The sequence below is a fragment of the Rissa tridactyla genome, chromosome 4 (genome assembly GCF_028500815.1).
Source record: "Rissa tridactyla isolate bRisTri1 chromosome 4, bRisTri1.patW.cur.20221130, whole genome shotgun sequence".
Lineage (NCBI taxonomy): Eukaryota > Metazoa > Chordata > Aves > Charadriiformes > Laridae > Rissa > Rissa tridactyla.
The window spans coordinates 51,677,700-51,749,788 of NC_071469.1; the positions used below are offsets into that span (position 1 = coordinate 51,677,700).

General features: G+C 43.6%; 2 protein-coding genes across 6 annotated transcripts in view; one reads left to right on the forward strand and one right to left on the reverse strand.

Moving 5' to 3' along the window:
- The window catches only part of TRAF6 (TNF receptor associated factor 6), a 23,556-nt gene extending 22,333 nt beyond the window's left edge, over positions 1-1,223 (forward strand). For both annotated transcript variants that reach the window (XM_054199509.1, XM_054199508.1), the window contains one exon: positions 1-1,223. This exon is cut by the window's left edge and continues 3,428 nt beyond it. The gene's annotated coding sequence lies outside the window, so the exon portion shown is untranslated.
- A 13,477-nt stretch (positions 1,224-14,700) lies between these two features.
- PRR5L (proline rich 5 like) lies at positions 14,701-58,507 on the reverse strand. 4 transcript variants are annotated; one of them, XM_054198690.1, is made up of 10 exons: positions 58,191-58,507; positions 56,709-56,778; positions 46,616-46,890; positions 45,136-45,216; positions 41,601-41,649; positions 29,743-29,800; positions 26,895-26,986; positions 23,430-23,570; positions 21,837-21,963; positions 14,701-15,444 (listed from the first exon to the last, which is right to left on the reverse strand). In XM_054198690.1, the coding sequence occupies exons 3-10, from the start codon at positions 46,783-46,785 to the stop codon at positions 15,062-15,064; spliced, it is 1,101 nt and encodes a 366-aa protein (XP_054054665.1). In that variant the 5' UTR covers positions 46,786-46,890; positions 56,709-56,778; positions 58,191-58,507; the 3' UTR covers positions 14,701-15,061. The 4 variants fall into 4 exon arrangements, with proteins under 4 accessions (XP_054054665.1, XP_054054664.1, XP_054054667.1 ...); XM_054198689.1 differs by having other exon boundaries at positions 46,616-46,992; positions 58,191-58,506; XM_054198692.1 differs by lacking the exon at positions 58,191-58,507 and adding an exon at positions 57,933-58,176.
- Between the last annotated feature and the right edge of the window lie 13,582 nt (positions 58,508-72,089).

Consider the following 72,089-nt stretch of genomic DNA (forward strand, 5'->3'; position numbering starts at 1 on the left):
GTAATATGAATGCTTTATTCACTGCTGCTATTCTACTGGGTTTGTATTTTAATATTACCAAGTAGAACTCTGAGTGATGCTAAATTACTGTAATGCCAGAGTTTTGCATGAGAGACTTTCAGAGCTAATTTGCTAAGTATCAGTTAAATCTTTGTCATAAAAATTATAAATTCTAATGAAATGTTTATTTATCTGTTTGATTTTCCTCTTTCTTCCCGCACCTTCCAAGCTACCCTTCATTTTAACTGCAGTTCCAGAGTTTTCTCTTACAAATAAGATCATCTTCAGCTAATGGAAGAATTTACGAGTCTACATTGTTCCCATCTCAATGTGTAGTCTTCATAACTGTTATCTTTTATTCCAACTTTTCTAAGGTTAGCACAAAGAGATTCAGTTTCTATGTAAAAATATATTTTCACTGAAACAGCCTCTTTTCTTTTCCCCTTCCTCCAAATCTAATCTTCTCTTTTGAGAAATTGGTTTACCGTGGTGGATTTGAGGTATAATTGCTAGAACTACTTAAATGGAAGAGAAAAGTATGCAGTGTTGAGAGTGGTCTCTAAAACAAATATGAAAAAATACGGGGATTTAACCAGATTCCTGTGTAATTTCTTGAGGAATGGCGTTCCTTAGTTCCATAACTCTTGATGCTTTGCAGCATTACTGGATCTCAAGGTGGTTTAGAAAGTGGCTTAGCTTCTTCTGTCTTCCAAATTTCTGTTGTCTCGAATGTGTTTTAAGTCAGCCATTCTTGGTATGTGTGTTTGCAAAGCTGCTATGGCACAAATTTTCCAATTATAATATATTGCAAATGTGTTTTCTTTTTGCCTCTGAATGTCTTCCCCTGCAGGGCAGGGAAAATTATTTTACTAAAAACATTGGTATGTAATGTATATGTGGGAGGTCAGATAATGTGAGATGTATAGACTTGTTTTTTTAAGTGGTCTCATGATATGCCTGGTCATGTTTGCTATCAAGGGATTAAACTTGCTAATGAAATAAAATCGAGGTGGCCTTTCTGTTCTTACTTAGAGATGTTTTCACATCAAATATGTTGATGACAGATGCAAAAGAATATTCAGGGGTCAGTGTTAACGGTTTGTATTGGTTTGCATTTGAACAGAATGAAAGTGCTCCTGTTCCCTTGGAAGTACTGATAGATTCTTTAATATATTTTGTAATTAATGCAGAGCTATATTTCTGACAAGATTTTAAAAAATAAACTAATTAAACTGTGCACTGTATGTTGCATCTTTATTCATATGGATGGCTATTCAAAAATATTAACTGGTAGAGGACCTCTGTGGTAGCTTCTCTGTCTTGTGTGTTTCAGAGTTGACAGGTTTTTGATGAGAGATGCCGTGGATCATAGAGCACCAAGAAGGCAAAGAATGTATTTCAAGGTAAAAAATTTTGTTATTTACAAAGGGTAGTGATAGTTTTATTCATTACTAGAAGACAGTGTAATTGATGATAAATCGAGTGTTGTCATGATCATCCTGTAATTTAAGATGCAACTCTGAAAAATACTGCACACTCTCACCTCTGGCCACATCCTGCTTGCTTGTTATAGTTGTCACAAAAACAACTATGGCTTGAAACTTTTTGCAAGGTACTCAAGATCAGAACCCAAATCTCTGTTGGTAAGAGAAATAAGTGTTTGCTTCATGGCAATCAGCTAATTTATCTCAGCCACAGAGGCATTCCAGATCTGCTTTTTAACAACATCTGCAGGAAGGGAAATTTTGACTGTGAACTTCATGCCCTATAGAGTGTATAATATTCAAGACCTTCGAATTCTTCTGAGGAAACTTAGTGGTATTTACTAGACATAATATCTAATGCAGTGCAGTTAAAGTCAAGTTAATTATGACTTTATCTTTTATACAAATTGGTCGTAATAGCTTCCATAAGTAATGGATAGGCAGGCATGCTCAGATACCAGTATCTGTTCTGTTAATCCATTTTTAATGGTCCATATTTTTAAGTACACTGAAATCCTCTTTTGATGAGATGAAGTAGTAATGGCCTTTTTTTAAACAGGAAAAATAGGCATATGCAGCTGCACCTATTAATAGAAAGTCAACACACAGCAATAGAAGATGCCAGGAATATAAAAGTATATTCACACCCATCTAAATACAAGTGTCCCAGGTACCTGTACATTTCTGAAAAAGCTTGACTTTGTACTACTGAACTAGATGTGGCCCAAGATATTCTGACTAAATGTTTTATTGGGCAAATACCAGTTTATTGCAGCAACTTCACAGGAAGAATATGTTTGTTTTAGCTAAAATCCTTACTGGTGCAAAACCAGTTGCTCTCCTGCCTTACTCGTCCCCAAAAAGCACCAGCCCAGCACTAAGGCCGTTCCATCTGGAAAGAGAAAGCGCCTTGTGCAATTCCTTACTATGCTATCCTGTGTGAGTGCACACAGTGCCAGACTTCAGCTCTTCTTGTGCCACATCTTCCGTTTAGGTGTTGTGACGACTTAACCTCTTCCAAGACAGCATTTACAGAAGTCAATAAAACTTCCTAAATTAGCCTCAATGAGGGCTGAGTATGCTATTAATGTGCAACAAATACAAAGCGATAGAATGGGAAGTGAATGGACCAAAAAGGGTGAGTAGGCTGTCTGGAAACTACGCCTGTCTGGATGAAATGAATAAGATGGCTGATGAATTCTGCCTGTTGCATGTTTTGGCTCAAAACCAAAACAACAACAAACAAACAGACACACACGCACAAACAAAAGAAACCACCAACCTCAAACTGGCACTCATACCACTTAAAGAGGAAATTGTTACGCTTGCACGAAAAATCACCAAAGGAAACACACTTCATTGTCGCCCTCATGATTTTCCTGCCACCGAGCCTTTGTCTGCTCCATCTGGAAGAGGTGGCTTGACAAGGCTGGACTGAGTGGACCCTGCTGCCACCACCACCACGCTAATAGTGTCTGAGAGTCTTAGTGACCTGGAATACAAAATTCCAGTATCTCTGGCCTTCATGTCTTTTTCCTTTACTGGTTTTAGTTCTTTTCAATTAAACCTAACCTCATCAATAAAAATACATGCCTCTGAGCTCAGAGGCAGCCATGTGACAGTCACTTTGAGCTTGTCAGGGTTCAGAATGCATGAAGAGTTTCTGCGGTCTTTTTCCAGTTTGCAAAAGATAAAAAAAAAAAAACACAACGCACAGACAACTGTCCTTGTTTTTCCTATTCTCTCTTTTTTCACTTCCTCTTGCCTGCAAGGGAGCAGAAAGACATTCTGTAGTAGTGGTCATAGCTTGAGTCCACCCTCACTCATGTTTTATTCCAAGCAGAACTGTTATTATCATCACTTCTTACCCCCTCGAAAAGACTGCAATTTTCTTTATTTCAAAAAATACGTGATATTGTAAAAATGAATTTACCTTGCTATTTTATGATAGAAGAGCAGCAGATAAAGGCTGAGATACAGCACCACAATCTTTCTCTTTAAAACCTGGGGCCGTGCTTCACTGTCTAGTCCTTTGGTGATCGTGTTGTTTGAGCCCGTTCGTTCCACTGAAACAAGCACTCGGGTTTCACAGCTCTGAAAGGCTGGTGTTTTTTCCTCTCAGGCGGAGTAGGAAAATTTGTGAAATTGTGCGAGAGGAGGAGACTGTGAAAGAGGAGAATAATTTCCCTATTAGCTGGAGTCCCAGCCTCAACCGATGCCCCTCCTTCTCGTTTCAGTTTGTGCTCTGACTTACCTCTGACGTGATGCAGCCCAGGAAGGTTCCCGAGTTTAGCGATTTCATCCTGCTCCTTTGTCCCACTCAGCTCTTCTTCACCTCCCGGAGCTAGCTGCTCTCCCCGTGTGACTGTGGGTGGTTATTTCGGCTGTCACACAGCGCCTGTGGAGCCAGTCACCCAGTGCTGAATCTGGGGAAAATCCTGGTCTACTCCCAGTCCTGAATGAAGACCCTAGCTTATGGTTTCTCACTGAGGTACCATCCGCTTTGACTTCGCTCAGCCAGACCTGACAGGTGCCAGCCTGTAGCAAAACGAATTCATAGGCCACATGTTATGTTTTCTGGTGGCGTTTATCTGGGACACTTACCCCACTCAGCAATGAAGGGGCCAAAGCGTAGACATAGCAGTGTTTTGGCAGTCGGGTACTGACAATTTTGGAAAAACTCTCCTGCATTCTCTCAGCTTATTAAAAGCAGAAACGATAGCTTGCTAAAAGCCCTGTGATGAACTGTCCGAAAATGTGTGTTTCTTAGCCCTCCCAGACAGAATCTTATTTCCATGAAATTCAGCCAATAATTGACACAGTGGAGGAAAAAAAAAAAAGAGGGGGGCGGGGGGGGCAACAAGGCAAACCTTACATTTTTGTATCTGATCTGCAGAGAAGATTGTTTTCTGCAGAGTCCTGATTCGTCTGCTACAGACCAGTGTTTGTTACGTGTTATTTTTCCCTTCTGCCTTCAGCAGCAGGTACTCCCCTGGCTGACCGCTTGCACAGCAGCAGGGGCTCAGGCGAAGGTGCCACGCGAAGCCCATGAGCTTGGCTTGTCAAGTCCTACAACAGTATGCTTGAGCTTAGCATTTTTATTTCCGTTCTGGTATTCACGCGTGGACTTGTTTCCCTCCAAGATTTAACTTCACTTCTGTTGCTGCCTTTAATTGAGTGGTATTTTCAGCCAGGTGTGAACTTGGGTTTTGCTAACGGGGTGTTGAGGAACCCAAGGTACTGCCAAGGAAAAGGGAAGTGTACAAGTTTTCCGAGTTTCAGTATCACACCCAGGTGTGATAAACATCACACAGTGTGGAGTTTAGACTTACCCAAGCAAGTGCCTGCAGTGTGACTCACCTCCTAGAAACAGCTCCTTGGGCTAACACTTGGGTTTCTTCATGCCAAAGTCACATATGGGCGTGTGCCTGTCCTCGGCATCCTTCTAGTTACTGATTCAGAGAGTGAATCGCTATTTAAAATTGAGCTCAGTGCTCTGACTTCTTTTGTTTTGCTACAGCTATGGCACCTGGACTTAAAAAAAAAAAAAAAAAAAAAAAAAAAGGGAGGGGGGGAAAGGAGTAGGTACAGAGTGTGGTTTGGGATTCCGTGGAAATAGAGGGAGTTTAGACTTTATAAGGGTAGAAAACACAATGATCTTGAAAGGCAAGTCAGTACTGTTGGGAAAGGGAGGGTCAGACCGCCGAACACCGTGACCAAACAATCAAATAGCAGGACAGAGATGAATGCCCACGGCGGATTCCTTGGTTCCTTGCACACTGCTTTCAGACAGCAACGGAAGCCAGTGTGTGAATGCAAAGGAGCCCTATTTTAACCTCTGCCTATTTCTGGCTGTCATATATTCTCAGTCCAGTTGTAATAGTCTCAGATAAAGATAATAAAGATTATAAACTCAATACAAAAATAAAAATATATAATGTAAATATGTAAAATTAAATACATATTTTAAAAAATTTAAATGTAATAATATTGATAGTGTAAGTATATACAAACATAATGTATAACTAGATCATATATAAATGCACAAAGTGTATAAAAATATATAAAGATAAAAATCATAAACTCTAATATAGTCTCAGTCCAGTCCAACTGTCCCCAGGTTTCTGAGCCAGAACTGTGCGTCCAACACCTTCACATGTCCTTATGAAAACCAGAAAGGGTAAAAGCAAGGGTAAGCCCTTTTGATTAATTTCTAACAGCTGCAGTAACGTACATGGTTGCAATAACAGAGCTGGGCTCTGGAGAGCATCTAAATGCATTTAAAGGTACTGCACCTAAACCCTCTCTCAACTTAATGGTAATCACTGGACAAAGGTTATTGCTCCTGGAAAATGTAGCTGAGTAGGGCACCATCAAACCACACGAAGTGGGGATGATGCCCTTCGAAGAGGCCACCACATGGAATGGAAGAATGAAGAGATACCCACACGTACAGGGTGCCAGAGCTCACCTTCTCACTCAGCCCCTCCTCCAATGAAACGCTTTTGTCAGGGAACTGCCTTTACATCCAGTTTGGTCTAGGATTCCTATCGCAAAATTAAATTAAACTCCTGAAAGGCAATGAATGTTAACAAAAAGTCAGAGCAATGAGGTCTTTCCAGAAAGAAGGCATACTGGCCTGCACATTGGTGTAGTAAGCTCCTAGGGTTCACCTGCAGCAGAGAGTTATTTGTAATAGGGCAAGGACAACCAGCTCATGAACAACTTTCTCCAGGATTAGACAGGACATAACCCACAAGACTACACGCACAAATTAACATGCATTCGTCCAGTTATTCATGCTGAAAGCACGGCAGACCAGTCCAGCTGCTTCTGACTGAATCATCAGTGCTTTTTTATATGTTTGGCTTTTTTTTGTTGTTTTCTGGTGGATGGGGGCATTATCTTCAAACTAATTTATGGCGGGGGTCTTCCAAAGCACATCACCAGTCAACTGTCCTGCTCTCAGTGCTTCCTGACCACTGTAATTCATACTGAACATCCATCTCTTTGGAGGACTATTTACACAAACCTAAAACTTCCCTGTCTTTAGGAGATCATTTTCTTGCAGTTCATCTCCAAAATTGATAGGGTTTGGTCCTTCCTTAATTTGTTGAATGTTCTCTTTGTAGCCTCTCAGCCCACAAAGACGAATTTTCTTTTCATTTAGGCCTCAAGCTCCATGTAAGGTCTCGTGGAATTTTTTATTTTGGTCTCAGCCTTTTGCTGTTTTGGGGCCTATCATAACAAATCTCCATTTTCAGATGAGACCTTCCATCCCAATCTGCCTCGGCTTGTGGTGCTGCTCCAAGTCTGCTGTGGCCACAATGCTTTGTGCCAGGCTTTCATCACACACTGCTTTTCCTGCCTCTCCTGCAAGCTGGCAGCCAGCAGGGAGATACTTTTTTTTGCTTTGGCAGAATTTTGTTACTGAGTCAAGGCTTTCCTCAGAAAAAAACCACACACTTTCTCCCCATCTCTTTCAACAAGTGGTGTCATTTTGGACTGGAAAAGAAAAACGCCAAACTCAGGCTTTGTTCCTGTCACTTTTGATCCATCAGAAGGGCAATGTGGACGCACCTTCACACCTATATTGTTAGTCCCAGAGTGTGCAGCAACATAAACATGTACAAAACCTATCCTTCCTCCTAGCCTTTGATCTCCCTGTACCTGCAAAATCTGTGTCTCAGGGTGGAGGGAATGTTTATTCCTCCAGACTTTCAGTTGATTAGTTTACTAATTCATTTGCTCGTCCAGTCTCCCAGGCACCGTTTCTCAGACCAGGACCCCGTCACCGTGATGGCAAGTAGCACAGAAAGGAACGTCTCTGAACAAGCAATTCTGACACAAAGCAAGGTAGAAACAGGTTTGGTTTTTATCCTTTGCAGTGTGACCTTCGACCCTTAAAACTATCTAGGCCTGTTGTTACACTCTATTGATTGTCCTTCAGATACGCAAGCTGATCTGTTACAGTTTGTTTAGCCACCTTGCTTCCCTTCAAGGTCACAAGATAAACTTCCATTCAACTGCAAGCTGAACCCCTGAAAGGCCAATGGATAGTTTTCCCACACAAGGGTCCTCTGCTGTCCAGTGACCTGAAAAATTGACCTCCCCCATCCAAGGCTTTAACAGTTATGTTTCACGTGGGTGGCTTGCTAACAGAGCTGCAGTTTTTGTTATCTGTGTCGGAAGCAAAAGAAGATTCCAGCATTAATGGCAGGGCCTCGTTAGTCCCACTGCCACAGGTGGCTACTCACTTCACTAAAGGCTGCCCTGCCCGTTCGGCGCAAGCCTGCTTTGCTGCTACAGAAGCCACATCTCCGCCAGAATTTTGACACAATTGTCTGTTTTCTGAAGGGGTGATCGCAGAGCCTGCTGGCAGCATTTGATACCCATGATTAAAGGCACACACAAAGAAACTGGGTTAGATCTCCCAGTTTGGACTTCACACCCCCCTGTGGTTAGAGAAACTTTTCACGCTGGCAGTGAGCCCTGTAGGGCAGCCATGAACTCCTGCCCATCGGTTTCTACTGGTTACATTTACAGACACATTGCTGGATAGAGCAGATCTGCAATATTGAGGTAAATATGGATTTATCAACTTCAGAGAGAAAAAGGACACCTATATTAGCAGTCTCGGGGAGACAGAGGGTAGGAGACAGGTTGAAGGGATATACTGAGTATGGACATGGCTGTTGCTGACCCAAAAGCTTCGTCTCCTGGGCACACACCTTGCCTTCACCACAAGCAGGGCCAGGGACTGTTTGTGGCGCTAAGCACTGGACCCCCTTCAGGCCTGGGCACCCCTCCTCCCAAAAACGTATTTTCTGCAGTACTACCCTGTCCTGCCTCTCCAGCATTAACAAAATTAACTTACCTGCTTTCAGAGCCACTTTGTGCCTCCGTGCAGGGCACAGGCTGGGCACAGCTGCTGAACCAGATGCACCCACAGATGGGAACAGGAGGTAAGGGGTGCCAGCGGTCCTGGGCACAGCCACGGGGAAGGGAAGGCTGGTTTGCAAGTCGGGTAAGAGACAGGGCAAGTGACAAAGGACAAATTCGCTTTCTTCTAAGACTCTCAAAAGCCCATTTGAGGCTCCTCCACTAAGGGCAACCCCAAACAAGCACTGTAGAAAAAACACATCTGCAAAGTAAACATCCACTCCCTCAAAGGCCTAATTCTGCTCCACCTGCCTTTCCACAGCCCCTGCAGATAGCAGCACCTACTGCTGAACGCACCCTCCCTTACGGTTTTGTAGAGAGCTGAGTCTTCATCACCATTGCTAAACCAGAGGAGGTGTGGATAGAGGCCTGCTGCTGCCCTCTGAAGGCATCTGCCTCTGCAAGTGAATCAGCTAATCATGACAATTAGTCAGGGGAAAAAAAAAAAAAAAAAAGAAAAACCAGATGGGAGGGGTACAATTTCCACTCCACATTGTAAACCCCAAGTAAAGAAGGATGGCAATAATGATGCAGACAGCCAGTGGGTTAGATCAAGCATTGGGGAAAGTCAAAGAAATGAGCTTTTGAAGATGGGCTTTTTTGTATGTTTGGCTGACAAGCATGGGCGTATTGTTCACACCAGCTTATACATTTTAATAAGCCAGGAGGGGGCTCGTGGCAAATGCTGCCAGGCCTCGTTTACTTTGGCATTTATTTTCATTTCAAAGAGTTGGATTTTAAAGACTAGGGGATGCTTTCTTTGACAGGGGAATGACTAGGCAGTGGCAGCTGCTTTTTGCTGCAGTGCTGTTGAGGATGAGCCACGTTTTTTAACCAGGACTATGAGTGCAGCGGGGAGCACACCTCCAGTCTGCTCCTGGGGCTTCAGGGAAGAAAGATGTCTAACATTTAAGAGAGAGAAGAGAGACCAATGATATCTAGCGTCAGGCTGAACGGAGGGGCTCAGAGAAGCTCCATCTGCACTACCAAATGCAGTGATACTCAGCATGTAATAGCTGCCCACCACTGCCTTCTGAGAAAAAAAAGGAGACAGGGGAAAAATCACAAGAAATCCCCTCCTGTCTCCCCTTTCCAGCACTCACTCAAACTTGTAACGGAGAGTCATTCTGACTCCCTGAGAGTCAAAGTTCCAAATGCACATCGGAGCTCCCCTTCCATGCCCAACAAAGGGGGAAAAAATGGATTAGAGCAGGGTGTTTCTTGTAAACGTAGCGCGTATACCACCTAAGGGGGACTTTTCGCATGTACTCAGTCCCCTCCTTCAGAGTAGCCTCTCCCACCCTCTCATCTCTTATATCCAACCGCACAGCAAATAAATGGTAATTCACTGGCCTGAGATGAGCCTGAAGACAGCAGGTTTAGCACTTGTAATAGCGAAGCTGCTCATTAGAGATAGATACACAGGAGACAAGGGAGGTCGTCTGGTTTCTGCTCCAATAACCATTCATATATGTTAATCAATGAGCATTTAGTGTGAAGCAGATTAAAAACTCAAGTGGAAAAGAGGGCTTGCTTACTAATAATGGGTGTAAATCAGTATAAAAAGCTTACAGGGTAGGTGATGCATGGCACAGATTCTGTGTTTTCTTGCTAACATTGAATACATATAAATTCTGTTACTTTCCAGGTTGTCCTGGTGCAGTACTGACTTGAACCTGAGCATCTTGTAACTGGCCCGTCTGCTCTTTGAGGAGCCCAGGCAATTCTCACAGAACTCATGATTTTGGGTTAAAAAGAAAAAAAAAAAAAAAAGAAAAAATATTTTCAATGATGATGATAACAACCACAGAAAACTCCTGGGTGTGCAGCTGTCTTCATAAATTTTGAGATCAGAAAAAATGATTCTGTGACTCCAATCTATTTTCCAATGTAACAGAGGTAGTTACTGCACAGCCTATAACAATTACGCCACAAAAATTACAAATTAGCTCTTGGCATAAGTGGGAGTTAGTTCTGAAGCCTAATGACAACACTTCAAACAGAGACTCTCTGAATATTGTTGCAACCTATGGCTACTGCGAAGCTGCTCTGTACTATAGCAGGAGTTTAGCATAGGGGAGACTCTTCAAGCCATTGTATTTTCATTTTTTTTTTTTTAAGGAGTTTGCATTCCTTTTACTCATTGAAAAGTCTGATGACCAAACTATAATTAAGCCTCTACCCCACTGTTATACCAATTATCTGAGAAAAGATTAATCTAGGCAGCTATTTCCTTTACCTGCATACATTTTTTCTTTATTGTCTTCCCGTATGTTCTCCCATACAGACGTCTCTCCTACACGCACACCCATATTCATGGCCCAGAGAGTGTGTTGGCCATACACAACAAGCAACTACTGATTAATAATGACAATTTTCAGTTCACTTATTTCCTCACTGGAATTGTTATTTCTTTTTGTCATTTGGACTGAAGAAAAGCAGCCCAAACTACTAATACACCATGAGCTGCCACTCCTTATGTACTTAGGACAGCTTTCACTAGACCAGAAGTGCTTGGGGCAGGACTCATCCCCTGGAAGGGATGAACTTACATATAGGAGAAACGTAAACCGGCACAGCAATTACACAGCATTTGCTCCCCCAGCTGGGAATAATGATTGGCTATAACTAACACAGGTACTCAAGATATCTTCAGGTGCAAGTAATGAATGAAGGGCAGCCAGTTCTCAGGTGGAAAGTGGCAGGTATTTTACTGTGTGCAATTTTGAGCATTGTGTTAATGAGAAAGTGCTGTTCCTTTACTTCCCATCTGCTTTAAAAGCTGGCATTTCTGTTCTGAAGCTTTTGTTTAATTGGCCACGTGCTTGATGCCCTCACCAGGACCTGTTGGATAGTAAGGGGGACAGTAAGCACTCCCCAAATGAGTGGATATGTAACAAAATCCCATTTAAGCTGTTGTCTTGCCGCCAGATCCACCTTCCACATTTGAAAAATGAATAAGACAACTAATTATCTCCTCTTTGCTCAAGGGGATGCCAAATACTAGCCATGCTCTTCCCACTTTGAATTAAGAGGAAATTTTGTCCCTCGCAAGACACTCAGTTTCTGCCCTCTGGGACACACAGGCTACCTGTAAGAGCCACATATTTCCAGTCTGTCAGCTCAGGGTTGTAAGCACCAAAAGACCATTCCTTCCAGGGGAAACCATTGCCATTCAAACCTCAGCATCAATCCAAACCCTGCAGCGCTTCCCCTGTTGCCACCAGAGCCAGTAACAAGATCTACTGCATTTCTTCAGATAGAAAATCAAAAAAAAACCAGGTTGTTGCCCACACAGCTGGGGAGCAAAGAAGATCTGCTTACTGGCAATAAAAACATTCGGCTTGCCTATGGGGGATGTCAGGCAAAAGGCCAGTTGTACTAAGAATAGATTTCTGCTGAGGGCCTCTCAGTAAGTTTATGACAGAATTGTACAGACATGGAGAATAAATCACTTACCTTAAGAAGAGGAGACAGAGTAAAAAGAGAAAACAGATTCGGTGTGCTGGGAAATGACTCAGTCTAGGTAATTATCCAATTAAAAGGTAACAGACAGACTTTAGGAGGTGGTGAGAGAAATCTCTTCTTCCCATTCCATCAGCTCTTGCTGCAAGCTTTCTCAGGTGGAAGACCACGAGGGCAGAAAAGACCTGCCCTGCGCCCCTGTCACGGCTGTGTGACACGGTGAGTGGCGAAGAAGTGTAACCTCAGACCAGAACCCCGTATCCAAAACACAAGCGTTTCTCACGCCGTGGCTCTGGGACAGAGTCTTTGCTCTTTGCTTCCAGGGGACTACGGCTCTGCAGGCTGAGAGCAGCCCTGGTGGGGAGCAGCCCCTCATCGCTGCCCCCTGGGGCTGCCCCCCCCCCGGCCCCGCCAGCAGCCACAGGGTGCAGCTTTCCCACCACTTCCAGGTTCGCCCAGTCTGCCTGTAAAAGGTATGGGCTTGCAGAGGCTTGTGTATCTCACATGGTTGTAAAAGTGGTGCTCGTGATCAGACCCTCGGTGTGGTTTACAGAACGAGTTTTGTTTACTTCAGTTTACAAAGTAAAGCCATGAGTTTTAATTCTCCCTAAAACCAAAACAACTGGGGAAGTGCATGATTCAGAGTGGCTTGGTGCAAAGTTTTGCAAAGTAACAGACACAAAATCAAAATAATTCAAATCATACATACATGTAAAAAAAAAAAGGAAATTCAAGTTAAAACCAGGACCGGATTCTTATTAGCCCTAGAGATGATCCAAAAATATTTCAGGAAATAAATAAATCATTCTAATTTCCACCATAAAAGAGGGCACTGCTCACTAATCCAAATGGTTTGGGTATTTACAGAAGGCAAACAGATCAGAGAAATAGAAACAAGAAAAACATTCATAAGAGTGAACTGAAGGGTGCTGCAGGGTGATTACCTCCCCACATGTCCCACTGTGACTAAGAGAAAGCTTTAAATCACTACAAGGGACCAAAGAAATTTCTTTTGAGCAGGATGCCATCATCTGCCCCATGCTGGAGGGACTGTGCCGAGGTGAGACCAGCACGGTCTACTAGGTTTGGCTGTCACCACAGAGATTTTGAAGCTCCACCATAATCCATGGCCACCCTGGGGCAGATGACAACAAATAAGCTGGCCTGCTCAGTCCCATTTATGAATAGGAGGGCAATTTATCCTAGAATCCATCTGAAGGGAAGAATTCTTAAAGCCACATCTTCCTGGCCTCCACTGGGCTGTGCGTGCTCCGAGGAGGAGGCAGCCAGCACAACTGAATCTCTGTTCTTCAACATGTAAGCACAGCTGGTGATCAAAACACACACCATTTCCACAAAGGCCAATAGCTCGGGTGCCTTAGGTGACTGCAAGAAAAAGCAGGCCCTTTCAGGTATCTCTTTCAACATTTGCAAACCACAGGAGACAAACCAACACCCTCTTTTACAAAGACGGTGTGTGTTGCGCTCAACACTAGTATTTCTGATGCTTTGTTACCAAATAATAATCTGCTTTTGTTTTGCTGCACATGCTACTAAGGCCAAATCCTGACGGCTCGGAGCTGTACTTCTGGTCCAGCCAGTGGAGCAGAAGATGCTTAATACCCAACAGAAGCAGGGCAAATTCTGTAGTTAATGTGATATCATGCAAAAAAACATCCTGAAGGCTCATCCTAACCTTCTGTTTCCTTGTCAAGACAGGCTTATTTACAGTGAGTACCACAGGGACTAGACTTGAGTGGCAGTGGTATTATAACCATACTTTTAATGGGATTTGACATTTAAGGCAGCATTTCAGTTCCCTTCTAAGCCTGTAATTACACTTGCAAATCTGCTTAGCAAGACATCAGCAGAGTATCCCAGGGGACTGCTGGAACAGATTGGTTTTCCCACAGAAGCATTATTTGAGTAGCACGCGATGCTACAAAGCAGACAGTGTGTACTGCAGTGCCTGACACAGACACTTGCAAACTGGACCCACTCGTAATCTTCAAAATAAAAACAAAAACAGAGACTGCAAAAAGCCCTCACTTTATCTTAAAAGAAACGCTGCACTGAGTCAGATACCACTGGAGGTCAGGAGCACTTCATGAATACACTACCAAGACAGGACTCCTTTCTACACCCCGCTGGTTATCTTTGGTCTCATGAAATGTGCAAGTGCTAAAAGTACCAGAGCAGCCCAAGGATTAAATTCTGTTTGTCACCTCCTGGTCTGGAACCAGTGGCCCAGTGCTGAGAAGCACCTTGATGTCTCCTTCATGAGTGCAGTCTCTGCCTAGCGTCTCCTTCCCAAAGGAAAGCAATTTAGATTTCTCCTTTCATTGTAGCCCTACCGCCACTGAAATTTTGAAAACAAATTGCTGCCAAATGCCAGGATGCTCAGGACTGTATTTTGCCCCCAATTTACACTCCCGCCGCTCCTTTGCACCCAATTTACAGCACTATCCCCAGAGATATGGCTGCAACCAAATAAAGTACATATGAAGTACTAAGCTGAGACTCCATGTATACCCAGTTCTCTTCAGGTCTGGGGGGGAAAAAAAGACTGATTTGTTTGGATTTGGACATTTCATCCATGCCGATGGGAGGCAAAGTGAAAGATCATCTTCTCTCACCAGTCACCTGAGCAGATCTTTCTGCAGGACGCAAATGGTTTCATCCCTGAGTTCAACTTTAAAAGAGAGAAATGCGGTCCTCAGCCATCACCATTGTAGCACCAGAAGCAAAAAGAACATTTAGCACAGGGGTCTCTGCCGCAGGAACAAAGAGCAAACAAGCAGCACAAAGCTGGGGAAGATGGAAAAAAGCAGAAAGAGGCTAATTTGTATTATACCAAAGAAACAGAAGGAAACCTGAGGCCAAAGGGTTTGGACTAGTAGAGGAAAAAAGCTTAATGAAGGTAGACTACGCTGTTCAACAGCGAAACCCTTGCAGCCCTCAGTGCTCATTTGGGAGCAGCCCGGTACCTCCACCAACAATGATCCCAGACAGGCAAGAAACACAAATCTAGAGAGCATTCCCAAAGAGACACAAGGCCATTTCAACGACATGAGCAAAACTCAATTTTTTCTCTTTTTCACCAGCAGGGATGACATGACACTTTGTCCAGCTTAGTGCATACAGTTCTCCTGTCCTCAGCAAGATTTCTTCTAGCTGACCGACGTGCAGTTCAGCTCTGCAGGGTCCTGCCTACTTGCTGCCGTGACTCCCTCTGGCCCATCGGCAATACTGGGCTCACTGGAGCATTGCCTGTGGCTAAAACTGGGCTGCAGGAGGAGGCATTTGTCTGTACTGTCTGACTCCTCGATCACCATCCCTGTGTGCATCATGGAGGCCATTGCCAGGAGCTGAATATCTGAGTGAGCATTGGCAACAGTGTGGCGACGGATGCTACCACATTTCTCCAGGTAAGCCTCACCCTCCTGCTCTGTCAGTGGGGTCAGGGCCATCTCGCTGGGCTGCCGGCTCGTCGTCACGTGAGATGAATAATTCAGTACACCAGTCTTAGGACGGGATCTGGAGTACCTTCTCTCTGGAAGAGAAAAAGGAAGCAGGAACAGTCAATGGGGCACGGACAAAGCATCATCTGAACTGCTAGGCTGGCCTCAGGGAACAGAGAAGACTCAGTGTGCAGCCATAGAGCATCCCACCTCATTACCACCGGGGAACAGTCAGGTGCTCAATTAGTTCATACTGCCAGGGTTTTGGAAAGGAGGTCTGACTCTCCCTGGGTAAGGAGATACTTCCCATTCTGCTGTAAGGCAATGGTGCTGCTCTTTGCAAGAGGAGTGAGCCAAAAAGTAACAAGTCCAGCAAAGGGATTTTCTTCAGCATCCTGATGGTCTCCCCTCTTACCCCAGGGGGGTGAGGACCAAGCAGGAGATCTCACCAGCAGGTTCACTAAAATCAGTGGCACTAAAGTGGCACAAGTCCCCAGAAAAAGCATTCAGTGAGGTCCTGAGTTGCCACCCCTTTCTCCGGAAAATTTCTCTCAGGAGATGCTGTTAGCTGGCGTCAACATGAAATTCCTGATGCTTACATTGCGCTGCCTCTCTAGTTGCCTTGGGAAAGGTGGTTCTGCTAGCATTAACCCATTGTCTTTTTTAAAGATTATGCAAGAAAAAGAACATTTTTTCCACTTTAAAACATGTCTGGTTTGGGGGCTAGACATTGAAAACACCTAACAGCGCACAGCAACAGCCCACAGCAGCCCAGGGTGAAAAGCGCAGAAGAGGAATGCAGTACTTGCAGAGCATGGTTGAAGGTGGTGACACAGAATTGATGGGAGCAGGGTCTATGATCTGCTTGGCAAAAACATTAAGGGGGAAAAATTCCTGGTTTGAAACTCAAACCCAAGGCGCAGACCCCAGCCCTGTATCATGAAGCACCATTTCAATTCTGACACTGAAAACATTAAGAAAAGCAGGGACAGAGCTTGTGCTGTGACTTGCTGTAATTCACTCCCCTAGCAGGTTGATTCCGACAGTATTGCTTTTCACCTGTTGTCTTCCACCACCATGCAGCATTGCCATCCCCAAAGCAGCTGATAAAGCTATTCCCTACCCGTCTCTCTGTTTCTCACCAATTTCCTTGAGGTGCAGGGTCTCATTTCATAAAGTTGGAAGCCTTTAAACCATATAAAATACTTCCACCAAGACTGCAGAGCACAAGAGGTAGAGTAACAAAATGCAGAGCAAAGCATTCATCACTGAAGGTTATAAAAGAGTTTTGAAAGCTTGCATCAGGAAGAAAAGCAGAAAACTCTACAGGGAGTTTGGGAGGAATGTGTGAGCAGACAAAACTCCAGCACTGGCAGCAGTTAAACTATGACAACACTTCACCCCACTGCTGCCAGTAATACATTCATTCAAAATGATTCTTTTCATGCTTAAGTGGATGTGCAAATAATTTTTGAGGCTGGTTATGGTAAATATTTTCTTCAGATGTCATCTGCAGTTCAAGCCACAGCAAGCTGCAGTGTTGAAGGACGTTGGGAGAAAGTGATTCGGGGGGGAGCCACACAAGCATGCTTTGGCTCTGCACCCCTCCTTGCAGCTCCGTCGGCAGCAGCAGGCAGGGCAGCAGCAGGCAAGCACCCTGGCAGAGCACCAGCATCACCAAACCCCACACTCCACATTAGCATTCTGCTGCTGCCCGTGCCTGGGTCTTGGAAAGATACCCTGGCATAGAAAAGACTGAAATAACACTGGTGTCACCAGCAGTAGCTGCTTCTCCACCTTCTCCGGTATTTATCAGGGCTGCTTCATTTCTGAATTCTGTGAACAAGGTGAAGTATTGATACCAAAAGAGAGAAGCCGGTGGTGGGGGCAGTTATATACTTACAACATGACTGACCCAGGCTGAGATTTTTAAATGCATTTAGGTACCCATCTCCTGTGGCCGCTAGAAAGTTAGATACCTTTAAGAGCTGGTCAGCTCTTGGGCTGAGAGGAGAAAGAGAGCTCAGTAGCCTCTCGAGGTAATGGTTCATTACACCCCCCCTCATCCCGTGATTTAATATTTACATTATGTCTATCCTGCAATGGCTTCAGCTATGCAGAGCAGACTTAGCTAACTAGAGAGGTCTGAGGAGATTAAACTGAACTGAGCCATGCAAAACATGGCTAATTTTCCAGACTACACAGCTGCAGATTTTGTAGTCAAGAGCTGAATTTTTATTCTTCTCTTTTCCTACACAACACATTAAAAATTAAAACATGCTTCATTTAAACAGGGACAGCTTGCAGCCCTTCTTGAAAAGCCAGGATATGCAGGGAAAAGAAAAATCACGGCCATGGCCTGATGTTCACTTAATAGATAAATAAAAATATTCCCATGAGGAAAAAGTGCCAGTTTTGTGTGTAAACTTTTAGTGCTGCTGAAAGAGCCAAGCCTGATGACCTGAGAGATTAAAGTCCACTAAGAGCAAGCATAATATAGGAAGCAATAACATAAAATTATTCCCGCCCGACCCTGCCTTCACGTGAACTGGTGGAGATTCTTTTCTGTCATGTCTGCTGTAGTAAAACGGTCAACTAGTATCATTAGTTACATCAACTGCCATGGTAGTCTGCAACCCAGCTGGTCTGTATTCATCATTTCACAGGCTTATACACAGCGTATGAACTTGTGTACATATCTGCATGTGTGTGTACTTACACTCACTGACTAGCAGACTGCACAGAGCTGATGCACATGCCAGTGTTTCAAAGTCTGACATCATTCAGCTCTCAAATACAAACAGAACCGGGATGGGGAGATTGTAAAAACCTGCTGGTATTGACGGAAACACCGACAGTAATTCAGAAGACCACAGTCTTTCCCTCAGACCTATATCAGCATGGAAACAGGAGCATTGCACCACCTCCTGCATGCAAAAATAAATCAAAGGTCCTGAGTTTGACTATACGGAAGTAACTACTATAATCCAGACACCCTGCAATAAGCTGAGCTCAGAATTGAGCAGAGGTTGCATACTTTAGTTTGGAGAAACTAAACTTTAACTCCTCTCCTCCCTTCTATTCTGTTACAGTCAAGCTCCTAGTTTCTGTCCCAGATATAGCAGCATTTCACCATACTTTTCTCACCACCATGACCTTTTGAGATGATAAGGGTGCTGCTCAAACACTGTTCTTCAGATGCAGCTGAATGTGAAACACTGTAGTAGACAGCAGAAGAGCTAACCAAGCGACAGAAAAGGCCAGTTTTGAAAATTACTGAAACTCCCCTCCAACACCTCTTACGGCAGTCTTACCCACCAACAAGGACAATGCTAACACTTCAATGGTGGACTTGGAAACCCAGCTGTTTAAGTATCTGAGTGCCTTTGATAACCTAGACCTTCATCTGTGTCAGTCCCTGACCATAAAACTTCACAGAAGTTGGGACAGGGAAGGGAGGAGGAAGGTGGTGGTATGAAATAAACTGAAGAGGTTAAAGTACAAAGTGTTCAAATTTTATCTGATGTAGCCACGGGAATCATCCAGCTTCACAGGATCACAGAAAAGGTCCAGTATCCTGCTGTCATAGCAAAATGGGGAGGACTCCAGAGAAACATGTGTCGGAAGCACATGTGACAGAGCTGGTGGCACTCAATGGAAGAAGTTAGAAGAATTCCTCGGTCTCCCTCCATCAGCAAACGTTTTTCCTGAAGTTGTAGCTCTAAGACCTAGGACTGGGAAGGCTTGCCTGGGCAGTTACAGGAGGCCAGGTGTTGTGTAACTAACACAGGAAGAGGAAATGCAGTTTGGTCACCAGCTACTAAGGCTACTCATTCATCAGCTTCAGTGAGGAAACAGGCCTGGCTTTTGGCTTCTGAATTTGCTAATTCAGTTAAGACCTGATACGTCTCTGCTCTTATTTTCTCCCCATAACAGTAGCAAAGACATTCTTAAGACATCAAGCAATGCTTTCTAATGCCAAGGGTCAGGGCTGCAAGAAACTGCACAGAGGAGTTAAGGGAGTTGAGGAGCTTCCCTCGGTGGAAATTTTTACGAGCAGGTCAGCTGAAGAAATGGCTTACGTATGACTGACCAGGCAGTGAAAGAGAGAGATGGACAGTGAGGTATTTCTCAGTGTTTATTCTCTTCAAGGGAGGGATGACCTGACTCTTTTGAGGAAAAAATATCTAGAGATTATTTTTGTGCAACAAAAATTAAAATCCTTCATGATGAGAATCAGGTAAAAATTAGGTTAAACTCTGAACATTCATTTATTACTTTTCCCCCTTTACTTTCTCGGCCACAGAAGACAGTCTCTTAAGGGAGCTTTCACGCATAGTTCAACTGAAAATTTTATTTCTATTTTGGTGCGTTATGGCCAGGAACATAAACTGGGAGGAGTTTTTAAGGGGATTTTTGCAAGCAAACCCAAATCAGTAGTGATGTTATGTTTAATACGTGGGGGGAATAGGGTGAATGTTTTATCTTTTCTATTCCCAACTTAAACACTGTTTCTTAGACAAGTGGATCCCTTCAGCATACTCCATCCTTACAATGCAGGTTACAGCTAATTTACATGGGCAAAGCAAGAAGGGTGGGAACAGAAGAGCAGGTGGGAATGCTGCCCTCTACGAACCCCCTCTGTGAGCTGGGCTGGCCCCTTTCACACCTATCTGTGCTGCACTCCTCTCTCACTTTAAATCAAGCGTAAGATACAGCAGCCTTGCAGGCTGAAGCCTTATGTGTATTCACAGCTGTGATCAGACACCTTCAGTTGCATTTCTCAACGCTCGTTCATCTTGACAGCTCCAGTCCAGAAGGCAGTTTGGCCTCCATAGCATCTGTTGAGAATGCAAGCGTACCCAAAGCGCAACAGAATGTTTCCAAAAAGCTACTACAGGCAACCTACTGGGCTTCATCATCATTACAGGCTGCCCAGTGAGAGAAGAAACTGGTTCTGAGAAGGCAAAAAGGTGACAGAAAGAGGGAGAGAGGAAGAGAAAGAAGTTTGATTAAAGGTGGGAGTTAAAGAAAAGAAACCCACCACCACAGCAGCACTTTGGAAACACCAAGATTATTTGCAGAAAAGTGCTGCTCTGCTGTCAATGTTGTGTAATGCAAACACAAGTTCTCTCTTTCCTCCTGATCAGCATAGGGTGCAGAAGGGGCAAAAGGCCACCTTGGAAATACACACAAATAAATGACAGCTAAAATCCAAGTAAATACAATTATTTTAAGGCACAAAAACTTTACAATGCCAGTTCGTGTGAATTTTTTTTTTTTTTAATGACACTAATGCCTTGTTCAGCTGGCGGAAATCTAGGATGTCTATAAACTTCAGTACAGGTCAGGCAGCTACCTTTCAAACTATCCCAGCAGCATGCAGATGTCCATAAACAACAAAACAATCAAATTTGTTAAGGCTCAACTTTTATGGGGAAATGTGACCCAGATTTAGCCTCAGGATCTGCAAATCTGCAAATCAACGTATACTGTATAACCATGTTCACTTGCATAAGAGATATTAATTTAATTGCCCGACAACCACAAGAACAAAACTCTTCCATAGTTTACCTAAAGTGATGCCATGAGTTTGTTACAGGCACAGGTCATCTGAATCCTGATAAATCCTTCTACCGCAAGACCATCTTTTCCCGGTGCTCCCAACGTGTAGTACAAGACAGGTTGTGTGTCTCCAGCTTGCTACAATTTGCATCAAAGCAAAGGCTAAAGCTAATAAAAACAGAGGGAGACTGGAGCTTTTTTCACTTGTTCTATTTAAATCTTCTTGACTATCGGTACGATCAGTATCACTATGCCCATTTCTTAACTAGCCAATCTCTTCTGGCTGGCTGCACGTGTAAGCAGAGCTCCTGGATCACACATGGAGCAGTTTTCCACTATAAGCACCCCCTTCCCGAAGTGAAGTGCCAGTTCTCTCACTTAGACCCATTTATCCACAGTCTAAACACAGATTATTTTTTTTAAACAGAGTCCTCAGATGGAAGGAAGACTCCATGCAAAAAAAACCCTGTAATTCTTCAGAATGAGCATCCAACAGCTTTACTGTTTGCGAAGGCTGGCTGATGCAGCAGTAAGCGTGGGAATCCAGGCAGCCGAAGCAGGTTAGCCAGCAGGGCGAGAGCGGGCAGCAAAGGGCCGGGTACAGCCTCCCTCCAGGGTGAAAGCAGTACGTCAGGCATAGACCAGCCCATCTCTAGGGAGAGGGGAGACTTTGCACGCGTGCCTGTGCGCAGTGGTGAGGCAGTAATAGTTCACTTGGTCATGGAAAATAAAAACCCTGTCACAAAAATCTATATTCAGAAACATATTAAAAAGGACCTTCTCAAGGGTGTTTTAGCCTTTGTTTTCTGTCTCTCATGAAGTCATGCACTGTCTCCTTTCCTAGCACAGATGTGCACTGCCTCACATTAACCAACCTGTGTACCCCACCAAGAGCTTCTGTACAATGCACATGTCTTACCAAGCAAGCAGGTGCTACCGGAGAAGCTGTGATCCTCACACAAACCCAAGTACGGTGATACCACCTGCTTGACCAGTTCTTCCAGCTGTAGGTATCCCTCACTGGGGCCAGTAGGCTCATGGACACTCTGAAATTCAAACATAAAAAGTGAACATTAACCTCACATAGTTCTGAGTAAGGTTTTTGAGTAAAGCCTGGAGTCTGTCAAATATCTCTGCACTGGAATACCCCAACCATATCAGTAGAACATTTGGAGGAGCACAGCTGATCAGCCCAAATGGAGATTCGGGTGCCATTCAGGCCAACCTCCTTGTTCAAGTCATAGCCATGACCCTATGGACATTGAGCGGCTAGCTGTCTTTTGTCTGACCAAGGGATAGGTAGGTACAAGGTACCTCAGCTCACACTGGGGATTTGCACAGTGTAACTACAGCGATATAATTATATCAGGGCAGTGCTACCAGGAAACGTCGGTTTGTAGAAAATCCTTAACACAACTTGGGCAAAGCACTGCTCTTTGTCGAGGCAGGACTGCAGGAAAAGCACCCTCTGTGGTTCAGTTTACAGCTGTGAAGATGGTAGATAATGCTAGCCAATTTAACAGTAATTTTAGAAACAGTTCACAGACCTAACTTCCTGCAAAACCTCAATAAGCTTCTCTTTCTCAAATGCATCGCTTTGAGACCCTCTTTGCCCTCAAGATTCTTTTATTAAAATATTTCAGGGAAACGGAGCTAGAAAGTTAGTGTCTCCTGCTATTACAGTCTGGGTCACTGGGAACATCAGAACGGCGAGAACTCATACAGAAATACCAGCTTAGCCACTTTGCAATTTTGGTTGTACTTCAGAAAGTTTCATTCCCTGCCACTCACTATAGGGTATATAGGAGAAGAAATAAAAGTGAGATGAACCCAAACAGCCACCTGTAATATGGTATTTTGCATGACTGTCAGGCTGGGCAATACTGAAAGATAAAACAGCTGGTATACTTGGCTGTATTTGGCATGCTTGGAAAACACTCTCTTCAGGTCTGGATAAAGAGGATAGTCCTCACAGAAGGTCTGGGTCTTTCCAGAGAGGCCTTCGTAAGATGTATAGCATTTTGCCTGCTTCCAAAAGGTATTCCTCTTCTCCTGGGCACTGCTCAGCATCCCAGCCAGCCAAGGGGCCAGCATCAGGCAGCTAGCAGCCACAGCTTGTTCAAATTCCACAATTAGCTGTGATGGAGATTCGCCTGTCATTGTAAAGCTGAGAAATCAGAAGAACTAGGGCACAAAGAGGCATTCAGAGGAGCTGGGAGATGAAAACTGATGTGAAAAAAGCGTCCTGATTCTATTCCTAGCTGGGAAGGAGAGGTACCAAGAAAAATACAAACACCCAACCCTTGCATGGCAACATCCTTACCTGTTCCCAGGAAAGTTCAGGACATTCAAATTCAGATCTCATTTCTATAGTTACAGCTCACAAATAAGCACACATCACTTCCCCTTCATCACACCCTCTAGTGTTCCCCCTCTCCTTTCCAGGGCTTGTATTAGTTCAATGAGGTCGAGATACCCAAGTGTCAGACGAAGAAAAGTAGAGCCTCCCCACCTGCAGAATTAACAGCATCTGGACAATGGAAGCTGGGAGCTTTGTCCGGACCAGAGGAAGAATTTCTTCCAACTTTACTTTTAGCAAGACCAAGTCTCTGAAGCCAAGAAGAGCAATCTGACGGATAGTCAACTCCTGACCCTGAAAAACACAGAAAGCAAAATCCAAGAGTTAGTAAGGGACATGTGAGCATCATGCCAACACATGTACGCACGCAGACAGAAAGGGTCTATCCTGCCGTTGCTGCTGTGGCAAAGCACCCCCCAGCTGCTCATGTTGAGGATTCATCCCTCTTGGTCCCGCTTTTTGGTCACTTTGGTCGCTTCCCTGTCAGTCTCTGTTCCACACAAATTCTGAAACGAGTAATACCTCATCTGAGGCACCACTAGGTTTGTAGTGAAGCCAAAAATGGGCCTGTAGTTCTCCAAAAGACTACTTATTTGTAAAATCCAACTACCATCCAATTTGGTCACAAACATCCAAAGTCCAGGATGGATGCGTCTTGTGCTTTTGCCACTCAGAGCTGAGAAACCAGAGAAGGTTTGGTAGCCTGTCTGGTCTGTGTTGGATCGTCTTTTTGCTCAACATCTGCACTTTAGACCTTGCTGATATGACGAAAAATCCACAATTCAGTCCATTACAGATTTTAGGATTTAGGCTAGAGCAAAGCTAGCAAGACTGCTTGTACCGATCATCCTTTAAAAAAGCAACAGCTTTGATTTCCACTGTAAGGCACTCCATATCCTCCCAGTTACTTTTTTTACATTAACGACACAAGTGAGCAGGCTTAACAGATGAAGATGTTGTAATATTTCTCAGCATATTTTAACACAATTGGATTCCATTTGGCATTCTGGTGTTACCGCCTTTCCCTCTGCTATGCTTAATGGCCGCATGACCTTCTCTTGCCCCACTGCAGCTGAACAGCAGAAATATTCCTCCCAGCCCTGCCCAGCACTTTCCAGCCTGAAGAGTTTCCCTTGTTCTTCCCAGCATGTTAATCTCTGCCCCATGGTCTGTTTGGGAACCATTTTATGGTCTCCATAGCACACTCAACACGGCAAATATTTAGCTGGAAGGAATTAACAGCAGTTAATCATTAATTCATAATGGCTTTAATGTCATAATTAACAGCATCATCAATATGTAAATATGAATTAAGGCCAATAGCCTGGAGAGCAGCTAGGCCATAATAAAAGCATTTTGCTGTTTTAAACCATCGCTGCGTGTTTAGGAGCATGGAGGTGTAGAAAAGATCAGTACATATGTCTGAACTATATTTCAACAGCCGCACACTTTTTGTTTATATCATGCAGTTTAGTCCCGTTAACTTCATACCCCATTTCAAAATGCAAACATCCTGCTGTGCCAAACAAAACAAGATTTGCTATTCTTTTTCCACACTAAGTAGTTACATCAACAGCTGCAACTATACAAAAACCAGTGACCTGTTTACATAGTTTCCCTCTGTACAGCAGTTTAACCGACTTGGCTGCTTAAAGGTCATATTTCTGCAACAGCTATGAGCCTCTGGTTTAAGCTTAGCTGAGATAGGAAGCTACTTCTAGTTACTGCCTCCAGTAACATACGCTCACGCATTTGGCTGGCTTACTTTCATTCTGAATGGACAGTCGCTGGGATCACAGAAGAGCACAACCAAATAATCATGTTGACAGTTGCAGCAAAGGATGGGGAACCAACAACAAATTGGCTTTCCCACCTACCAGAGTAGCACACGAAGAACTGCGACTTGGTGAAAGAGATTTGCTAGATGAGCTCTCTTCACATGTGGTGACACACCATACAAATAAGTAAATACAGTTCTCTGTTTGTAGGAAGAGCCCAATCTTGTTATAAGGGCACTGGTTTGAGTTAAGAGCAATTTCTTATTTCTTGCTGCACCAGCAGTTCTCTCTGTTGTAGCCTAGGGCAGCTTACTCAAAGTCAAATTCTTGGATGTATTTAGGTGGTTTAAATCCGTACATTTGTGTAGAATTTAATTGCCTACAAAGCTTTAAATATGCTGACTGTTACCTTTTAGTTCTTCATCCATAAAACGGCGATACTTCCCTAACTTCACAGCTTCTGTGAAATATTTTTGAGTGACTCAGATATTGTGACAAGACAAATACAGTAAGAAAGTTATCGTTTCAAAGAACCTCGACATCTCATAGTCACACTTTCACCACTACCATCAAGTTACTTCCAACTACTTTTGTTCAGTTTCTCATTAGAGACATTTAATAGTAGAGGAGTAGTTTTTTCTGATAAGTGGCAGAATTATTAGCATCGGTGGGTATGACACACAGTTAGCTCAGCTGTTTCCACAGTGCACAGACAGCTGCAGTGCAGTCAAACCCCTGCTTAAATAGATTTGGTCACTCCCTGACTGAGAATTAGTTGCAAAAGGAGACAAAGGGATGATATTATAATTGTGCAGTTTTACCTGCCAAACACCTACCTTTAAACATCTGCAGCAAGGAAAGAATAAAAATAAACACAGCAGAAAGGTTAGTGTCTGTCTTTACAAAAGTCTTTTCTGTCTTAGGAAATGCCAACTTTAACAGGATTAGAGGAAAAGGGCAACCTTTGAGCTTTACCTGCTGCCTTTCAAACAATACAAGGGAAAAACAATTTTACAAGGCTCTGGAAAGCGTGTCTTGTGGAAGAGGCAAAAGTCAAGAGGAGGAGGCTAGCATTTCCAAGAACGTCAGTCTCCTCATGCGGTACATTTTTATTTTCCTCCGATGGAAAAGAAGATCAAAATAGGCTGGGGAGGTAATTGGACTGCTCATATGGAAACCCTGACTAAAATGACATTAAAAAATGATACAGCTCAACGCTTCTGATGGGCTTTCAAAACACTGACTGTAAAAAGGTCCTGCATAAAGTTGTTCATTCTTCCTCGACCTTCCAAGACTTGCTTGTCCCGTTATTAAAGCTTTAAAAAACCCAACAGAGGATTTTCCAAAGGTACAACCGGAACATAAGCACTCCAAAAGTAGTTAGGATGAATTAAACACATTTGCTCCTGATCTAGTCTTCAGATTTGTCCCTCTGAAGACAAGTTGTCAGTGTTGTCATCTGTACCATCAGAGTCCCAGGTATTTAAAAATGGAAGAACTATAAATAGAAATGGCCCAGAGCTTCAATCTAGACAAGGTACAGTCCAATAGGTTCGGTGTTCAAGCTTAGCTAAGCACAGACAGAGCGTAGACAAATGGGAATAAATTCAGCCCAAAATACTGTGCTTGCCCAGTAGATTTTAGCAGTCCTTCTTGCACAGTTAATGCTGAATTGGGCAAACTCTATTTCCTCCCAGATTTAATTTAAAGATTTTGAGACCTCTTTAGCCACTGGACAAACAGTGCTGCTGGAACAGAAAAGAAATTTACATGTGCCGTCAGCAGACATTGCAGTTACATTGCTTCACCTGACTGAAGACTAAATTATAATTAAGATTACCTGGACTGGGTAGAATATTGCCTGGAGTGTAGGAAGCGTCTCTGTAAAATAGTGATCCCAGATTTCAGCCAGGACATCAATGCGATCCTCACCTACAGCAACAGAGATTGGGAGCAAGAGCTTTAGCCATAGGGACACTAAAACCAAGTTGAATTTTTCCACTACTCTGATTCCCAAATAAGAGATAAAAATCCACTCTTCACGGTTTCTGTCCAAAACCGGACATCACTCAGCTAAGCTTTGCCTTAACTGACAGAGGCACAAGGCTGCAACCATAAATTTCTCTGCTGCTTACCGCGAAGAAGACAGCTCTGTGCAAAACACGGGACCAATTCCAACAAAAGAGTGAGCCCCTTTTCAACCAGATGCTTTAACTCCACAGCAAAGCTGTGTAATCTCACAGCTCACAGTTAGCGTGTTCAACTAGCCTGGGAGCACGGCTGCATGTTAGCAGCTGAATCTGAAAACCAGGAGGTCACAACTGTTCTGCAGCAACTGAGTCAGGGAAACCATTTGCAAGAGCTGAGCCTCCTCCAGCATCCTCCCACTCCGGACACAGCAGTCCGGACCTTAACGAGACACAAAGCCACCATGCTCCTCTCAAACATGGCAATTGGGAAGGTTCCCAAATGAAATCCACTTGTGGCCACCCCTCATATGACTCTGACTCGAACAAACACCCCCAAATGTAAGTAGGTCTTCAAAATGAAGACAGACTAAGTTATGCAACTGGTGATTCCCATAACAGGAATACAACTGTGGTCAAAATCCCATTATTAACAAAAAATGCTTCACTGAACATAATCATTTGAATACATATTTTAAATTACGCTTATAGGCTTGACTTACAGAGCTGTGTGTTCCTCAGCATCTGGGCCTAAAACTTTTACATTTTTTAGGAGTTTTTTCCTGTCCCAAAGACCAAAAGTATACAATGTTTTTTCAAGTTTTAGAGACGTTCCCCAGAAATTTCAGGTCAAAATACAGACCCAGGTTTAATAACACAAGTTTCTGACAAAAGGGTTTTCCAGGATAACCTTCCATGGAGCATCAGCTGGAGCTCACAAGCAGTCAAGGCTCAAGGAGCAGTAATGGGCAAAAAGAACAGCTGCTCAAGAACGCTTTGAAGGCTCAGCCTCAAAGTCAATAAAGGCCCTACAGGAGGAACTGGAACACACGTAAAATTGCAACTCAAAGGAATACTGAAGTGCCTTCCTCATCTGGAGGCTTCTTTATGGGCTTTCATTGTGACGGCCGAGGGTGGTGCTGCTTAGGACATGACCGGAGAGCAGAGAGCCAGCAGGACCAGCTCCTGCAGACACTTCCTTTTGAGCAGAGCCCACCGACAGCCACAGGAGGGTTCAGAGGGAGGCTTCACCATGTCAGGTATGACTCCAGCTTCAAAACTGGAACTGCAGGCAAACGAGCACCTACCCCCAACACCCCCATAACAGCTACCCGTTACCAGAAACTGCCAACTGTAAGTGAAAAAGACAACAGGAAACAGACTAATTGAATGTTTAAATGTTTCCCTCCTCTGCCTCCTCCCCAGGACTGCAAGAAACCTACATGTTATGAAAGAAAGTTGTCCGTGAGTCATCTCCTGCAGAGATGCCTGCCCGCATGGGCAAAGAGGCTCCAGTGTCACTTCAGACTAGGGACTAGGGACTAGGCATAGGAAGACGGTTTTGCTGTCTGGCTGGGAAACTTCATCTTACCCAAACTACTTGAGCAGCTGCAAACTACTCCCAGGCAGCTCTCAGCTTATTACAGACTGGAACTCAATTTTCATAATGCTAAAACAGATATTGAAATAGTTTTATATGAATACAGAAAATGAAACCTATGATAAGCTGCACAGCACTTGATCCGAAGAGCTGACAGCAGCAGGGAATGTACCCATGTTTAGGAAAATGCATGAGTCTGCATTTTTTCCTCCCTTACAGGGCCGGTGTCAAAGAAGCATGCACCAAGTAGGAGGCTGGCAAGTGCACAGCTCCTTCAGGGTCCGAGTCCTACAGCCTGCTGTCTGGGTGGAGAAGTTACTCGCTGAAGAACGGTGCGGAGGAATCCAGCACCAATTATGATGTGAGATTAGAAGTGTCTATTGGCATTTAATGACCCAGATACGGCAGATTGGTGATTAGCGAGGGATCTTCCCTACAGGCTACAAAACTGGGTCAAACCAAACAGCAGCCTAGTTTTGAATAAAGACATGTGAATAAAGACAGCTTGCTCTGCTTGACCAAACCGTTAATAAACGTGACTAACTCCCCACACAACCAACAGTCGCTGCACCATGCTGGCCTTCATCCGCAGGCTCTGCGGTAGCAAGTACCCCACTGGTTTGAACAGAACTTCACATGTGATCAACTTCTTTCCTGAAGGATTTAATTCCCACCCAAGTGACTGCTTTTTCTTTAAATTTACGTGAAGCCTGTTAGTTCAGCTCTCAAAAGCATGCCACCATAACCAAAATCATGCTTACATCAAGCCGCAAATCACATTGAGAAACAAAAGGCAGAAGGCAGCTTTCAACAGTTTTGCAAAAGAATCCATGTCCAGCCCAGAACTGCTTTAAGTCCAAGTTCAACTGCCACATGAGAAGCACATTCCTGGTCTTGCGATGAAGACGTTGCTGGTGGGAGTGTTTCGGCTACGTGGCTATTCATATGGCCCGCCATCGCTTAAGCCCCACAAGGGCTGCGGTGCAACCTGGCTCCTGAGAGGTTGTGTGACACCCTAAGACAGTACCAGAAAGGGCTGTATGCTTTCCAGACATGCAAATCATCTTGTCTGACCAAACATCAAAGCACAACTCCCAAAACAGGTTTCTTTCTATACTTGCCTTCACACAGTTTAACCTTCTCCTCTAGAAACAGCAAGCCTTTCACAAGGAGCTGGTTCTGCCAAGAGAGAATAGAGAGAGACATGCATTTGCCTTTTTTGAGATTTCAAATAAACATGGAAAAATAAAGTTTTTTCAGAAGTTATCCACTTTGCATTCAGTTATCTAAAGATTAGACATGCAGTAGTACTTCCTTACAGCACCACCACCAGACCTGGTCTCACTGTGAGTGCTGTACATTCATTAACCCCCCTTCTTGTTCAGCCAGACATGAGAACACAACAGACACAGCAGATAGCTGAAACAATTGCCATAAGTGGGAAGGAAGGACCTGCCCTGGTCACAGGGAAGGAGTCAAGAAAATAAAATGCATGAAGAGTGCAGACACACGTGCTGTAGCTCAGCCATATGATGAAGGGGATCAAAGGGCCAAATGCTACCAAAACGTCCCACTCTCTTCTTCCTTTGCACTATCTCAGTGTTTGCCTGGCTGGACAGTAAGGCAGTTCATCTCCCTAACCCTTAGTTCTCTATTCCTACCTATTCTCTTTCTATGAGGCTATGGTTTTTTTGCTATATTGAGCAGTTGGATCATCTCAGTACGCAGTCTCAAGCAGCAGGAGACAGTCTTTCTAGATAACTATCATGGACCAGACAGATCAAGGTATCGATGTGCCTGTTTGCAGTTCAGGGCATCTAAATGTCTGATAAGCTTTCTGTTACAATTTCCCCTAACATAAGAATGGTGCAAAAACACCTACCTTTTTGTTCTCCCAACAGCACTACGAGAACCAGATATTCTGAAAAGCTTTGAGAATCCCAGAGAAAGGAGCTGATATCACCACATAACACATGCTGCCTGTCTGAAAGGATTCAATATCAGGGTAGTGCACAATATTCAGATACTTCCCTCTCTCTCTCTCATATGTTCATCCTCCAGCTTTTGTTTTTAATGGGTAACCAGGTCAAAGTTGCACCTTTCAAGCTTCCATCAGCTGAGGAGCAAGGCACATCTTTCTTCACTCCCAACGGACCCAATTACAGCACTGCCTGGACACCACCGCGGCCTCCTGATGAGCTGCTGTACCGCACACCTGCCTTTGTGCTGCTGCTCTGGGTGATAGACCTGCCTCCTGTAACCATACACCAGGCTGGCTCTTAATGACACACACAAGCAGGTAACCGTGTAAGCCACCCCAAGCAAACAGAGCAGCACGCCTCTGCATCCTCCCTACTACAAGAAGCAATACTAAACTGGGGTACTGTTGAAGGGAATGAAAAGAAGGAAATGTTGCTCTGTGAGATCCTCTGCTTGTACTTCGCTTTCCAGAACAACAGAAAAACTTCCCACTCGAGTCCTACTTGTTAGCATCAGACATCATCGAAACATGTTGAAAAGGAAGGTCTCTTCCTTAAATTGTGTCTAATCAAACAGACTCCAGAAGTCCTCTGCAAGTAAGATGGAGGCTGAGGGACTGAAGAGAACATCATACCTCCTATCAGTAAGGAAACATTGTCCTGGTGGAGAATTTATATTCAGAAAGCTGTTGGGTAAGAAAATACTATTGAAATTAATATTAGGGGCTGAATTCAAGAAACTCCTTTTGCTTTGGAATCTCACCTCATGCAAGGTGAGCTCTGAGACTCTTTGGGGCTGAGTGCCACTGTGGTACCAGAGATAATTTTTTCCATTGGCATCTTTGTCAATATCTCAGCAAGAAGGGCCTGGAAGAAAGAACAAGCCATACAAGCTCACCACTCATCTCACGTGCCATGGGTAGTAGGAGGAGCTTCATCAAAACTTTCATCTCATGGTAAGACAAGACTATATGGACATCGTCTTCTTCGTGGTGTGAAAGAAGTGTGGTGTTATACAACAGAGAGGAAATGGGTACCTTTCCTTGGCTGTTGTCCCATCTCATGGCTACTTCATCCACATTAAAACATTAACTGATGTTTTGCTACAATGGCTTACTTGTCTTAAATTAGCCAGATGTAAGTACTTTTGAGACACTGCTTCAAAAAAACCCCAAGACCTGCATCCCCTAATGTGTATCCAGAGTTCAGTCATGACGTAAGGAGGAATGGCCATCGAATTGACCAGTGGTAAGCTCTGTTAGTAGCAATAACAGTTAAATATTGTATACTGCATACAAGGGAAAAATAATTAATGGTCATCCTCGTAATTAAGGTAATTTGGCCCTGCTAGCAGATGGCTTTTTTTCAGAATTAAACCTAAAAATGTTTAGTTTATGGTCTTATTCCCAAAATAATGTAGAATTCAGCTTCCTTTTAAATTAGGTACACAACAAAACCAGAGCATTTTAGGAGCAACACACAGGATGAAACTGTATTATTTGAACCGCCCATCCAAGTCACAAGACTTTTGACCTTTACTAGCTCTAGCAGAGTGCAAAAGCAATCCTATCCATCCAGTACAGTCAAGCTATAAACAACTCTACTATTAAAAAATCCTAGGAATTTCAGCACAGGAATCAGAGCTGACTTCAACAGTCTTGTTTGTCAGAGGAACATGCTAAAATTGCTATTTGGCACACAGGTGACCATGTGGAAACAGGAACCCAAAGCACTTTTGCGTGTGACCTTCTGAACCCACTCACAAACAGTGTACAAATGACTCTCATCCACTGCACTTGAAAAGCTGTGGATGCAACAGGTAAAAAGCAGAGCTCTCTGGCAACGCTGCAGACAACAAGGCAGCTGCACTTCTCCTGTGTGCTTCACGGAGCACACGGCTGTCAGTTTGGGAGGGTACGCTTTGGTCTTTGGTGACTCCTTCCACGACACAGACACCCAGCCGAGTTAGCGGTAGTGGAGGGACCTCCAGCAGGACATGCTAAGGGCCTGGCAGCTCATGCCACCTCCGTGACCTGTGGTATCTCACCCTGCTTGCAAGAGCTTACTCATCTTAGCCAAAAAGCCATACATTTATTCTGGCAAAAAGAAGTCCACTTTCTGCCATTTTTTTGGACTTGAATTCCCCCCAGTAAAACAATTTAATTCTTTTTCCTGCAGAAGCCTATTTTCTGATGTATTCACCGTCACCAACATGACAAAAGGCTACCAAAGGAAGCTGTAGCGAGTCAGTGAGAAATTTTTAATGGCTGGGGGTACTTTGTCTAGGGCTCAGTCCTCAGTTAGGGTGAGTGTCAGGGCGGAGAGAAAGAGAAAGCCAGAGTTCCCAGCAGGGCGCAGGAGGAACGGGGCTGCCAAAAGATGGGTAAGCTGCAAAAAGAACATGCCTGGGGCACACTTTTCACCTGAGCGATGATCATAACAATTAGCAAGTTGCATGAATAAGTTCACATAACAAAAAAGAATCCTGCAACCTTACCAAACATTGTTATCAGCTAAAGGAAGGTGACGGTTTTGCAAGAATTCTTTAACAGAAATATAGGTTTTGGAGGGAAATATTAAGTTGTCGGGATCTCCATTCAAATTTTAGATTTGTTCAGCAGAAATAAATGACTACACATGTCAGGCTCTGGAGAACAACAACAACAACAAAGACTTCCAGGAAAGAACAATGTGAAAAAGAAAGGAGGAAGAAATCTGGAATGGAAAAAATTACAAGGGGGAAAAAATATGAAGCCCACTTACTCTGTAAATATGTTTCTGTCTGAACAATAAAATCATGTTTGAAGTGATATTGCACTTTAATCCTTCTGAATGCTTTCATTGTATTAATAAAGTACTTCAATTCTTTATTTTTCAACCGATAGCTCAAGGTAATTACCTCTCCTATATATTGCATGGAAAAATTACAGCTGGTCTTTAATACTGTGTCATTTTAAACTAATACATAATTAAAAAGTATATACACATATATATATATTAGGGTGTCATACTTGTTTTCTTGTGTTTCTCTCAAGAAATACAAATTCCTTCTCTATCTTCACTAGAACATTAGGTTTCAATTTATATATGCTTCCTGAGCACTGTGGACACAATTTTCCAGCTACTTTGCTTATAAGTTAGTATTATTGATGCTTTCTACTTTCAGGGATTTTTTTGTTTTACAGCTATGTCAGCAAACAAAATATGCATTTGTACACCTTTATGGGCAGCACAGTTCTATCTATTAAAAATAGATATATTAATCATCACCCTGTAGTAAATAATTTATAATGCTCTTATGAATGTATTACCAGTAATTCCATGTGCTAAATAGATTGCATCATCTCATTCTTAAGGTATCTAAAAAAAAAAAAGCTTAGCTTCATATAGTTCTGCAGATGTTTCAATTATCCTCTCAAATTTTCCCTTTTCTTGTGGAAGAGAGAGACTTTAAAAAAAAAAAAAACAAACAAACAACCACAGCTCATTTCCCTTCTCTCTGTCTTAAAAATACATGGAAATTTTACTTATCTGTCTTTTCCTCTAAAGTCACCGGCTTAGAAATGGATTCAATTCAAACGTTACCCTCTGAGATCAAGCCAGACAGGTAAATTTTCATTAAAAAGTTCTACAGGGTTCAGGGTTTGCTGACAAATCAATACCATCTAATAAACGCAGCAAGCAAGACCAGATCAAGACTCACACCAAGTGAGACGGAAGGGCGCAGTTATTTGAAAAAGTTCAGCTCCACCTACCGCCTCTTTGCAATGACGGCTGAACTGGGCACTTGGGGAGGCAGTTATTCCCTCCCCTCCCCAAAACAGCTTTCCCTGGATCCCCAGGGTGAAGTCCTCATGCTACTGTTGGGACAGCACAGGCTGCTCTGCACTCACTGCAGGTGCTGCAAACCCGCCCCCTCTCTCACTACAGTGGAGCGTGCACTGCAAGGGAAACAAAAGCCCCAAGTCAAACCCCACATGTACATGCAGTTGAGAAACGCGGGGAGAGATGTTTTGCAGCAGAGAGACGTGAGGTGGTGAAATCTCACAGGTTGAAACCCCCCCCTACTTTTCTCAGTGCAGAAAACCACAATAGCTGTTTCAGGTATCGCACCAAGAAGTGCAGCTAACACAAAGCCTTTAAGTAAGTTTCCAAATGAGTTTTGGAAGACAGGATTCAAAGCTCCAGAAAAATCACTTTTCATTTTTTATGCGGCAAAGGCCCTCCCATAACGTGTGTGTGCTCACTGCTCTTGCGAAGTAAGCTGCGCTGAAATCATTGGGAATTAAAAAAAAAAAAAGTGAAGGCAGTCACATGTCATGCTGTAAAACATAAACACTTTCCAGGTAATTCTCTTTTTTTCCCGGCACAGATATTTTCCCCTTCCCCTCCTCTGTTAGAGAAATTGAGGCGAGTTTCTTCATCCGTACCCAGAGGAGCAATTGGAATTCCCACAGCACAATGACTGAAGGTGGAAGCTGTCCCAGGCGCAACAGCTGGGGCTCCTCTATCAAACCAGCAGTGCCAGCAAAGCCAGGCACCTTCTCCCTCGCTCCACCTTGTCAGGAGCTGGTCATCCCCAACAGGGGCCATGGAGATCCTTGCTGTGTGGGCTTCCGCTATGCTCCGGGCAAAATGGTACACATCTGATTTTGCCAGAGGCAAATTAATTGTTGCCTGTCGGGAGCACTCTGCCAACAGCGTGGTCGCAGTGACAGCCTCCGGGCAGAACCCACAGGAAGGATTTTGGGGCAACAGCCCTGCCACTGGCACAGCTTGCTCCGCTGTGGATAGTACATTCAAGTAGGAAGGTGGTGAAAAGCAGCTAAGTAGTTTTGGCAGCAGCTCCACAGACAACATTAAGGAGGCTCAAGCCATCACAGGTGACTTCATATCTTGCCTGAAAGCTGTGTCCCTGCAGTGTAGCAAGGCACAAAGGAATTCTACTGCGCATCAAAAAATATTACTATTTCCCAATAAGCCACTACTCTTGGCGGGGGGGGGGGTGAGGAGGAGTTTACAGAAACACACATTTAATTACAGACATTAAGCCACATTAAAATTAACAGATTAATACTAGTTCATCAAACAGAAACATAGTCTGGAACAGGAGTAAAATGATCCAGGGCAAACTCAAAAAAATTGATCCCATTTTACTGGGTGAAAAAATCAGTCATTCTTCTACACATTACAGCATTTCTTAAATGCAGCCCCCTCTCCTAGCCAACCGAGGTTTTGTGTTCTAGTGTTAAATCACAGTTTTACAGGCTCTACAGGCACATCGCCATTGCTTCTTGGATAATCCAATCTTAATTTGAGAAAAAAGGCATCACTCAAACTTACTTGGCAAGTATTTTCCACGAAGTTATTGCCAGTTGCACACAAACACCTACCTACTTTTTAGTAGTGTTTTACAAAATGCAAATCTGCGTGAGCTGCAGCACCTCGTACCTGGACCATCCCCTCCCATCCTTTTCGTTTCTCTAGAAAGAGGGGAAATAGTGACAGAAGCAGAGAGATCACTTCAATCCTATGTAGAGAACAAATGGCAAGATAAGTACGAAATGACACCCTAAAACGGCTCTTCTAGAGACAGCCTTTTCAAAACAGATAAAAAAGAAAGCCGGCATAAAGAGAGCAAGTGAGGCAGGGAGAGTAAGAAGGAGAGCAGACCAGGCGGGTGGAGTAGGCGGCAGTGCTACAGGCTCGACCATGGGGTGCCAGTGAGGCAGCAGCGATGGGAGAGCCCCACGGCCGGGACCGGCTCTGCGCTAACGAGTCACTGCTCCAGGCAGGAGCCCTGCTTAGCCAGGGCATGGCACGCCAACCCACACTACGCTTTCAGCGATAGCAAACAGGCACCGTTTCAAGTGAATCACGCACGTCTACGGAGCCAATGTGCGCAGGGCCTGAAAGCAGGTCTCCCTGCTGCCTCTGCCACCCAGGACTAGGTCCTCGGCTCGGCTCGCAGGAACGGGGCTGAGCTGCTGGGTGACCCCATCCATGATAACGAAGCTGGGCAGTTGCCATGGAGTCTCTGGAGCTGCTCCATGAAAGCTCAGTCCTAGAAAGTGCCAGATGAAGCAGAAGTAATTAACTGACCTGCATCAACAGGGGTTCCCAGCCACTGAGGACAGAAATACAATAATAAAGACCAGCTTGACCCAAAAGAGTATTACAGACATACAGCTGAGCTCTGCAAATCACACAAGGGTGAATTCTCTCCCCCTCGTGTGGTGGCCAAGCTGCTGCAGCCCCTGGCAGCAGGCATGAGGCATCACTTGGCCAAAGAGCTAGCACTGCCATTAACCAGCAATAACCACCACTCTGATAACATACACAACTATTTCCTTGCCTTGCTATGAAACAGGTAGAAGTAGAAACCTGGTGCCAAGGAAAGTAATGCCACATGCACCAGGTTTTTCTCTTTGTAAGCAGGAGAGAGAGACAGAGACATTTTCAGCTGTTAGCGTGGCTTTACAAAGCAGCCTTTCAAAGGCTGCAACCATCACGAGAGTTGCTGGACAGGCAGGAGTCCCAGGAAGACATGCAGCAGGGACTACATTGGTATTACATGGTGCCACAGTAAAGGGAAGAGTGCACGTTGGCCCCTACTACTGCAACTGCCTTGCCCAGATGGCTAACCTACGGCGAGGGGGACTCTGACCACAGTAAGGTTCACCGCTCCCACTTCTGACCGCTCTAGAGGGAGAGGACAAAATCAGTTTGGATCCAGGCTTGCCTTGTCACTGCTGCTGCTTACTGTCGCAGCTACCCATTATCATCTTGCTATTTTGACTTTGCTCAACTCCCCAGCAAAATGGGTGCTCGCATGTTGCGGTTTCAATTGTTTTGCCTACACACAGAAAGCTGGGCCTAATTCTGAGTCAGGACCTGTTGCCTCCCGTGGCTCTCCACTGCAGCAGGCTGGAAATTGTGTAACAGCTTTGCTTCTGGTTTTAAGACATCAAAGCTCTCATTGGATTAAATGAGGAAATACAGTCCACTCGCCGCCCCTCATCTACCAGCTCTGGCAGTGCAGGCAGTAGATGTCAAGCTGCAGAGGTATCAGCTTTGGGCATCTGACTTTCTGCATTTGCAGCCCATGGGTGCTGGGAGACGTTACAGTGCCTGGGAAACGTTACAGTGCCTGGGAAGGGATCGTGTCTCTCCACCTTGGGAGCAGACAGTCTGGAGTTAACGTGCGCAAACCGGGCAGTTCTGCCACAGTGGCTAGCTGTGAAATAGCTAGCATTTCCATTTTCCCCCGTGAGTTTCAAGATTAACAAGCCCCCCCGAGAGTGAAAAGAAGCAGTTTATCCTTTCTAAAGGTTTTGTTTCAGGCTGTTTGCAGCATCAGGAAGATAATGCATCCATTTATCAATGCTCACTAGTTTTATATTTCAAAAATTTTCTCTGCAACCACGAGGGTCAGACAGCATGAAAATGAAAGGAGCTTATTTGAAAAATCTTACAGCTGCCCCAGAGAAGTGCCGATTGCCAATACACCCTGTTCCCCCAAAATGCCAGCCTCTTACCTTCCATGGTCATAGGATTCCTCCCTGTTGTGGTTCAGCTGACCACCAGAGAACTAACCCAGCAGGGAGAGCAGATGGAGCCCTGCTGGGTTACTGAGCAGAGGGTACAAAGTGCCCCTTTTCAGCAGCAGGAAACAATCAGACCAGTTCATGGGCAAAGCCAGAAAGTCAGTACTGGAAAACCTGGACCATGAAGAATTGCTTTAAGGCAGATCTGCAGCAAATATTACGAGTCCCAACTGTCTGGCATTTACACTCAGACTCCGTTCCAAGGAGATGGCTTGTATATATAATAGGGTTGCTAAAGCAGCAGATTTATAAACACAAATCTCCTACAGAATGAAACATCTGAGTTCCCACTGAAACCCTTACAGGAATTACATTTCTCTTTCAAATACTAAACAGACTCAGTAACTCTGGTATGATGACAATTTGGTAGCAGACTAAGACTGCCTAAACCCCAACCGTTTCTTAAGCATTCCTTCAGCAACTTCAGGAACCAGTAATTTGCATAAGTGTTGGTGAAAAAGACTTGTGAGTAATCAAGTCAAGTTGATCACAAAGAGAGATTTGTCTCATTATAAAAGCTCTGCTTCATTTAATCTTAAACAGTCAGTGCTTGGAAAAATTGCACGTGTGTGTGTATAAAATAGACATAATGTAAAAGCCAGAACTCTTAAAACAATGGAAAATTTAATGTAAAAATTATCTTAGTAGCTCCTGTTACAAGGGCTGTGGCATAAGAAATGGAAAGCATTTAAGTCAGTTTATCACATCTCAATATTACATGGTGCAGTTAGTTGCTGCTAGGATATTTAAAACTGCCTAGTTACACATGAGAGCAGATCCTTCAAGGTCCACTTCAATCTAAGAGAACAGTAAACTTGGTTCTCAGATAGCTTTTCAGCGGGCTTTAATAGATGTGGGAGTAAGTCACTGCTTAACGATGCTCTTCCACTCCACTCCCCACCCTGGTGACCCTCCCCCATCACCTCCCCACGTCAGAGGTGACGAGCACAACAAGTCGAAGGAAGTAGCTGAATATTTTATTTTTTTTTTTCCGGGATATTTTTCAGCCAAATCAGCAGCCTGGTTCAACTCTGCTCATTTTGGTGGCAGCAGTATTGCTGTAAATCAGCTGGCATCAGCAGTGAAACTGAACCCACAGACAAATGAAATAATGTTGTCAGCCCTTCCTTGGCACATGAATAGTCTTTTCCCACTCCACAGCCGGTGGATTTTTGAGTAAAGACATTTAGGAGGGAGCAGTAACTTTTATCACTGCCATGTGCTGTCAGTCTAGAATCAGAAATAAGTCTGCATCTTAGCTCAGAGTGGGGAAAAAAGCTCATTTCCTACAATAGCCTTTATCTCACACTTTGTCTCATGGCTTGTCAGCACCAAGAGTTTTACTTCAGGCTAAGTTTGACGGATGCCAAGTTATTCTTTTTAACACTGAGCAAAAAAAAAAAAAAAAAAAATCTCAGAAATTAAATTTGATCCCCAGTGGCTTCAGTGGTAGAACAGCAGCTGCAGGTGAATTCGTACATATACGCTGAGGTATTTGCACAAGTGTGAACAGAGAGACAGAAAAACAAACTCAGAGGTCGGCGCAGCCAAGCCCTTGCACTGCACGCTCTCCCAGGCGAAGGCCACAGGTCTCAGCAGCAGTGCAGTGCTGAGTACCTACTTTGCAATTGTGGCCTGCGGATGAAGTCGTGTAGCCCTGCCATTAGGGTGAAAGAGCACATTTTTTGCTCCTGCTTTTGCAGAAGATGGTGCTGGTGATCAGATGTTTCTCCCAGGAAAAGATCAGATGCCCTTGGCTTGCTAAGAGAGACGCAACACGGATATCCAGCCTCCAGCAGTGAGCAGGCTGTAGCCTAAGCAGTCCCTTCAGTCGTCAGCTTTACTACTAAGAGATCTAAGGAATCTCAGGAATACCGCTAGCCCCGGCGTGACTGTGACAGGCTTCAGGTTTACGGTCTAGAGGAAGAGAACCACACTCCCAAACCCCAGCACTGGGAGCCATCCGGTCCCCAGCAGTCATCGGCTCTTCTTGTGCAGCGACACGATGCAGCTGTGTCTTACTCAACGCTGGAACCCACGCAGGCCTCTTTCAGTACATTCTGAATTTTCAAAACCAGGTAACAGTCATATGTCAGCACCTCACATCCCTCAGGACTGAGCTCAGCCCCACGCTCCGTTGAGCCTTACGGGTGCGTGAAGTTGCCTCTGGACATTTTCTGCTTATTCCAGCCTTGCACCATGCCTGACACTGCAGTACCTGGGTATCCGATCAAGACCTGTCAACTTTCAGTTCGCCACATATATTTAGTTGCAAACTTCCATCTGCCTGTTTTTAAATTAGCAGGAGCAGTAGCAGATTTCCACTGAAGCCAGGCAGTTTGCACTACAGGCTCACAGCCTTTCTGCCGGGCTGCCACCAGACCCCACTCACGGTCTAGGAAACGTCCCAGCAGCTGCATCTTTCCAGTAAACGACTTATGCAGATAGCGTCTAAAGAAGTGAAACCCTTGAGACAGGAGTTTGCTTCTCACTTGATAGTACAGCGTGGGTTGGGGTTTTTTGAGGCATGTAATCTAATACTGATAAGAAACACCACTAGCCTTTTTTTTTCCCCTTTCTGAGCCGTTAGTGAAGTACACAGCAGCATCAACCGCTTCAGAAGGTACTGAAATTTTCTCTCTCTTTCTCACTCTCTCTCAAAGGGAAGAAAACCCTCTTGTTTTCGGCAGCCACCCTCTTTTTTTAATCAACACTACACCAAACAACTTACAACACTGAAAGCCATCAATGCGCTCTCAAAATCATCCAACACACTTTCATGTGGTTACATTTGAACCTCTGTGTATCTGAACGGTATCGGCAAAAGGCAGTAACACTTATTCATGTTTATGATTGATCAGGTCTTCCCTCATCCTTCTTTTTTCACTTTTTGGCAGGTTGTATTTATATTTGTGGGACTAAAAGGCAAACAGTACCCAGGTTGATTTCCTGCTGATAGGGACTTCCTTCTCTGCCCCCACTAAAACAGACCGCCATTATCTTTTCTCTTCCCCTTTGCTGGTGCCTGTTGTAAAAAACCTACTCCTGAATTCTCTATACTAGAGAAATAGGGTGAAAAAAAACTATGAAAAGGTATCCCAACTGACTTTAAAAGTTCAAGTGAATTCTTCTTGACCTTGCCAGGCTACTAGCATCATTTCTTAAGTGCAAAGGAAGATTATCCCTAATTTAGCACATACACCCATAAATATGATTACTCCCGAGGCTGTATGGCCCACATTAAAAAAGTCCAGTACCTCCATCGCCTTCTATAGCAAAACAAACATGAAACTTGTAGGCTACGTGCATGTAAAAAGGGGCCTTGATTTTTTTTACAGGCTAAAAAGCTGACGAGAGCAAGCTTCAAAATAAAGCAAGCAAATAATGTAATACCTGAAAGTAATCTGTGATGAAGGATCCAAGTTCACTCTTCAGCAGCCGTCTGTAGACAGAAGGAATGCAGCCATGAAGGAACAGCTATTGCTGGTCATTTCTTACAGGTATATCCGCACTTTACTACCAGTCATTCCAAAGAAACATGAGTATATGCAAATGTGTCATTTTGGCCACAGCTAGATTTCTTTTACATTTAGGTATGTATTCTACAAATGCCCACAAAGGTTATTCTCAAATTATGAGGGAATGACACAGTTTCCTTGAAGTCCTCTATTTATAAGCCATACACCTAGAATAAGCAAAAAAAAAAAAAAAAATCCAAAAAACCAAACCCAAAACATTTACCCCCCTGAATGCACAGAAAGTTGGGGAGACAACTTGAAGGTATTTAGTTTGAAATTCATCATTTTTTCTGCTTTTTGTTTAAAAAAAAGATGCCTTTAATTTCACTGAAAATAGCGTATCATCTCCCTAATGCTGTACTTCCTTTTCTCTTGGAAGTAGAAGGTGGGAAAATAAGGAGAGGAGCAATGAAGTAAACACAAAAGCAGAAGCTGTGGCTTCCCCATGACTACTGCGTTAAAAAAAAAAAAAACTGAAAAAAAGTATATTTTTCAAGAAAGATATTCTAGAAATTTAACGAAAGGTGTTTTAAATACAGGCAGGCAGAAGTCACTCTAAACAAGAATTTCTGATAAAAACCGTTGGATTTTAAACCAGACTGTAACAGAAGTTTTAAATTCTAATACATATTTATATTTCAAAACTCCAGTATCAAAATCAGGATTGTTTTACATCAGAAGAAGCATTAAAAAAAAAAACAAACAACTCTCAAAGTTCAGAGTATTTGCACTTTCAGCTTTCAGTGACTGTATCAGTAAATTCTGCCTAAAATTTAAAAGGCACCCAACAATTCCCATTGCAAAACATTGCATTTTTTTTGTGTTCTAAGAGTTCTGCCTCTCACCAACGTGAAGTATAATCAAGAGTGCTAAAAAATGGCATTTAAATCAAGGACCATCCAGTTCTCAGGCTGGATTGTTACTAACAAACCGCACCACTTTTTCCTAATCTATGCTGAAAGTGGATTTTGACAGCAGTCTCACTCCGTAACTATTTTGTTTCTACATACATTCGCATGCCAACATGCCTTTACTCTCTCGCACGGAACGGCTACATTCACCCTGCCCATCTCAAAGAACATTTCTATTTCTGTGAGATTGATAAACCAGATTAAGTTCTTTGGGGGCCTATTTGCCAGAAGGTCCTGCACCAGCTTCAGCAGAATCCAGGGTGCTCTCCACCAGCTGATTGAGGAGCCCAAGGCAGGGCTTCACCTCACGCAGGTAGACCAGCAACCCGAGGCTTGCACCCTAGAGAGAACTCAAGGGAGGGGTCTCCTCCTAATCACAGCCAGGTCACCTCCTGCTTCCTGAAATCCCATCTCCCGAAGGCATTTCTTACATTTCCTCTTGCTGTGACAACTGACTTTCAGAGCAGTAAAAAAAAAAAAAAAAAAAAAAAGTATCTAGTGATATCAAATCACAGCAAGATAAAAACATGGTGGCAGCAATCCAGAGCAAAATGTTGCCACCTGCTCATCTCCTGGTCCTGTCATTACTGTCCTACTTCAAAACCCTCCTGTGTTTCCCACTGTCAAATAGCTACGTGCTGTGCAGAATCTGTGAGTCATTTAAAGCACTGTGTTGGCTAACTTCCAGCAAGGACCTGAATGGAGAGCTACAAACAAGGAAAACGCACCAGCTTGGCCCAATGGCACACAAGAGTTGGCCATCTGACAGGTCTGGCTTTTTGCCCACTCTCAAGCTAGAGGTTCACCTTGTGCACAGAGAGCTAACACATTGTGTTGGGAGCGACATCAAAAGTCACAGGCGAGAGGCTGCAGGTGTGCATGCAAACATACACGCAGATGTATCTCCTTTGCTCCTTAGATGGGCCTTAATGAGTTACTTCAACATTAAAGTGGTCTATTTAGAGAATGACATTTGGAAACGTAACCAGTGCTCAGGGCACCTGCAGGAACATTAATCATCTATTTCAAGGTGAGTGCTTCCAAGTGCTGCCTGGGAATGCCTGTCCATGGAAGAGGGCATTTCCCCTCCCACCATCAGCGCTGCTTACAAAGCATTTCCTGTTCTTCACCCAGCTCTGGACAGTCTAGATCCGCTTCAGCAACCAACGTGAAGAGAGCATGTTGCAGCCCCTGGGGCTATTCTGCCCAGCGTAACTTCCTCCCCGCAAGGCTGGGCAGGAGCACCTGCTTGCACTGGGAAGGGAAAGCAGGCTGCAGCCACTGCGGGGGGGCAGCAGCCTGGCAGGCGATTCACAAAACCCAAAGTCTGCCAACAGGCTGTGGGTTAGGGTATTCCCAAAGTCTTATGACATTTGTTTTTCTTTTCACATACAGAAATACTCATCCCATGGAGAATTAAGACTGTCCCAAGTGCTTAAACCTAACTTGAAGGCTTCTGACCTGAGCACACTGAAATACCATTAAAGCATGAGACACTGCCCTCGCTCAGCTCTCAAAAGGAATTATATTAAACTTTCACCTTTGGGACCAGACCAAGTAGTGCAGAGTCTCGCGCCCTGTGAGCTGCATTTATTTTGAAAGTAGGGAAAGGGGTGGTTTAGACTGCTGCTTAATACGTGCTTAGCCTCGATTGCCGTTTGAATCTTGGCACTCAGCAAAAATGCAATAGGGATGAGGGGGGAGCATATAGAAGGAGAAGTGGAGACCTATAGGACAGCATTCATAATGAATGAATATGGCTGTAGTGGGAAAGGGAGAGGGAGGAAGAACTACATCCATGAGCTCTGACCATGCCCCTCTTAGCAGCACTTGGAGCCAAGGCAAGAGTACATTGCTATTTACCTGCACTACAGTCCTATCTATTGCTAACCAAACTTTCCAAATAATCAGAATGAAACCACAGACAATCATGAAACCTACTTTAAAAAAAAAAATATGATACTTTTAATCATCGGTGGCATCAGTGTTAGAAAACGTTTATTAGGCTTTTAGGTTTTTTATCTTCAGGGTTCGTATTTTCATGTCTTGCTCTGCAATTACCATGTGAAGATTAGGCTTTTAAATGAAATGCTGTGTTTTGCTTTCATTTTATACACTCTGTGGTCCTGAGAAGCTTGGGTTTAGAAAACAGATGCTACTACCATCACGAATGCCCTGATAAAAATGTGTAAAAAATAGCCAGAAGAGGTAAACTCCCTAGGAGGCAACAAAATCCTTATAATCTAAGTCAAGACACATCCTGTCCTTGTCAAAGCTACACATCCACACAAGTCAGAGAAACGAAGTGCCCCATGCCATTCACTCCATCCAATAGCAAAAAATAATTTAGTCTGAAACCCCAAAGCTGTGCTTATGTTTCCTTCGATCCCTGCTCCTCCCACCAATATCCTCTAGCTGCGGTTCTGTAGGGGAACAAAATCAAGCAAACACCAAACAAGCAGCAACAGAAATCCCTTTTCATGCATTTCAGCAACTTACCTGATATTTTCATTGAGGGTGTAAAGTTCATTGCTCTGCAAGCCTCCCCCTTTGAACACATTTATCACTGCTGTTTGAACACTGCCAACAAAGAAATGATACAGTAGAACATCCATAAATAACAGCCACCAGTATGATTTAACACAGAGCTCAATGTGAGCTAGCTGCCAAACGTTAAGTGGTTACAATGGGGTAGAGAGGTTAATTGCACTTAAATGCTTCCACTCTTTCTCCTCTGGGAATTACCACTCTCATTTACCTACCTCTCTCATGGGAGACAGAGCAGAGCCAACCGCAAGTTGTGCCTAGTGTAAGCAAGGGAAAATTGTTACGGGGACACTGTTCACAGAGAACACGTTCACACTGGATATATCTTTAACACAACTGTTTAGGGGATCTCTGCTGCGTGCTGCAGGCTAGTTGCTATGAAGAGGCATAGACGCTTGGCAATATCTGCCAAACACATCACGTTGCATTATCCAGCAATGCTAGCAGGAACCACCCAATCTGCAGCATCTGGCAGGACCCTGGCTGTGCTGGAAGGCATTCTGCAGCCAGCATCACCTCAGTCAGACCCAGCTTTAAGCCCTGTGACTGTTGTAAGATGCTGTTGGAGGATCTTCTAACTCATACTTCTCTCACCAGCACAGACGAAGCCATAAAGCGACTGCATACAAGATGGTTTAGCAGGACTAAAGAATTGCCATGTAACAAAAGGAGGTGTCATTCCCTTAACAGGCATTCCCTTCTGCGGGCCTGTTATGGCATTTGCACGCTTCGCAGACCTCAGCTCACTATCCTGGCACAAAACTGCAATGTTTTAGCCAGGATACTTTTGTGTAATAGTAGTAAACTGAGCAAAGTCAGTGAAAGGGGTCTGCAGAGTGCAGAGCTGGTGCAAGGTGGCAGAAGGGAAGGTGGGAACACCCACTTTTGGTAGCAGCAGACCATTAGATCAGATCAGGACATCTGACTCTTCACCCTACACATTGTTTTTCCAGTTGCCATTGCTGCATGACACGCACTGCAGACAGGATTCAGCTGTCAATAGGAAATGCTGGTAGAAGCCACAAGCTTAGCAGTTGTCAGAGGAACTTGCCTGTGGTAAAAGCTTCATAATATGCAAGTACATGTCTGTTGCGCATTAAGAAACTGGCCTTTATTGCAGTACTAGGAATGTGTTTTCCTAAATGGTACTTAAAAGATGCAACTATTAACAAAGAACAATTCTGGTTTACTTCAAGACAGTACCTCTGAACAATGTTGGCCAAAACCAAGGCTGAACAATACTAGGTCTAATTTTTTCACCTCCACGGAGGCTTTCAATGCTGGCAAAGCTTGGGCATGGCAAAAATTCATGCGTGCTTATAAAGAGACAAGCTTAGCCATAAATGATCTGCAGGACAAAGATCAGACGCTCACGGCCCTTATCGCGGGGCTGCTGCAGGGGGAGAGCTCAGGCCAGGTGGGTCCTGCTCACCTGTTCCAGGCAGAGTTGGAGCTGAGCTGCAGGGCCTGCCGAGCTGCCTGGAATCGTGGCAGGTCACTGAGGACTGGGGAGCTCATGAAGCGAGGTCGGGGCCTTCTGAACGAACCCATCTTGTGGATCTGGAGAGCAAATAACGGAGCTACGGTGAACCCTCCAGTCATAGGGCCAGGTGGAGTTGGAGCAGGGCTGTCAGAAAGTCTCTTCTCTTGAAGGTCCAAGAGTCAATCTCAGTGATGTCAACGAGTCTTCAAACCTAAGAACTGAGACTGCAGCAAAAGCGGAGAGTCAGCCTTGGACTAGCAGTTCTTCATAGCATCAGGTTGTGACATGGATATGCATCGCAAGGCGGTGAAGGAACAGAAGCAGTCCTGCAAAGCGAAGAGAAAGGAAAAGAACAAGACAGAGAAGAGAAGGGAAGGGTATCATATCCCATTAATAGCAACTTTGGGCAAATCTTCTAGAATTCTTGAACAGCAGCCCCTTTTCCTATCCTGCCCCTTAAATAATGACGCAACACAGCTAGCCAGAAATACAAGCATGATCTTTCTTTCCGTTTCAATTAGCAGAGATGTAAGAACAGAGGTGCTTAAACTCTTTTGCCAGAGACACTTTACAAGTACCTTTAAATATATATAGCCATTCAGCCTGTATAAAATAATAGAAAATAAGAGAAAATAAAACTATCCCACTGTCTCACCAGAAAGGAAGAAAAGATTAACAATGGAAGAAAAGACAAACAAAGACAATGTTTCTTTTTTTTTTTGAGAAGTGTTGTGCAAGTGAATAAACCCACTTGTTATCAGTCCATTACAAAAAGGATACAATAGGGAGTTTCTGCAAAAGTGGTCTGAGAACCAGATACTTTGAGAGTAAGCAGGACTTTTATGTTTGTTTTGTTTTCTACAGAATGAGAAGTAATTGCTAGGCCAAATACAAAATGCTCGTATTTTCCACTCTGATCATCATCTCCATATAGATGAATACGTAGCCCCAAGTAAACCACAGAGATAGAAGAAGTTAGCTCGGATAAAAACCACAGAAAAACTTTGGCAAAGCTTCCGTGCTTCAAAACCTCCCCACTTCAGATGAATACAAGCAGGAGATGTAGATGGCAGATTGGAGAATGGAGATGTGGGAGAAAGGAGAGAGGAGGGGAAAAAAAAGCAAACTAAAAAGTTGTGTAACTGAGCTGCACACAAAAGATGTCAAGCAAAATCTTCTCTTTTCCGCTACATCTTCAGCATGAGGTGAGAAGAGCCAAAGAAATGTGCGTCTGCACAGTGCTTCTAATTTGACTAATGCTCAGCTTCAGGAAACTCTTTCCACTCCCCAAACCGTAATTAACTCTTTTACATGTAAGAGGACAGCTTTCTTCCCAGCCAGCCAGCCCCATTTCACTCTGAGCTCGCTTTGCTACCCCACCTCCGCATGGCCTTGTCACATTCTGATGAACCACCATGAAGCCCTCGCAAGCCTTTGCTGTGCCACCAACACCACGTGCCCGGTCACCGATGAAGTTAACGGAGAAAACACAGAGAAAAAACCCTAATTTTTTAGGCACTGAAACATTCAGTACTATCATTCTTGGTGCTATTCAAGAAATAAATACGGTTGTTATTCCCCTGCAAGCTAAATACAGCTTTCACAGATCTTTGTGGAAATGGAACATAGATACAAGTGCAACTTTTTTCTGTCTTTAGACAAGTCCTGGCTGTCTCTAGAGATGACAAAGCCCAGACAGTCTTTCATGACATAAGCTTAGCCTTGACTGTTGTTGCTTGGAAGTGCAGAAACCTGTTGATTCTGTAGCTGCTCTGTTCCAATTAAAAAAGAACCACCAGATAATAACAGATCATTTCACATTGCCCACACATTTTCAATCTGCCAGCAAATTTCTTTATGGGCAATTGTAACCACGTCAGAAATCATCAGAGGAATAAAGCTACGACACCTTGGAGAGCCGAGGGCAGGCCTTTCTCACAACATACCGAAAGGTGTCTGGGAGGCAAAGCCTAAGTACAACGGACGTTTCTGTTGCAAAACAAGTGCTTGTGCCAATGCTTGTCATCCCCAAGTTCCAAAGCTGACAGCGTGAGGGGCTGAAGGAGTGACAGCTCACTTCTCCAAGCAGTGCAGTAAAATTCCTAGCTTAACGATTTTTACACAGGGAAAGCAGCATATATTTTTCAGAGCTATAAAATGCAATGTGTTACTTTAGATCAGTCGTGGGCATTTAGCAGGGCTGGAAAGCGGTGGTTAAGATGCCTGTGCTAGCCCACAAGGCTCCTCCTATCACTGTCCCAGGTGCCATAAATGCATCTTTCTCCCCAGCAATGCAATAATTTTATAAAGCTGCATTTATATTAATTTGAGTTAGATTAATTTGAAAGCTTGAATTCAGAAATGTAAATCAGGAGAACAACCTCTCTGCCTTCATATACCTATATTTAAAGTTTGTGTAGGAAATTCTTTGGCCTGTTCTGTGTGAGAGTTAAAACACCACGACCAGGAAAGTCTCTCCTGAGCGTGGGCTATGGATTTATGAGACAGCAGAACCGTGGCATTACACAGGGCCCCACGACAAATTTCCTGAACACTTCTTACCAAGGGAATGTGCTTGTTTCTGCTCACGGAAACATACACGTTGTTTTTCTTAATCTCTGTTAAAGTCACCCAGACAGATAATAACAAGCTCTGGTCTGCGAAGAGCAGATAAGACACCCCTCTTCCCCCTTCCTCCCCCAACCCCAGTCTGCAATCCCACGTTACTGTCAAGTCAACCTTACTTTAGGTTCTCATCAGGAATTTAAGACAAGATCTTCAGCCTTAGGACCAGATTCAGAGTCTTATTTTAATTTTTTCAGTATTCAGTGATACAAATCCATCTTATCTAAACCGGTAACTGTTAAACGGCAGGCACAGCAAACTGTTACTCTGAAGAAAGGCGAGCCACCAAATGGTATCCAAATGTAACTGACCCTCAAGTTATCAGAACTGGAAATGCCAAAGTCTGTGAGAAGGACGATCCTCTCCCCATGCCCACAGTCTACTTAAACTATTTTCAGAGTTTTATAAAGCTCAAAGTAACAGAGCATTTACTAGAAAACAGACTTTTGGCACAAGTAGTTTGCAGATACTGTGGACCTGAAGATACAACAAAGCACCCAAACCCAACCAAATACTTCCATCAGACCAAGTTTTCCTTTCACAGCAACTAATTTCCACTGAAAGTTTTCCCCAAAGCAAGGCGGCCTTGTAAATACTGCTTCATTTTTGCAGGGAAGTTGAATTAGCAGTTTGTTGGCAACGTCCACGGTGTGCATTCTCCAGTGTGCAATTTTTTGGCTTTTTATTGTGAGAAACTATCCTTGTGGCCAGAAAGGCATTGATGTAGTTATAGGTTAGTAAGAAGCCCTCATAGTATTCAGGCTACTTTAGCTATTGGGAATGAATAGTATTTAGCAAAATGCTGAGTACAGCAAAGAACAATTATTCTCTTCAGTTTGTCGTGAGAACTCTCATAGAATTTCGTAGAGATATTCAGAAACAGATACTGCCTTCCTAGAGGCCTTCAGTCCAAACTCCCTCACATCTACAGTCTCCTCTTCCTAAGCTTAGAGTGTTTTAGAAGGCTACAAAACAAAACCTGCTTCTAATAATCATAATCTCATTATTTATCAATCACAGAACTAGAAAAAGTTTTAGAGAGAAGCAATTATTATTTTTCCCCTTTTATAGAGAGTGAAGGGAGACACCAGGGTGCAGCGTGTTCAGCCACCGAACAACACTCTCCCCATTGACTATAAAAGGCACAAAGACCTGGAGACTAAAGTGCGGTGACAGCATAAGAAATACAGCCACACCGAGATAATGCCTCACTGCTACATGCTCCAGCTGCTGGGGCAATGCTTTTCGTGGCATCAGGGCATTGCAAACTGCTTGCCAGCTGACGTATCCTAAAACACTCCCCTCTCTCCTCATCTCGCTTAATGACCCTGTGTGTCATTTTTGGCAAGAAGCTTGACATAAGTAAGTCAGAGATAGGTATTGCTCTTCCTTCCCTTCATCTGTCCTACCCCTTGGCCATTTTTTTTCTTCGTATCCTTGATTATCATCTCAAACCCCAGCTATCAAAACCCTCTAGACCTCTAACAAAGCAGATATGTCATTTGTGTAAAACCCAGAGTGAGAAATGAGTGCTTCAAGTGAGCAGCCTCTTCAGAGCTGGAAGTCAATGTTCTCAACTGGGGAGGGAAGCAGGACGATGAGTCAATCTGACAACAATGTAATTTCATCCACTTGTAATTCATCACATCTGAGTAAACACTTTTAGGATTAATCTGAATCTTTAAAGAGAAGAATCAAGCATGGAGATAAATCCTTTTCCAATGTATGTAGACACAGGCATTTATAAAAACATTACAGTCATCAATCTAGGAATTTTTTATCATTTGTTTTCTACTAGCCATGAAAACCATCAGAGAAATTATTATAAAATGATTTCATGAAAAGACCTTTCCTTCCCAACAGACCATAATACATCTGACTCTCCGGAGAAAAAGCAAGATCAGGCAATATACCTCGACCTCTGTCTCTCCACTAAAGAAAGAATAACCCAAAGAAAAAGTTGGCAGCAATTCCTCCAAATTATGAATCTTCATGATAATCTTGAGCCAAACAAACAAAAAGCCCATGGTAACTGAAAGTTTACAAAAGAACAGACCATTTTAAATTTCTCCGATGCCTTCTCTCAAAACTCAGAGCAACAGCTGCTAATGGAAGTGACGGGGCAGAAAAATCTACAACTTCCTTAGAGGAAAACTTGCATGGACACTACTTCACACCAAAAAGCCACAAGTCAAAAAGTAACTTTAAACCAGGTGGCAAGGGAGGGAAAGGGAGAGTGGAGAAATCACAGGATCTTCAATTTATCCATCTCCCAGGTCTCCTGAAACAGAGCAACAGAGAATGAGGGGTTATCCAGATATAAGTGATGTTTTGCCATTTAAACTTTTCTAAGTGGTAAAAAACCATCCCCTCATTTATTTGCTATGCAGTGATACTGAGAAGTGGAAAAGCAGCCCACAACCTGTAACTTCAGGTCTTTTAGGTCATCACAAATACACCTGCATATCTATGAACTTAGTTTATATTCTGAGAAAACGCAGACAGCATTTGCCACTGTTAAATTTACAACACATTCAGTTCCTCTTCTAGCCCCCAGTTGCTCAGTTTCTTAAAAATAAACAAGGTGTGCTTTTCAGAAGGAGAGAAGGTGATCAAATCAAGATTTATTCAATAACTAACAAAGTTCCTTTCTGGTTAGCACTGATCAGAAGCTGTATCTTAGATGTAGGTCAGAAGTCACTGAAAGCAAGAGTGTCAAAAATTTTGGAGGTAGTCTGGGGCCCAATCTTAAGTCATGGTCCTTCCTACACCCTCAGCCTTTCATGCCTTCACACCTTTGGAAATCTGACTCATGAAAATTTTAGTGCTTAATTCACAGCCCATCAAAACCAATAGGAATCTAAATATTGGTCTTAATATGGTTTGAGTCAAGCCCTGAAACGGCAAGGAAAAGTGTAGATACTTTCTCTTGCGAGCAGACCCTCACATAAGGAACAATATATCTCCAGGTGTGCTCACCAGGAGACATTCCCAATTCAGGAAGGCAAATGGATGAGTGTAAGACCAGCCTTCAGGTCTGAGAATCTTGCCAGCAGGATTGATTCAAGTTGCAGACTTTAAAAGACAGCCTCTTCCACCTATATTGTATTAATGCCACTTGTTTCTGAAAAGCCACCAACAAAACCAGCTCAGAAATTTTGCAAAGGGAAAGTCCCATGAAGCTAATATCAGGGATCACAGGCCACAGGCATGCCCCTGCTCCTCAGCACAAGGGCAGGATCCAGGTGGGAAGGCCTTCCACCTCCCAAGACAGGATCCTATTCACCAAAAAAATATCCCTCTAAGCTCCTTTAATGGGGCTTTAAAAATTATTCATAGAATCATAGAATTGCCTGGGTTGGAAGGGAACTTTCAGATCACCTAGTCCAACCATCAACCTAACTCTGACAAAATTCCTGGGAGTTGGAGAGAACAAGGATTCATCTGGTATACCTCTCCTTTCCAAAGCTGACTCAATACAAAATAGTGTCAAATTTTTTTTAAATTATTATTCTTTTGCTGGGCTACCCCACCATGAAGGCAGCAACTTGGTGCCCCATAAATAGTCTGCAGTTGTTCTGCTGGCCTCACCTGTCCTTAATTAAACTTGATAGATTTTAACTATCAAGATAAAGTATGTAAAAGAATTGACATCAACAGAATATGGGGAAACAGCCCTCTCAATACAAAGTGCTGGCACGCTGGTATGTACCCACATCTCCAACAATTTTACTGCTGCTCTTTGACTACCCAAAACAAGAGCTCACATTCCCTGTCTTCCTAGGATACAACCATCTCCACAAATGAGACCCCAGCATCCCTGCCTTCCTCCCCCATCTTTTGCATATTCCCATTTCAAATCAGACACACATCATGCCTTTATTTGTAATACATCTCAAACAAATTCACAAACAGATCTGACTTGGTTTTGGTAGCAGAACCATGTAACATTTGAAAAGAAACTCAGTGGTTTCCACTTAGTTATGCTTTGAGTTACTGAGGTTAAAGCAAACCTGAAACTCAAAGTGAAACTCTGCTTAGAGTGAGAGGAAATATATGAGAAGAGGAGCGGGAAAATCCTTTGCTTATATCCCTCTGCAATTCAAAGACCACTGCAACCCCTTTGGAGTTGATGGCCAGTTAGAAGTAAGACTGCTACTGCACATCTATACACATGAAAATATAATTCCTCATAAAAAAAATGTAAGAAATAGTAATGTCACAGAACAAGCCAGTTCAACATGAACTAAAGAGATCAGGTCATAGTAAAGAACATACAGAAAAAGAAATATTTTGTAATATAGGAGTAGCATCTAAGATGACAAAGTTATTCTGTTCTCTACCACAGGTTTTCTGTGTTATTTTAGAAACATTACTTAATTCTTGGGACTCACATCATTCAAAAATGGAGAAAATTGTTATGGCTATTAAATGGTGCCACGTGTTTGCAAAATCCTCTGAAATGCCTGGGTGGAGAATAGAGAACACCTCAATAGAATCACTTAACTGATCAGTACGAAGCTAGAGAAAAATTTGAACTAGATGCACTAACTACTGATTTAATCTTGTTGAAATGAATTGCACTCCCTGTATAAGAAACTACCACATCAAAAACCTAGCTATGAAAGGCAAGAAGCAAAAACGTAGCGGAGTTTCAGTGGGGAAAACTGATAAAAACTGATAAACTTCATAAAAGTGATGGACTGGATTGGGGCTGAAAAAATACACTTACCTCTTTAGTTAAATAAAACCCCCATCTAATAGAGAGGAAGAAGGAATAAGAGAGGGAAAAGTGGAGATATATCACCATTTTCTGATTAACTGAAAGTGTTAGGGTTTCTTAGGCATTCCGTAAAGTTGTATCCATGACAGCTACAGTAACCATCCTTTCAAAATGAACTCAGTGCAGTGCTGTCCTAATCCACAGCGGCTGGCACAGATTTTTTTAAGCAGCAAGCTTAACTGCATCTCTCTTTTGAGTTTCACTCACCAAGACGTAGCTCACTTCAGACAGCAGAATTAAAATCATCATTGCTTTGTCTCCAAATCTATAGCAAGGCTTTGGTCAAGCTGTTACACTCTAAAACCCGTAACTGATTTAATAGCAAAATGGTACTCCAAGGAGCTCAGGCCCCCAGTTCAGTGGCCTATGTTATTCCCAGGCCTACCAGTCTTAGACTCTTTGATTACCGGAACGACTTTAAATCAGTACAGCTACATGGGAACAAGCCATAGCATGAAAACAAGAAAAAAAGATGACACACGCATAAATAGTTATTTCCTTCCACTGTCAGGAATAGCATTTAATAGCTGCACTAGTAAGTGCGTCCCTACTGGAGCAAAACAAGCCAGGAATGTATCACTTGAATGACACAATTATGAGTATGCTATCAAGCTTTTTGCTGTAGAAAAGGCCTTTGGATTGAACTGACAAATGTGTTTGCAAACCCAGAAACTAATTTAGCAGCTTCAACCTGTTTCCAATAACTCCCAAGTAGCATCTGCTGCAAAATTCAGGAAATACGTGTATTAACTCGTTCAGAACAAACTCGAAAGTGCATTGAAAAGCCTGTAGAGATCACCGCAGTTTTGTGTAGCATACGGAGAAGCTGTTGGCTTGTATTTAGAAGGAATAAAAACCATAGCTGCTCAACAAGTAAACAGTTCATACGCAGTAGTTACATGAGCAGCAGAACTAAACCAGACCTGCTCTCCCACATCACGCTCCCTCCTGAATTTCACACATGCAGGAGGGGATAACTCCTACCAAGAGCCCTTCCTGCAGCATGGGCTCTAAAAACATTTTCACAAAGCTCAGAGAAACTTTATCCTTTTAGGCCTTTCCTTCCTTGGTTAAACATGGTGAAATTCACAAACTATTCATGAAGTTACAAGAGGGGAACAGACAAGGGACAGCCACAGAGAAGCTTTCTTAAAGATGCCAGGCAGAAGCATGAAGGGGCAGAGAACACAGTTTCAGAAGCTAAAAAGTCCTACCAGTCTAAATGTGATGATGTTTAATTTTCTAGGAATGTGAATCAGAAAACATGCAGGATACGCTTCATCAAAATCAAACAAAACATCAGCAACTGCAATTATTTTAGGAACTATCTCTGCTGCAACTAGAATGACAGTCTATCATCTTTGTTCTTTCTTGCACTTCATACTTATTCCTTTTTGTTTCTTTTTTGGTTTTGCATTCCTGTTGTTGTTACTAAAAACATAAGTATACCCCACATTTTTAACCCTGGAGCTACAAAACATGGCAGTTAAGTAGCCTGCTTACACATCACAGCCCATCCTCAGCCAGCTCTAGTATAACCGGGTTTTTGCTAAAATCCTCAGCACAATCTTCCATCCTCTGAGTTGCACTTGGCCCCATCTTGTGTAGTAAGAACAGGTTGTTATGCCTTACTGAATAAGCCCTGGAACCCAGCACATACTTGGTGTGTATTTATGCTTCAATTCCCATCAGCAGAAACAATGACTACAAAAGGCCCTAAGTTATCGGGGAAAAAAACCTCAAATGCTACAGGATCCTAGAAAAGTCACATATGAAAACTAAACTCGTTGAAAATGAGTGACAGAAAGGATACAACTGTAGTACTTACTTGCCTGCTACTTCTAAGCCCTTGATGATGCAGTCAAGTCCCATTCCTCCACTCCTTCCATAAGAATGGAAGCTACATCTACTTATTTCTCAAATAAAAAGTTAAATATCTCACCTATTCTGTGTCTTTGGTTGCTGGAAATTTAAAGAATTGAAATTCTTACAAAAGGGATTGAGGAGTCAGCAAACACTACCTGTGCTCCAGATGAACTTTGAAAGTGAACGTTGGAAGTCTTATCAGCCTCAGCTGACATCAGACAGCCCATAAACATATTGCATAAAAGTAATTAAAAGAATTTTATCCTGAAGACAAATGAGAAACTGTCACCTTAAACTCTGCTGTAAAACTGCAAAGGGAAATATTGCTATTAAATTGACATGGCAAAAAAGACTTCTATATGGGCTCGAGTGCACTTGAAGTTCTCTGCCCGCCCTTCACGCTGCCAACTTGCAGGTACCATCCATGTAGAACCCAGTGCAGTGCCGTGTACCTGACTTGACAACTATTTCAATCAGAGATCCAGGACACCCCCATCACAGACAACCATGGAATAATCCACCTCTGGAAAAGTTTCTTCCTAGCTTCACCAAAAAGCAGCTGCTTTTCAACCCAAGTCCAAGAATTTTCCTCCTTCCAATATGTTCTAGAAGTCCATGGCACCAAAATCTTAGCAAGAATCTGATATGTTGTCTATGAGCTGTGTATCAAGGGCGTACATTGTCTTAGATTAATGTGAAACTTTCATTGTCTTTTGGAACACAGGTTTTAGTTCAGTACTTGTTACAGCTAAAAGAAAAGCCGCAAACCTTCTGAGGGAATCTCTCAGCACTCTGCACGCTATGTGACAGGTCAATCGATCACGATGATCTTGCTTGTCTGTAAAAAATATAAATAACTTTAATAGGAGAAATTTAATCTAAACAGGAAAAAAAAAATAAACTGTAAGTGCTTTTACATCACAATTCTCCACTTACCTACATAGAAATGCCATTAGATTTGGGTTGCTACCATAGACCGTGTTCTCAAACCTACCGTCCATCACATGGCTGTAAAATAGCTGGCATAACTTACTGCACGTATTTTCAGCTATAGGTCATTTTTTGTCGCCAAAATGCTAACAAAGCTCTTCACAGGGGTCAGAGGACAGAATTTTATCCCTAGCTAGGTGGTTTCCTAGTTTCAGGAAAGCGAGTTTATCAGGAGAGCACAATGTCTTGTCTCCACTGAAAAAAACTACGCAGCCTACACATAAGCTTCTGTGTCTTGTGCACGCTGCCTGACTGTGAAATAAGATCTATGGATATATATTAAATACACATGCATATACAGCACTATATGCAAGACGTAAACAGCTCTTGCACACTGATCCAGGTACTCATGTGTTCTGCATAACCGAACTCTTTCATACCACAAAATTGCAGCACTGCCTATAAATACTCTCAGCACTTGTTGCTGACAAACAAAAAATCCCTCTAGTTGAGACAGCCCACTTACATGAGCAATTCATCATATGACTGGAAAAGGCAGAAAAAAAAAATAGCTGTGCTTTGGACTATTCTTTTCAGCATAGGCAGCCAGGAGCTGCATTGACTGGGGTCACTGCTGGCATGACGCGCAGCCATAGCCGATGTCCCACGGAGGAGAACGTGTCAGGGGGCAGGTTTGGCAGTCGAAGGAACTGAAAAGTAGGTTATGTCCACGAAAATGGAATGTACTGTAAATATTCCTAGGGCAGAGAGGCTCTGAGTGCTTGCTGGGGAAAGACGGGTGGCATCACCAAGGGGGAGAGGCTCGAGAGAAGAGGCCTGCCACTCACGGCTTTTGTCTCCTCTTGCAGTGGCTACACGCTAATTCAATTTATTTAGAGAAAGAGAGGAGAAAACTCTCTTTCTCTTCACCCCCCTGTTTCAGAATTATTGTGTCTCCTGGGGGAAAGGCTTAGACCGAGACATTTGATTTGGAAATGACTCACCCGACAGAGCTACGGAGCCGGAGGGTCTATTTTTAATATTTTCAAATGGAGAACTTACCCAGGTTTTATGCCTGCGCTTCGCTTCAGAGGCACTGCCGGGAGAAGGGACCCGGCTCAGCCCGCTCCCTTCCGCAAGCCGCCCCCCGGTAAACATCCCCTTCGCGCCGCCAATGTCGCCCTACGGGTGCCAGCATCGCTGCCAGCCCCGGCGCCTCCGCGGGCAGGGGCAGATGCGCCCGGCCGCCGCCGAAACCCCCGCGGCCGCGCAGCCCTCTCCGAGCGGAGCCCAGCGCCCGGCAGCGCCTCCCGCACTCACCCCCGCCGGGCCGCGGAGCGGGCGGCGGCGAGGGGCGCGCCCCCTCCGCGCCACTCCGCGCCGCTCCGCCGCCGCCGACCGACCGACCGACGGACGGACGTGCTGCCTCTTCGCCGCGATCTGGCGAAATTTGCCACCAACCGGCCAGGATTATACACTTCCTGGCTGCCGGCCAGCCTTTATTTTTACAATCTGCCTCTTGCTGGCTCCTCCCAGCAGAGACAAAAGGCGGCCGCCCGGGCTGCGGGCAGAGCAGAGCCGAGCCGGGCCGGGGCGGGCGGAGCGGGGCCAGCGGGGGCTGCCTCCCCGGGCCTCCCGCTCCGCTGCGTGGTGGGGGAAGCCCGCCCCGACCCGTCCCGTCACAGTCAGGAAGTTTAAATTCTTCTGACCTTTAGCGAGAGAAAGGCAAAGGAAAGGATGGAGGAGCTCCGGAGGCCCTGCCCGGGGCAGGGCGGCCCCAGGACCGGTGCCCGGTCGCCCCCAGGGCTCTCGCCGACTCGGCCGAGAGATGCTGGACCTACTGCCGGCTGCTGGCAGGCCTGGCTCGGGGCGCGGAATTTGCCTTCGCGCAGAGCTACAGATCAAGAACCGGGTCGTTATGGCCAATAAAACGTGCAGCACGGGGGAAGGGGATGTGCCGTGTAAAGATAGGGCTTATTTTATTTTGATCTCACGGTTCAAGGTTCCTCTGGCAGCCGCAGCCCCGTGCAGTTTGCTCTGTTCAGCTGTCACAGTGTGCAGCAGGTATCAGACAGGAAACTGCTGAAAAAAAATGACGTGTAATTCGGGGTCCTTAAGGAGATTAAAAAGCCACAATTAGTCGCAATCAGAAAGCAATCGCATGGAACATGTAACTCACATAGTGATGCTAACTTTTGGAGAGCAACTTATTAATTTAAAGCGCTGAGATTTTCAAGTTTTCAAAGGAGACAGAACAAATTTTTAAAATAGCGTCATTTTCTCTAAATGAGTAGGAGGCTTTTGTGGATTAGTTTATGCATGGTACTGCTGATGCTTGGTAATCCAATGCATTGCTTGTTAAGAGAATTCAAATCGTACCTTTACAACTGACTTGCATCTGGTCTTAAAATGAGAAAAACTGATGCTACTCTGTAACCAGCATGTTGATCCATCAGCCCGTGCTGGCATCCTCTAGCACTTTTAAGTTGTTCCGCAAACACCCATAGCAAGCTTAGATGAGAACACTTGCTTGTTTGTAGGAGAGGTATTCTTATGTCTCTTTTCCTCCTTTTCTATCTCTAGATGTGTAAAAGCAAGACTCACTGAGGTATTGTGAACCTGCTGCCCATTGCTACTACTAGCTACACAAATAGGATTTACTGTTAGGAACAAGAATTTGGTACCTGGGGCTCGCAGACAGGACTTTACTGCAAGCTTTATGAACACATACAAAAACAGGTTTTCTGTCACAGACAGAGGCGGCATATGATGAGAGTTGATACCTATCCAGGACATAAAATTTTAGTGCATCTGTTAAGCTACTAACAATTAAAGGTGCATATTGTTATTCATTCTCCACCTGCTCTTCAAGCCAACAGTCACTAATTTTTCAGAGACAGCATTGCTGAAGTGGTGTTTGAGTGGTGGTCTCAATCCGTGGCTGATGATATAGCCAAGAAGTGACCGCCACTATGGGTAGACTGACTGCAGAAGAAAGGATGTGATTTATCACAGTTGAACAGTTCTCCAGGAATCTGCCTGTGAAGAGAATGGTGACCTGACATACCTGGTCAGGTGGCATGCTCCATCTGAGAGAAATTCTCAGGTTTTCTAAAAATAAAAGGCACATGAGCTGGCATCTTTCCCCAAATTTTAACTCACATGGTTATGAATCAAAACTTGACAATACATTTCAGGTGTCGGAGAAATACCTGCACATGCAGAGTTGTGGAACACCAGGTTTACAAGGGGGAAGGTATTCACTATACCCATGTGGCTCTAGCTTCAGGATTACCACTGAGGGACCTCACCGCCACAACACAGACTTACTGTGACCATCCTGATGTATGTCTGGGCTTACGGTTGTGGGAGAAGAGGGAGGAAAGAGCTGAAAAGACCACTGACACTGCACGGGGAGGAAGGGGAAGGTCCTCTTTGATTTCCTTATTAGGAAGAAGTGAGGCTTCTGTGGAAAGGGAAGAGTCCTTGTCACTGGGAATGAGGGTCCCCAGTTATCTTAGGCAGGAGCGCAGGTACTGGGAAGAATTTAATATACAGCAAGGGCAGACAAAAAAGACAGTTAGGAACATTAGCCCAGCAGAGAGAGAGAAATTACTTAGGTGGGATTCATTTTGCCTAGCTTTAGCTATCTGAGATTATGCAAAACGCACATGGGTTTCGAAGTTAGGTAAAGTAAATCCTACCCTGGACTTTACTCGAGTGGAACAGGGTTGCAGTGAAAGGGAAGTTGCAGTGAAGAGAAAAGAGTTATGTTTAGACTGACAGATGAGAAAAATTACCTTTAATAGCTCCTTTTTCACTTTTAGCTTTGGTTAGAGCAAAAAGAGAAGAATATGGTTTCTAAAGAAAGCTCCTTGCCTTACACAGACAAGTGATAATTTACGGACATCTGCTGTCAGCATCGAAGCCAATACATGTTGCAAATGGACGGCCGTGCACTTTGTGTGAGAGGAATCGACTCTTCTGTGGCCTTGTTCAAGTCTACAGCATCGTCTCAGAGAACTGAAAAGCAGGCAAATTGACAAGATCAACAGTGTTCCTACAGACATTTATATAATGAACGGAAATGTGAAAAATAGCTACAGCCTTAATTTTGTTTTTGACACTCTGCCCCAACACCACACATCCTCTCTGCAGCACACTCTATAGGAAGACAGCCCTGAGCACACACACGTCCTGCTCTCACACAGCCTGCTGTTCAATAAGAGCCAAACCACAAGATTTGTGACTAACAGATGTGACCTTTAATTGGTTTGCTTTGTAATGCACTTGATGACGGGATGAATCCACAACATATCGCCTTTGCTTTGGCTGCGTGGTCCAACAGGTCTTCAGCATCATGTGCTTCCCAGAAATGAGTTCTGGGAAAAGCTCTGCAGTGTGGTCTATGAGGGGGACAATGAGGAGAGTCATCGTTTCTGAAGAGCATTCCTAACTCTGGTACCAATTTTCAAAGAGCTGAGGGTTGCAGCTGAACCAGGTTAAGAGCTCACTGTCCTTTGGTTTCTTTTTATCCCATCCACAAAAGATCTCTTTCCCTTTCCATCTGCTGGGATAGCATGTATTTGCTCCAGCTGTCCAATGAAAGATAGAGAGAGAGAGGGCACACAAGCAAGCAAGAAAAATTTGACTTTAGTTAAAGTGGATGATTTTGACAGCAAAGGATTAGGCAGTAGCTATACTTTAAGTTACCTTGCAGATTCTAGCAAGCAGTGTGGGGCAGATGGCCAGGGGTAATCTGGCAGCAGCAACCTCCTACCCCAGCTCAGACGGTGAGGACAAGAAGTCGGGCAGTCCTCAGTGACATTGTACAAATTATTTAACAATGCGGTTCACCTTTCTTTTGGGGCTGTAGTGAGAAAATTCCATGTCTCAGTGATCCTATGCAGTTTAAACAACTCCTGCAAAGAAAACAAAATAAATTCTTTTTTTGTTGTTGTTGTCCGTTAATATTAATTTCTATGGTTTCAAGCTTGGGGAGGTGAGAGGAAAGGAGGGAAATACCTCCAAGCTGTGGGGTTGAGGGTACATTATTCTATTAATTTCACAAGTCAAAGCTCTGGCACAAATGATATTCAGGAAACAAAATGTAATTCCACAGAGAAAAATGCAGCTATACTACATCTGGTGAAAAATAATTCGAATCACAGCTATTTATTGGGAAGAAGGATTCTCAGAAGCTGTAACGCTGAAAGAGACCTAAAATAGCAGGAGAGCAGACAGCAAGTTAGACATGCCTGTAATTTGAGATGACAGGAGGGGGGGAAAAAGCAGAAACAAGAAAACAATGGGATACTAGAGTCCATAAACAGAAACTGTACTAAAGGCCTCTATTAGTGGTATTGCAGCGTAAACCCCCTGGAATACTGCATTCAGTCCTGAAAATCTGCTCATCAAAAAGACATCAGCAAACACAAAGGAATTAATTTTTTAAAAAGTACAAGTGATGAGGATTGATTTAGAGATGCTGTCATATGAGTTGAAAGAGGTAAATGCAGATGTGCACGGTGCGTAGGACACAAAGCAATAAAAAGTAGGCACCGCGGGAGAACAACTAATTACGTTTGCAGAAGTGAGAGCATTATTATTGTGAGGAAGGAGAAACTAGGATGAAACGAGGCAAAAAGATGAGGATGAGTACTGTTACAATGGCTTGGCTGTAAGATCCACTGCCTGGTGGAGCAGTTGCTCCGGGAGACTTCTTCTTGCCATATTTTAAATAAGCATAACACTACTGTTTATCCCTTGGCCTACCAAGCACCATGGGCTAGTTGATCTTTTACAGAGGAATTTTCCATCGCTAATTTCTGTGTTTCTAAAGCTTCCTCCTCTGTAGAGCACTGTTTGTCACATCAGGGTCAAACCTCTGAGGAGAAGACAAACAAACTAGTCCACGGGGAGAGAAGATCTAAATGAAGTAAAGAACTAAAGCATGTTTGTGTGTGATACTTCACAGCCACACCACAAATCATAGCCAGGCAAAGGCAGTGGCAACGAACTTTCCTTATATTGACCTCTGCTAGAAACCATACTATAAGTTTCCAAAGGACACAAGCAAGGAGAAGAGACTCTTCTTTCCATCCTCTTGCTTTAATTCTTCCCATCCCACTCCTGACTTCATTTCTTTCTCCAATATCTCCATCTGCTCCATCTCCCTCTTGCCTTTCATCCCCAGGTCAGTAAACTGAACGTTTAAATTCATTACTTGGAACTGTATTACATCCATCCTAAACACCATCTAATCTGGTTTATATACCTTAGGTATCAGAGTGGTATGTCACATTTTTTAAATACCATGTTTCAGTCAACCCTCATAGCAGTTCCCACCTTCTCTGACACCTCAGCCATTTTTGAAACACATGGCTGTCCTTTTGCCTTTTGTTTTCCCTGGTGGCCCTCTTGTGGTTTCTTCTACCCCCTTAATTGCTCCATCATTGTATCCTCCTTCAGCTTCCTAAGGGAGAACTTTTTCTTTTCGTCACTTTTGTTCTCCTTCATCTTGTCTCCAGGTAATTTCACACACACAAGAACAGATTAACTACCAGTGCAAGGTTGTATTCTCTACTCCAGTCCTTTATCTTCCTTTTCCAGTTTACTATGCTATACTATACTATAAATGCCACACCACACCCTACCCCACCCCCCAGCCTATACACATTTATTTGGGCATTGTTTTTAATTGAGACCTTTCTTTATCTAGGTCTTCATACTCAGGCAATGTCTAAATTTTGCAGATACTTTCTTGTGTCTTCTTTTAAATAATGTCCTTACTTATCCACGGAGCAATATATCTCATCCTGAATTTAGTCACTTCATATCAAAATTACTGTGATATCTTTTCCTCCAGCTTTAAAAAATATGAACTTCAGTCATATCTATGCAGAACAGTGCTACAAATGTCATTGCTCTCGCCTGTCACATTGCAAGCAATACCTTTTACTTTCCATCCCTCTCTTGGCCCATCCTTCTCTACTTATCACCACATCTCTCAGCCTGTCTTCTTGTTACTTCATCTTCTCACATCATGGTTTTGCCGAAGTTTGCTGTGATTGGCACTGAAAAAAGCCATCTTGCACTCACACTGGCTTTGGCCTTTAGCTCTGCCCAGCACTGTCGCTCCCTGGTGCCACCAAATATCTATGTGACTGCACAGTGAATTGGATAAGGAAGATGAACTGGGTTACAAAAATGACACTGCCCTCACTCCCCAGGGGGAGCTTGACCTAACTCTGTTCCATTTATCAACAGAATCCAATGCCTTGGAAATAGGCAATTGGACCCATTGTTTTGCGAATCACAGGGATACCAGCCTAAGAGCCCAGGAGAACCTCAGTGAGTGCCCTTAGTGTGAGGAAAACCCCGAAAGCAGCACTGCGAGCTTTTCTGCCGTGTGCGCTGCCTTGCTGTGAGGCTGCTCCATGGGGCTCACTTTCAGGTCGTTTAGGATCTGTATGCTGTGCCAATGAAGAGGTCACTGCAGTAGGTAATTTTGGCGAGGTGACCAACAGCTCGGTTACCAGCTGCGGAGAGGTCTGATATTTCATGTACCAGCTGTCTGCTGGCAACAACTTTGGGCTATATTGTCTTTCAAAACTGCACACGCAAAAGAGTATGCACGTGGTACGTGGTGTAAGGCACCTTTCTTATGGCAAAACAAGTGAATCACTAGGTGTTAGATGACTCTTATTGGTGAATGGATACCAAATCACAACGCTCTAATTACAGGAGGTTTCTAAGGTGCCTTCCTTTATTCATATTTGACTTGCTATGATTCATCTGTTGGTTTTCAGTCTGTCTTTTTTTTCACTTCTTACACCTCACTTGCTGAACTCTGCGGGACAGAAGCACTCGAACACAGTGAAAGCCACTACCAGGGGTAGAGCTTTTTTAGTGAGAAAAACCAGGCTTTCCTCCTTAAAACACCTAAATGCATCTAGCACCGTCACTTTCGTGTAACCCTCAGAGTGAGCTGAAGTCAACAAATCTGTGTGGATGCAGCAGAAGGACACGTTCACCTCCTGAGCTGACTGGCACAAGAAACAGTTTATTCAGGGGCCAAGAAGAAATCATGTGTCGCACCAGAAGCTATCACAGTGGCTCTGCCTATATTTATATTCAGAAAGAATGTGGGAGAGACTTGAACCCTCCCAGCCGCCCCACAGTTTGTGGGATGATGAGCAGACATGCCTTTTCCCCTTGGAGCAGGTTCTGCATTTGTTGTCAGACAGCACATGCTGCTGATTTTGCGCAGTTGCTGACAACTTAGCCTAACCTCCCAGGGGTGACCCTGCCTTCCTTGATAAAGGGAGGAATGACAGAATTCAGCCTGCTGCCATAGTCTGAATTTACAGGTTTACAGCTGGGTTTACACAGAGAAAGGGACTGGCAGAACCAGTGAGTTACAACTCTGTAACTATATCCCTCTTTATTGACCAGTTAAACTCCTTGAATAGACGCTCTTGTCTGGCATAGGTATGTCGGTGACTTCTGGCATAGAAGTGATGTACACGGTGAGGCTATACTGTGGGATTAAACTAGAGAGGCTGAGAAGGCTTGGTGGACAAATGGGGGCGTTTGAAATGTGAACTGCATTTGAATATACAGAGTAAGATGCAACTGCCCAGAATACGCAAGGCTTGTGGTAGTTATGTGGATGATAAAGTGAAGGACAGCTTCGTGGATTATTCCTTCATGTTATCAGATGCCTCTCTATCAGATCAGATCAGATGCATCTCTATCAGATGCCAACATAATTATCTGTTGTTGTTAAACAAAACCTTTGTACCACAAAGGCACCATAAAGCAGGAGGAAGGATATAAAATGCTAGAAGTGCTGCTTGAATGAAGGCACAGACTGTGTATCAATCTTCTGCATAGGACGAGTCTTTGCAAGCCAGTAGGGTCTGTGCACTTGTGGAATTCAGCTTGTGATTGCCAGAATAAATGTCTTTAACTAGAGAATCCCATATGCACATGTTCGTATTGTTTACAAGCAATATTGTACAGTGGCCAAATGGCTGTGTATACAGACATGCTCTTCTCCAGAGAGCTAACGTGTGTGTTTGAACACCAGCTGTGGAATCTGTGTCTAAGGCTCTGTGTTTTTGTGGAAGAGAGTCATATTCTAACTGCGCCAATATGAAGCTGGGCAAATTCAAATTGGTTTGACACATCTCCAGTTCTCAGAATTTTTCTCAGTCTCTCAGGTTTTTGATTTATTTTCAAAAACTCTCCACAGAGACTGTTCTTTATGTGGAACTTACCCTTGTGCCAGGTGAGACTGGAATTTCACCCTTTCATAAAGGTAATCCGAGATTTTGTGTGTGCGCGTGTGTCTGTGGTGCCAACTCACTAGAACAGACACAGAGCCAACTCTTGGGCTTTGCAACCAAAAATATTCAACAAATAAGGCTGTTAGCCTTCCTCTTTTCCTTCCTTCCCTTTCTCCCTCCCTGCCTTCCTCACCATTTCCACACCTTGCTGAAACATGTGAAATCAAAACAGCAAAAATATTCCGAGTAAACAGTAATTTACCCCGGATTATTACTCACTGGATCCATGCGCACCATGCCCTGGGCAGGCATCCTCCCTCGCATCTGCCCTCTCCGCAGCAGAAAGTGCATCTGCTACGTCCTGACTGAGGAAAGGCACAGTCCTGAACAGTGGAAAAAACAGTGAGACCTCAGTAAAGCAACGCTTGGGCTAGCACTGCCTTAAATCATGGGCCAGAACCTTTACCAAATGAGGCACATATGCAAAGAGCAACAGGCTATGGTGTTCGCCTACAGCGGGGGAACTTGCCTTAGGAAGGGACTCTGTACTAAGCTGCACATAGCACATGGCGTTGTTCAGTGAGAGGTGATGTTCAGGCCTAGGTAGGAGATTTTGGAAGTAAGAAGCAAAAGCAAGTACAGCTACATGTTGTCTGACAGATCCATTTTTCACCATTAATGATCAACTTTTTTAAAAATTAGTAGTTCCCCCACTGAGAGAGGCTTGCTTAGTCTAATTGTACAATCGTTACAAGCAACTGGAAACAGGGAACCAGTCTGGGAGCATAAATCTCATCTCAGGAAGGCTAGCAGGGACACCAGACATTGTGTTTGTTACTAGACAATGTAACTTATTAATGGCCAGAATGGGTCATTTTAGTTCAGTTTTCTGTCTCCAACAGTAGCCAAAAGTATATGCCTTGGATGGACCATAGGACAGGAAAAGCGTATAGAAAGATGACTTCTCTCAGTCATTTCTACCACTATTTTTACCTGTATTAGCTAAGTTAAAGCTAGCAAGAGGTGCTCCCTGCACTTCAATCACTCGAGAAGGAGCGATTGCAGATGTGTTTGAATTTATTTTCACATCTGTGTTTTCCAAAGTCTGCAAAGACCAAATGTCTTGCTGGAGAAAACTGCATGGCACAAGAATGTCACACATTCCTGGGAGGAGGCAAAGAGAAATAACTGGGTTAACATGAATTACCCTATGTTGCTGCCAAATATGTAGCCACAGCCTGAACTGCAAAGTCAATGAAGTCAATCCTACCTAGCCATAATCTGATTCCATACTGTCCCCTTCTGTAGACACAGTGGTCATAAAATTAACCAAAAAAAAGTCTTCTTCTGTTATAAATATGTAAGTTTAAGCAATGAAATCTTTTGTCACCCCCATTACCCTTGAAAAAGACATTTTGCTGACATAAAGGTATTTTTTTCATCTGATGAAAGTTGCAGTACGCAGCAGTGCCCAGGGGAATGACGGTCTGTATGCACAGGATACAGTCTGCCTGCACCTACCTTCTTGCATGAGCCTGGCAGCAGGGAAAAGAGGGCAGAAAGAAACAAGACTAGCAGCTGACCCGTGGAAGATGTGGATTCCTGTAGCTGCAATGAGTTATTACCACTACAATGAGCTTCCAGTGTTTACTGTACACATCCAGATTGGTATGCGAGGAGATGGTCTGTCTGAATAAATAAACAGAAAAGGCCAGGGTCCAAGTCTGACTGAACAATAGACTGGGGAGAATGTGAGCCTCCTCTTTAGCTGGACTTCCCTCCAGGAAACCCAAATTGTAATAAAATCCTACTGTATCCTGTGCCCTAGTCTGGGGGTGTTGGCTCAGTTCCAGCTAATCATGTAGATCGTATTTGCAGAAGGAGGTGAGTGCAGGCTGCTGGATGCAACCAACAAAGTATTTTGGAAGAAACCTCCCTGTTCTAGATGGGAGGAGAGTTGGCCTCAGCATTTTGAGAGAGGTTCATCTGTTCAAATGAACAGATATGACTGTTTCTTTAGTCAAGTCACTGGCCACATGGCAGACCTAAAAAATTCCTAACTCCTCTCCTGCCTCCTTATCTTGAGAAATGGGAATGGCTGTCCAAACACAGCGATTCTCATAATCCCAGACAAAGGAGATTTCTAGACTCTGAGGCTCCCACTTCAAGATATCTGGCGTTTGAACTGTGCGGTATTGGAGACCTGTTTGGATTAGTGAGTCTGCTGAACATGAAGATTCTCTTCAACGTATGAGAAACTAAAGCATCCATTTTTCAAACTGTGGCTTTAAACTGACCAAGAGAGACTTGGGACAGGAAGTTTCTAATGAGAACCGATATCAAATCCCGAAGCCAGGCTGTAAAAGAAGCAGTTCTCAACCTTCTGTAATCAACCAGCCAAACAGTTTTCAGGGGGTGTGGGGGTGGGGGAAATTAGGGAGTGTCTGGAGCATTTTATATACTACTAGTCTTTGTCAATTAGGAGCTCAATAAATAAAGCACTTAATGTCTAGTTAATAAAATGTTATGATTTTAGAAAAATTAAATTACCTGTCATAAACACAGGCATTTTAACTGGAGATTTTAACTGGAGTACTGATACAGCTTGCTGCCTTCCAGCAGTCAGAAGTCAGCAAGTGTTCCATTACCTGTGCTTTTACATGTTATGGATTGATAGTGGTTCATAGTTCACAGACTGATTGAATTGACTGACACTGTTTTGGAGCTTGTGATGGTGGTTTTGAAAATCAAGGTAGCTGGGATCTCTGAATGCTTTGATGTTTTTAATGTCACTTCAGAAAGGGCTTTTTTAGTATGCTGCGTGTTCATATCTGAAACTGGTTAGATTATTATACCTGCCTTTTCAAAATCAAGGTAGAGCCTTTTTTTTTTTTTTCCTTTCTTTTTTGGCAAAGAAATTAGATATTTTCACGTCTTTTAGCAGGATTTGGAAGTAGACTATTCCTATTTTTACATTTCCTGTTCCAGGAAGGAAAGAAGGTTTTTCAATTTTTTTATTTTTTTTTTTTTTTTGCTACAGACCTTTCTTTCCTAGTTGAATCAAATCCGACTTGGTGGTGATACTGAAACAGTTACGCTTCCTGTTTGCTTCTGCTTAAGGAAAAAAAGTTATAGTATGAACTGCTGAAAATGCAGCATACTTTTCTGTAACTAATTAACATCCCACTTTCTCCAAACACTGTTTAACAATTACTTATCAATGTAAGCCCTTACATTAACTAGTATCTCAAATGCCTTTCCTTTTTGAAATGCAGACAGGAAAAGTATCGAGTATGTTATGAGTACTCTTTCTGCTCTGCTGTAGAAACCATTTTTCTCTAGGACTTCTGCATTGAATCACATTGAATCTTATCATAGAAGCAGAGGCAAATGCTAGTCCAAATTCAATTTGGATTGCAATATACTTTTACCCAGGACATGGGATTTTTTATGCAATTCCCCTTTTCCCCCCCTCTCTTCCTATAGTTACATTGTAATTTTGTGTGCTGACTCAGCTGACACATTCCACTCTAGAAGTGGCTGCATTTTCAGCAACAACTGAAGTGTTTGCCACTGTACATAACCTGTGAAATAGTTTAGAAGCTATAGAATAACATCCTCACCGCTATCAGTACATTTACAGCAATAACATGCCACTTGTAGTTATACTGTGTAAGCACTAACTCACTAATGATCATAGTCTATGGAGAAGCAAGAATTTCAGGGTACATTTCATATATGTGGAAATGAAAGAAAAAATTTGAGCCTGATTTTCAGTAGGTCCTCTCAACTGCTCTTAAAAGTCAGGCAAGGTTACATCTGCATGGTAAGGTCAAGTAGACCAAAAATCTGTAGAGCAGACGCTCTACACACACAGTTGATGCTGAGGTTCTGATATGCACACTATGCATATTCCATTTTTTTTCAGTTCAAACCACCTTAATTTGGGTCCCCTGGACTAAACGCCTATTGAGGTCCAAGCACGTTAGGTGTACTTCTGGAGAACATTTTCCATTTGAATTTCACTCAACAGAATCTCATCTCTGCACTCCAAAATCAGCCCCTGATGCAAAATAAAACACAGACAATAGAGATGATCCATAGAGTTGCATCAAAACTTCTGATCTGAACTAAAACACTAGAGACACGTCACAAGGATTGCTGGCAGGATTGCTGTAATGGTTATACTCTGTCCAAGATTCACCTTACTTCACTAGGCATTACAACCACGGTGCAGAGAAAAGGCTTAACAGACTGACACATGGTTCTGCTGTTTCCAAGTTGGTATATGAGGTCCTACATTTAGGCACATCTCCCGAGGTATAAAGTAACTATACTTGTCTAAACTATAACACTTTGTATCTGAAGATATGAGAATTCATTCTGCTTTATATTACAGACATGCTGATTCAGAATAGTTGGTGACATGAAGCCGCCTTACTACCAAAAATCTGTGATTGTATTGATTTAAGCATTATTTTTACTGGTGGAGGCAATTTTTCTTGAGAGCAGTGCTTCAGCTCCATGGTATTCATGTCCCTGAATAATGAAGTTGCATAACGCTACATCACCGTAAGGTATCACAACATGAGGATTCAGGCAGCAATGTTCCCGTGTAGTATTGGCATGAAGAGTTATAGGCAGAAATGGAGAATCCTTTAAGGCATTGTTCACACCACTGTACTTACATTGCCTTTTGTAATCACAGGTTTGTGTGGTGTGTGGATACACTGGAACTATAAAGTCAGCCACCAATATCCAGCCTTTCTGTTTCATGCATAAATTCTCTTCCTGAGCTGACACAAATCCTCAGCAAACATATAGTTGCCAGAGGAACACTCTAACTATAAACTATATCTGCAGTTGTCTTCTCTGAGTTCCTATTCCCTAAGTAGTGGCTCTTCTGCCAATACAATCTGTCACAGTGAAGAAGCACACTCTGGGTAAAAGCAACCAAGTACCCCAGTGATGGGGCAACATCAGTTGCTATACGCCAAGGAATGGCTTCCTTGAGTTGATGTTAGACTTATGGTCATTCCATTTAACCTTCAACTAAGGTAATTTAATAACCGTATCAGAAGAAGATATTTTTAATGGAGGAATACTGGGGAGCCTGGTTTAAACAACAGCTATCAAAACAAAACAAAACACCCCAAATTGTAGCAGCCACATCCTTTTTTAAGATTGTGACGCTCCTCAGTACCCCTTCAATCAGTCTCTGGTACCACAAGGCACCATGCATCAGTTGATGCTGATCTGTAGCATTGTACAATGCTGTCATTGTGGGGACAAGGAATGAAGTCAAATTGCTTGCCGGATGCACCAGTCAGCAGGGAACAAAACAAGCACACCAATGCTTAGGTGCTCTTCTCGGCATGGCAAAGGATTCAGATAACACATCAAAATAGATAACTTGGGTGCCAGGATTAAATTCAGCATGTCCTAAGAGGCTGGGGTTTTCGCAAGCACCACTCTGCAGTTTACTGAGAGGAAAAGACCATAAATCACCATAGACATAAAGTGTTTGGAATTTTACAAAAAAAAAAAATCAATTAAATTAAATTAATAAGAACCAATGGGATACTTGCTATATATACACAATAACTTTATGCTTTCAGAAGCAACTGTGCAGAGTGCAGTTCCTGTCTCTGCTGGCTGCCTCTGTCCCTCTTGCCCAGGGTGGTGGCCTGCCACCCCTTGCTGTGGCACCCTCTCCCATTGTTACCCTGCCCTCCTCCGAACCAGACCTGCCAAACCTCATGTGCTGAGCGTGAGAGTCACACCAGTGGCTCCTCCTGCCACACCGCAGCTTGGTTCACACCTCATGTGCTCACAGTGTCACAGCTGCTGCTCTGCATAGAAGCAGAGCTGCTGGGCACAGCACAGCATGGCTGTGTGGCCCCAGACAGTGCTGCCTGCAGCACAG

Excerpts from the sequence above, each read along its gene's own strand:
- PRR5L (XM_054198690.1), bottom strand. The coding sequence starts at position 46,785 with ATGACTGGAGGGTTCACCGTAGCTCCGTTATTTGCTCTCCAGATCCAC. Across the intron at positions 23,571-26,894 it reads CAATATTCTACCCAGTCCAG|GGTCAGGAGTTGACTATCCG; the intron begins GTAATCTTAATT and ends TGTGTTTTTCAG. Across the intron at positions 21,964-23,429 it reads AGATGCTGTTAATTCTGCAG|AGTGTCCATGAGCCTACTGG; the intron begins GTGGGGAGGCTC and ends TTTGAATTTCAG.